The following is a 72,089-nucleotide window of genomic DNA, read 5'->3' on the forward strand; positions in this document are numbered from 1 at the left end:
GTTAATTTTATTATTTAAATGAAGACTTTGTATATTGAGTTTAATTATTTATTTACTTTAATTCTGTAAGTTTTTATTAAATTTACTACTCGAATAATTTTATGTGATTTATATAATTTAATGAATTTATGAACAACTATTCTTATAAATATTTAATTAGTAATTTAATAGCGTATTAAATAAAATTCAATATGACGTAATTGATAAAAAAAAGATTTAAATAATAATTTATTTTTGATAAATGTGATAAATTAAATTTATATTTAATTATTTTTTATTTTATAGTATTAATATTGATCTTGTGGCCTCTTCAATGTAAAAAAGATAGCTCTGCTGCCATATATGCTTTTTTTTTTTTTTTTTTACAACTCAATATTTTACTCATAAAAATTTAAATTTATAATCATTGAGCTATAATTTGCCCCCATGATCGGAAGTTATACAAATTATAGAAATTTGAGACATACCATAATGGGAACTCCAAAAGAAAGAGAGCGGGGCGTGATGAGTTGATGACGCCAGCAGTAACTTATAAGAGGTAGAACTAGCTCTAACAAAGAAAAAAAATATATATCTATAATTTCATATGTTGCTTTTTAGTATCTTAATTTAAAAAATTAATTATTTAGTTTTTAAATTTTATATTATATTATATTTTAATTCTTTAATTTTTACGAAATAAATTATTTTTTTTAATTTTAATATATAAAATAATTTAATTCTTATAATTTTAATATTTATAATAATTTTATTAAATTGATAAAAAAATTAAATTATTCTATATATTAAAACTATAAAAATTAAAATATGATATAATGTAAAATTTAATAATTAAATAATTAATTTTTAAAAATCTAAGGAATAAAAAGTATAATATAGTATAAAATTTACATATTAAATAATTAATTTTTTTTCAAAATTTTAAGAATAAAATATAATATAAAGTAAAATTTAGGGACCAATTGTAAAATTTCCTTAAAAAAAAAAATTAGAACTGGTATGGTGGTGCAAATTAAGCTCAAATCAGCTAATCATTTTATAAACATGAGTCCGGATGATCACAATATTGCTAATTGGCAATCTTAGAGAACGATTGCGCAGCAAAGGAAATTATGGAAAGGGTGAACCAGCGATAATAGTTGTTTATCAGTAATGATGACAGTAACTGTTTCTTATTATTGAATTTTCAACCTTTAATTTTATAATGGGAAACGATCAATTTAAAATTTATTAGCCCACTATTGTTGAAAAGTTAAATTATAATCAACCTTTGAGTTTATAATTTTGGTTCTTCACAAAGTTTACCTAATCCCTTTTGGATTTTTAAATAAATAAGTCAATCATTAGGGGCGGAGCCCCAAAACCTTTACAAAATTTTCTAAATTAAGTATAATCGTTTTTTTAATTCTTTTCAAATTGGCATCATCAGTCTTTTCATTAAACCTTAATAAATTTTAATTTATTTGTTATAATTCAAATGAAGGTGTAAAAATTCAATAAATATTAATTGTAAACAATTATACTTACAAAATGAATTCAATTGGTGGTTTTTGATTAAGAGATAAATATAATTCAATTTAATAATTTTCTACTCTATAATTCCAAGATTTTTTAATTCAATTTAATAAATCATTAACAATAGACAATATAAATATATAATAATTTTTTTTTTTTTTGGAAGAAAAATGATTTCTACTTAATTAAAGAATGATGAAAAGGAAATAAAAAAATAAATTTAAAAAAAATACTTAATTTTACGTTCACATATATAAAAGGCAGGCAAAAGCCAAGAAAAGCAAAACGCGTTGCATTGTATAGCACGGTCTAGAACATGCTATACGAAAAAGATCATGTTAAAAGATGATATCGGTGTAGCTATCTAAGGTTTTTTAAAAATGAAATTTAAATTAAAAAAATTAATCCAATCGATTTAATTTAAAATTTTAATATAATTAATTTTTAATTTTAAAAAATTTAATTTTTTAATTTAATTCTATTAAATGGGTAACTTATTTTTAATTAATTGTTATTAAAATAAAATTTGAGTTAAAAATAATTAAAATTAAATTTAAAATGAGTTTAAAATAAGTCTTAGAAAAAAAGCATTGAATAAAACTTAAATTGATAAATCAGATAATTTTAATTCAATATAATTTAATTTTTCTTAAATTTAATATGATATATTATAAATTTTAATTTTTAAAATTTTCAAATCAAACCAAATCACCCATGCTCACCGAGCTAAAGGCAAGGCCACAACCCTTAACAAATCTGCTAATTTTTATTCTACAGAATGAAACGACTCTTTTAAAAAAATTATCTTAAAATTTTTTATTATCTAAAAGTATTTTTTTTTCATAAATGAATATAATTAAAAATTACATTAATTTATTTAATTAATATTATAAAATATTAATTATAGTTTAATCTCTTCCACTTTCTCTTTTTGCCCCCTCTCCATCACCTTTTTTCTCCTATTTTCTTTTTTTTTTTTATTCTCCATCTTTATAAAAAATCATAAATTTGGAATTAAATTAAAAAATATTATTCCTTTATTTTCTATTTGTTTATCACAAGAAGTTTAAATTTACTTTTTGGTATATCTTCTGGTAACATTGAAATTTTAAATTTTTTCACTATTTTTTTAAAAACCTAATGAGTTATATATATATATATATATATACACACTAAAACTAAATCTTAAAAAAATTTATGAGAGTGTGCCACATAAACTAATGAGTATATTTAAAAAATTGTCATGTAATACCTTTTTTTATCATCTTTGTTTCTAAATTTATCTATAAAAATTAGGTTATCATATTAAATATTAATTTTATCTAAATCTAAATATTTTAAATCCTATTTCAAGTATTAAAATTTAAAATTATTTTTAATATATATTTTTAAGAAATTTAGTATTTTCTTAAGTTTACATTTTCAACATTATAAAACTATCCCTACAATTATTTTTTTTTAATTAAATTTTTAATTACATTAAAAGAAGCATGAATTACTTTTTAAAAAATTATATATATATATTCAATAAAAAATTATTTAGAAAATTTAAATATATATTTTAAAAAATATTTCTTATATTTAAAATATAAGAATTTTAATAATGATATTTTCAAAATTGCTAAAGTGACTCACGTATTTTTTTTTCTATTTTATTTATCCTTTTATTAGTATATGTCAAATAATTTAAAGAGTAATAAAAAAATCTATTAATCAACTTATTTATTTGTTAAATTTGAAATAAAATTATAATTAATTAAAATTTATTATTGTTGAGATTTTATAATATAAACAATGTATTAAAATTTTTAATCGTTTGAACAAAATTTTATTGTCTTCTTATCATTACAAAATTTTATCACCATTTAATGTCATGAGTTTTACAATAAAAGTAGTCGTTTTGCTCGCTTATTGCATAAATTATTTATTATTTTATTGTAATAATATAAAGTAATATATATTTTTATATTTTATATTTTTATAATTATAATAAAATTATGTTAATAATAAAATTTTCAATTAATTATAATTTTATTTCATATGATAATAAATAAATTGATAAATAGATTTTTTTTAAAAAAACTAATTGACATATACTAATAAAATAATAAACAAAGTAAAAAAAATACATATGCAATGTGACGATTTTTAAAATATCACTATTAAAATTCTCATGCTTTAAATATAAAAAATATTTTTAAAATTTTATTTTAAATTTTATAAATAAAGGTTTATATATATTAATGTAATTTTTATAAAATAATTCATATTTTTTATTTTAATCAAAAAATTAATAAAAAATGATTAATTTTAGACATATAATATGATAAGTGAAGTTTTATAATATCTGAAATTGCAAGCTTAAGAATTTAAAATTTTTAAAAATTGTAATAAATAGAATTTTAAATAATTCTTATTTTTATATTTAAGATAAAATTTTTGTTATTGAAATTTAAAAATATTTAAATAAGAGATAATATTTAATATGATAAATTAATTTTTATATAAAAATATAAAAATAAAAAATAAAAAAATGTGCCATAGGTCAATTTTTAAGGTTCTCTCATTAGGTAAGGTGATAACTTTTAGCAAATTTATCAAACTATTAAGATTAAACATTTTAAATAAAATTAAAAATAAATAAACAAACTTTATTTTATCATTAGGTTGAAAAAAAAGTTTTAGTCTTCATTCTTTTTATTAAGTTTACACTATTTTACTTTTATTCGATTTTTCAACATTTATCTCAATATATATACATTTATCACCAGATTATATTCATCTATGCACTATATCTTGTTATTACACTATAATAAATATAGCTTTTAACAATACCTTTTTAACATCATTTTATAAATGATGTTAAAGTAACAAATAATATCAAGTGATGTATTTTGATATTAAAATAACATATAACGTAATAAATAATGTATACAACATCATGTATAATAGTATCGTAAATTAGTATAAAAGTGTTATTAAAAATTTTAGGTTACAGAGTTTATAGACATCACCATATACTTACTAATAATTCTTATTAACAACATGTTTCAATTAAAACATAAATTTGTTGTAGTATTAATTGTAATGCATTATTATATTATATTATATTTAAGATTTTATATTAATTGTTCTAGTGAGGGGACGTGTTTGGTCATGCGATTATTTTAACTTGATTAAATGCATTTAAACAAGCAGATTGTCAGCTTTATGCCCTAAATTTATCCCACTTGATAAAGCATAGCAATAGCATTTATAGAATTCTCCATAAGGAATAATGAATTATAATAAATACAAAATTTGTAGCTTCTATACAAGTTGGACTAGTGGCATAGCAATAGCGTTTATAGAATTCTCCACAAGGAATAATGAATTATAATAAATACAAAATTTGTAGCTTCTATACAAGTTGGACTAGTAGGACTGAGATTATTTTAGAATATGACTAAAAGAAGGAAAAAGAGGAAAACGCATCCATATTTTATTCGGTGTAACCGTTATATATATAATAGTTTAATTGTAATCATTAATTACGATGAAACTCACGTGTGACTTAACACAATAAATAATTATAATAAAACTGTTATTCATACATCGATTTTATTGTATTATTTTTTTCAAGTGGCGATCTAATTATGGAATGATTAGTATTCTTCCAAATCTTTTTATTGATTCCTTAATTAAAAAAAAAATTAAAGAATTAGTAACAAGATTTGGTTTCTCATACCCTTTTAAGATCCGGTTGTTTTCCTTAATTTTTTCAATCAATATTTTGTCTTTTAATTCCTTTCTTCTTGTATTTCTATAATTTTATTTAATTTTTATAAAAATTATGCACTTTACATATAAATTTTTTAATGTGCAAAATCTATCTATATAAAAACTATATTGTTATGTCAACAAAATGTAACAAGAAAAGTTAATAATTTTTTAATTATATTTTTTAACTATTGAACGAGAGGATTTTATGATGAAATTCGAATAATGATGTACACTCTTTTAAGTAATGCATTAGATGTTATTTACTTGTTTGGGTATCTATTTGTTATTTGATTGGCCAATATAATTTTTTTTTTTCTAATATAATGAGAAAATTTTGCCTAAATTAATTGGTGAAACTCATATATTCCATCAACTTTCAGTGTTAGGTGCTTCAGTTCAGGACTTGGCAACCCAGATACGACCTTGTCTTACCATACTATATATGACGCAATTATATGGGAATGTTATCACTAAGGAGAAAAGTCGAGTGCCTGCCTCTAGCCATCGCCAAAACAGAAGCACATCATGTATCACTCACTGCAATAATACAAACCAAGAAAATTAATGATGAAGGTTACAAAATTTCATTGTCCATACCTGTTACACTTACACATCACTTTATAGATCTTTTCCTATTTGTAATATTGTTTTATTTTCTTTTAGTTGAAACTCTAATTAGAATTTAAATTTATAATCATCCAGTCTTATACTATTTCAATATTATTAGTCAAAACTCATTTATTTTTTATACAGTTGAGTGAAATTTGTTGGTTTTTTTTAATAAGCAAAAATATTATTATTATTATTATTATTATTATTATTATTATTATTATTATTATAGGAGACGGAGGAAAAATAAAATGGAATTGCGTTACAGAATTGGCTTCTGTCAATTATCACGATCTCATCTTTTGCCATACACATGAAACGTACCAGCTGTGGGGCTTAAAGACTTTATGATCACACAGGCCTATATATATGGTCCCTGGGAGGCCAGTTAGACACCAAGAAACGAAAATGGAGAAGATGGAGGAGAAGGGTTTCCATGCCAAAAGGCAGAAAGGTGGAATGGCTACAATGCCCTTCGTATTTGGTAAGATCTTGCGGTTTCTCGAAAAAGAGCAAAGTTCTTGCTTTTGTTTTATGTAAGGTGATAATGATACTTATTTTTGCTTATGCTTTTGTTTCGCTGTAGCAAATGAGGCCTGTGAGAAGCTGGCTGTGGTGGGTTTTAATGCCAATATGATTAGCTACTTAACAGGCCAACTTCATATGCCATTAACTAAAGCAGCGAATACCCTCACCAACTTTGGAGGCACTGCAAGCTTGACACCTCTGCTCGGTGCCTTCTTCGCTGATGCCTACGCCGGCCGGTTCTGGACTATAACAATTGCTTCCATAATATACCAAATAGTAAACACCTTTCTCTCTCTCTCTCTCTCTCTCTCTCTCTCTCTCTCTCTACCAAGAATATTCTTACGACATCATAAAGTTTTGCTTTCCCCTTCCAATAAAGGCATTAAGAAGATTCCCTTGAGATTATGTAGGATGACAAGAGAGTTAATGACAAGTTCAATCTCAAAGATTTATGAACTTTTGAGTACTTTATTATTTTTCCTTTCAAGAAATTGACCATTTCTTTTCGTATGATTTTGTAATTATACATCAGGGCATGACAAGCTTAACCCTATCAGCCACACTTCCAAACCTAAGACCACCCCAGTGCAAAGAAGATGAAGTTTGCCAAGAAGCAGACGCAGGACAACTAGCAATCCTATATGCTTCTCTCCTTCTGACAGCTTTAGGGTCAGGGGGGATCCGACCCTGTGTTGTTGCATTCGGGGCTGACCAGTTTGATGAAACGGATCCTAAGCAATCAACAAAGACATGGAGATACTTCAATTGGTACTATTTTGTGATGGGAGTGTCTGTTCTGCTGGCTGTGACAGTGCTTGTGTATGTACAGGACAACGTTGGATGGGGATTGGGCCTTGGAATCCCAACCATTGCTATGTTTCTCTCAATTATTGCATTTATTATCGGATACCCACTTTACCGGAACATGCGTCCAGCTGGAAGTCCATTTACCCGCTTGTTACAAGTGTCGGTGGCTGCATTTAGGAAGAGGAAGTTGTCCATGGTTTCGGATCCTAAGCTACTGTACCAGAATGAAGAACTGGATGCTCCCATTTCCATTGGTGGAAGGCTTCTCCACACTAAACACATGAAGTAAATTACAACTCTCTCTCGCTCTCTTTCTCTTTCTCTTTCGCTTCTGCATAAAGCTGTGTTTTTTCATTGTTTGGTTACATGTGCATAGAGGATAGAGCTGTCCTTATCTTGCACCCATGTGGTGTCATAAGACAGCGTGGTAGTGTAGTAGTGCTAATCTCCTGCATAAAATGGTTACCTTTGGTAGGGGAATTCAATCAACATAAAAAGTTTTGGAACGCAACTTTATAAGAACTTACTAGTTTTGTTATTTTCACTTGAGGGAGTAAGTTACGAGGATAGAGGTCAATAATTTGACGACCACCACACCACCACATCATCATCATCATCAGTTGTGGCCTTGTGGAATTGGTTAGTTAAATAATGTCACTGTGCATAATATTAATGTTTGATTTAGTGGTGTCTTTTCGGCTAAACTACAAAAGCCCACTACTGCATGCACTACAGTCTTTTCAGACTAATCCCAGCTTACCCATGACCCATCACCAATAGAAATATCTGTCTAAAAGTATCGTGCCATTCATATTACCACGTAGTCACGAATCATTTGCCGAGCCAAGTTGTGCCCAAGCAAGGTATTTTGCCTCTTCTGTTTATATTATATGTTTTTCGCTGTCCATTTGAGAGTTTTAGGCCTAATATTTTGATTATTAAGAATTCAAGATATGTGTAGTTTATGTAGTAATCGAGTTAATTACGTAGTACGTACATCACAATCCTAAAGGAAGTGCCAGCGGCCTCAGGAACTTTAAAAGCTTGATTCTTAACATACTCTTTCCTATAAAAATATACGATGCACTAAAAAAGAAATATTTGAAAAACTAAAACCAGCCTGGCTCAGTCTTGGATTGAAACCATTAAAATTAAGTTGACTAAAATAGAATTTAAATTTTACTGAAACCATTTAATTTGATTTTAGGTTTAATTTTTTTTTTGGTTAAAAAATAAAAAAAAATTAACGAAACCGGTTTTAGTTCTGATTCTCCTAAATTTTAAATTGGAATAATCCATTTTCATCAAATTCAGCCTGTTGGCTAAGTTTACCTTACCAAATGCTTGAAAGGGTAGATAAAAATTTGAAAGAGAGAACGTAAATGATGAAAACATTTGAAAGGAGGTAGATAAAGGGATGATCTTCCCTCGGGCCCAATAATATTTTCTTCCCCATTTTAGAGGAAAAGTGAAGTTTAATAAAAAAAATTGATGAGATTAAATATTTAACTCTAATATAGTTTCTCGTGAGTATCTAGAAATAGAATTGCTTGTCTTAAAAATATAGAGTGAAAGGGAAGGAAAGTAAGCGAAGAAATCGAGATTCAAGAAAGTAGAGGAGAGAAAAGAATGAAGAAGATAACAAGGAAGCTATATATATGTCTCTATTAATTTCTTTGACTTTTATCAGTAATTCTATTTTATTTTTGCATGGGATTATGAATGATGCTTGGAAGTAGTTTCTTGGCCCCGTGCTGTTAGGTGTTAGACAGGCATTTAACCCTTTTTTTCCCTGAAGAACATCTATTTCATCTATAATATGGGTATTATTATTTAGAGTGCTGCTCATGTCTTGGTTGGGAATCTTTTATGCTGTTGTTTTTGTTTTCTGTGGTTTAGTTCTTGCTTTCTTTTTCTGACTTAATCATCTTGGTTTTTTTGTTTTGTTTTTTTTTTTCATATGTATTGAACTTTGGTTTGATATTTTGATTTTTAGATTTTTTTTCATTTAATATAATTCGTCAGTTGGGTGTACTTAGTTTGACCTACTAGCCTGAGTTAGAAGATGTTCCTATACTGAGTTTTCACTGGATATTATTAATAAAATTTTGATTATAAAAAAAAAAGGTATTATTATTGAAACTTAAAAACGTTTAGTAAATTAATTCATGAAAAAACAAATAAATAAATGCAGATGAGATTACATTAAAAATTGGGCCAGATTTTTGTATAAATGAAAAAAAAAAAAAAAAAGTGGGTCAGATTTAAATCTTCCCTCCCCTCATATACACATAATGGAAAAAAACTACAGATTATGATTAATGCACGTGAAGCCGAGTTTAATTAATTTTGCTAATATGCTATAAAAATGCAGGTTTCTTGGCAAGGCAGCCATTGTGACGGAAGAAGACAACCTGAAAGCAGGCCAAACACCCAATCTATGGAGGCTAAGCACAGTGCACAGAGTAGAAGAATTGAAATCTATAATCAGAATGGGACCTATATGGGCAGCAGGAATTCTCCTAATCACAGCTTACGCCCAGCAAAGCACATTTTCCCTCCAACAAGCCAAGTCCATGGACAGGCATCTCACAAAATCCTTTCAGATCCCTGCCGCTTCCATGTCTGTCTTTACCATAACCTCCATGCTCACCACCATAGCCGTTTATGATCGTTTATTTGTTCCTTTTTTCCGTAGATTCACAGGGCTTGATCGCGGCATAACCTTTTTGCACAGGATGGGAATTGGATTTGTTATATCCATATTAGCCACTCTAGTTGCAGGCTTCGTGGAAATCAAGCGAAGACATGCAGCTGCAGCTAATGGCCTACTAAATTCTCATCACACTATTCCCATCTCAGTGTTCTGGCTTGTGCCACAATATTCTCTTCATGGGATAGCAGAAGCTTTCATGTCTATCGGGCATTTAGAATTCTTATATGATCAAGCACCTGAAAGCATGAGAAGCACAGCTACTGCGCTATTTTGGACAGCGATTTCATTCGGGAATTATGTGAGCACGCTTCTGGTTACCTTAGTGCACAAGTTTAGTGCAGGCCCTGATGGATCAAACTGGCTTCCGGATAACAATTTGAACAAGGGGAAACTGGAGTACTTTTACTGGTTGATCACATTGATGCAAGTCGTTAATCTCGTTTACTACTTGATTTGCGCCAAGATGTATACTTTTAAGCCCATTCAGATGCACAGTAAAGAAGCCAGTGACTCTAAAGATGATGGGGTAGTGGAGCTTACGAACAAGATTTAACACAGTCTACTGGGTTTATTTCAAAAGTTTGTAGCTATTATCAGTGCTTGCGCGTTCAAGGTGACATAGCTAGCTTGTATACAATTAGGCAGAATCTGATACTATGAATAAATTTATATATAGTATGTGAAAAATGATGTAGAATCAAACCCCTTACCATGCGATCATTTTTCAGTAACAGTAACAGATGAAGAATTCCAATCTGCTTGAATGATCTCTTGATGTGCAATTATTATGGGATGCTATCGTTAATCTGTGATATAAGAATTTGTTATCCTCCTCCTGCATATTGAAATTTGAAGTGCAAATGGATCATGGGCCTAGACCAGAATGATCCCTTGAGCTAACTCCAACCCAGAATTCGCAGATGACACTCAGAGGAGCGCGAAAGTAGCTGGAAAACCTCCTTGGAAGCATTTCAGTTGATGCATGTGTGTACCTACAAAATTATTATAAGCCAGCTGCAGAACAAAATAATCAAGAACGTGTTGTTTTCGTTCGGTAGACCGCAATTCTAGCGAAACCTTCCCAATTCAGCCCAATCAATCTCACAATTCCCCGCTTACACACATGTTATGGAAAATGAAGCAGCCGAGAAACCCCACCATGACCAGACCCTTTATTGTTCCCATTCAATTTTCAAATTCTAATTACCTTTTACCTTTTCAACATTCCACATATCAGATTTCAATTCCATCATGAGGAGGCATTTCTTTAACTCCAACTCAACCCAAGCCCTGCAAGAACCACCGCTTTCATCGTCACAACAACTCGTTCTTCAAGATTCCGCCATGACAGCAGCGCCTGCTGAATCAAACCCCAGAGTACAAACGCCCGTCTGCTGTTGTAGAGGCCTTTGAAGACCTAACCAAGCGTCTAAATTCCATTATTGATCAAGGTAATGATGTTAATGGAGGAGAACTTCGATTGGATCCGTTCTGTGATTCGTGCTCTCTGGTTTCTATTCTCTTCAGCTGCCTCGGTCTCGCTTTCAAATTCGCCGAGTCTGAGTATGTCTCAAATGTTCATTCTTTCTCTTCTAAATAGCAATTCATATATATCCTTTGTGCAATTTCTAGAATCAATCTGCACAAAATGAGCAGAAAAGGCTTTCATCAGAGTGAAAATGCCATAACTTGATTCTATGATTTTAAGCATTTCAGGTGCGCAGTCCCGTGGAAGCATCATAGAGACAAAAAACTTTACAAAATATGCTTGATCTGGAAGTTGCAAATGGCACAGTGAGGACACCAGGCAGTCATTCGCGTAATTTACGCAGAGTAAGGCAGGGTATTGATCTGATCAGAGCTTTATTTGAGCAGTTTCTGGCAACTGGGTACGTTCTTCCCTCTTACTTCTAATACATCAGCCCACAAATCATACATTGCATACAAACGCCAATTCACCAAAATCTTGTATTTCTCACCTTAGTTGGGATGTAGTATTGGAAATTGATTCAACTTAGGATACTTAAAAATTATATTTATTGTAAAATTACGAAGCTTAAATGCATATTGAAAAACTTGTTCTAGAAAAAGAAGCTAATAAGAATGAGAAAGAAAAGCTTGAAAAATCTATCCAAGGAAGGGAGACGATCAACCATGGAAATTTCAATGGAAATTGAAAGATTTTTCAAGTTCCTTTATTCCCATTGAATTGCAAAGTCTCACAATTGCAATTGTGATTGATTTTATATGTTCTGATGTTTTTGGAGAGAATGGAGTTGTTCGTTTCAACTTTTTGTTGTTGCCCAAGAAGATAAAACTGTGTGTCCTCCTAACTCATTCTTCAACACTACAAAATTCGTGACAAGTTTTCTCCAACAATGGAAAGATGATGTATTATTGGAATTTAATTCAACTTAGGATATTTAGAAATTATGTTCATTGTAAAATTAAAAAGTTTATATTTTTAGGTTTAGAATTTGTTATTTAGGCTCTGATTATTTTATAGAAAATATTTTCTTAAAAAATATTTTTTATATTTTCTGGTATTTTGGAAATACTTAGAAAAATTAGTCAACGAAAAATATTTTTCTGATCAAAAGAAAATCAAATTATTTTTAAGGAAAATGACTTTATTTTTTATTTTCAAAACTTTAGAAATCTTATTAAAATGTGAACACACTTTTATGTATATATATATATATATATGAAATAAATAAATATCATTAATTTAATATTACAATCAAATAATGAAAAATATTTTTATAAAAAATATTTTTTTTGAAAAATATTTTTCAATATTTTTCATGAAAAATATTTTTTATATACAAGTTATTTTTCATAAAACAAATGGAACCTTAATATTTCTATTAGATTTATAATTTTCTAGTTAGGATTGAATTTTTATTCCAAGTTTGTTTTGTTCAGAATTTCTAATTAGTATTTAATTAGGGTTCTAAATCCAAAAACTAGTAGAATTACAAAGTCCACTATAAATGCTTGTGCCTTCTAGGCATTTTGGTCAACAATTTTGATATTGAAATTGATAATAATAATAATAATAATAATAATAATAATAATAATAATAATAATAATAATAATAATAATGTTTCTCCCCTTTCGAATTCATTTTTTACCCTTTGTTCCCCATGACCCTATTGATTCTACCTCAAGTTGATTAGAGGTATTGTGGGTATTTAGTATTGCAAAAGCATTTCAAACTCTAATTTAGTCCTGTGGTTGTGCAAACTAATCCTTTGAAAATTGTTCCTTTCAGTGACTACTCTTTAAAGGACGCAGCTACAACAGCTTATTCACAAGTTGGTGCACCATAACACACATGGGCAGTCAGGAAAGCCGTTTATGCTGCAATGTACGCTCTCCCTTAAAGAGACCAACTTTTGCTGAATCTCTGTGAAACTAGTGAGTTTGAGTCGATCTGTGCATAAAAGGTGTGTTTGGGTTGTGCATGGTAACTGAAATGAAATTGGCAGATATCTTTTCAGTGACTTGTCTAGTTTGAACCGTGCAATTCTAATTTGTGATAGAGGTTTGCCGCCCACATTGTATCTAATTCCCCTGCATATTGCAAACAGCCTAGAAACAACCACAATATATCAAAGGAAGCAAGAATGAGTATGGTTGAATGTTCGTGCGTTTGAGTTCTTTTGAATAACCGTTAGATTAGACAACAATAACAAAAACAGAGGATCAAACGTGCCGAGGCTGTTAACTATTAAAATTTGAATTTATTTTTTTCTATACCTTTTAACTCCTTATTTTTAACGCTCTTTCAGATCAGTCTGCAGAAAAGAGAATGAGAAGGTACATCCATGCCTCACTTCCAATACATTGATAAGCTTTACATTTCCAGGAATATCAGCTTGGTTGGTGACTTGTAACTGTCTAGACAAATAAGTCAATGCATTGATTTGTTATTATTATAGAAAGTCAATCACTATATTATTTCTCTGTATATTCTGTATTCTGTATTCCTATTTAGAATTTCTTCCTAATTAGTAGAACACAATTATATGAATCAATTGTATATATATACCCATGTACAGATTAATTGAAATTAAGGAGAATCATCTCTTTTTACATGGTATTAGAGCAGGTCATCAATCTAGGGTGACTATTTGTTCTCACTACCCAGCTCAGGAGAGACCTTGGCCACTGACCGGCCATTTAGACCCCGATCAACATCGTCGGCGTCGCCTCAACCCCCTCATTCTACCACTGTGTGCTGTTGCCTGATCCAGTACACCATTAAAGGACTTCTGAGGTTTGGCTCTCAGATCCTATTTCGGTATTTGCTTGATTTGTGATTTTGGATTATTTTGCTACTATAAGCACTTTGGATTAGCGTTTCGGTTAGTTTTCTTTGTCTCAACAAATGGCAGACAATAAGAATGTTATTTCTGATGTGATTCCGGTGATGACTAAGATCACGGAACACAAACTTAATGATTCGAATTACCTGGAGTGGAGTAAGACTGTTAGGGTCTATTTGCGTAACATTGATAAGGATGATCACCTTACTAATGATCCACCCACTGATGTTACACGACAAACTTGGCTAAGGGAGGATGCTCAATTGTTTTTGCAGCTTCGGAACTCGATTCACAGTAAGGTAATTAGTTAATTAATCACTATGAATTTGTTAAGGAATTGATGGATTACTTAGATTTTTTGTATTCTGGTAAAGGGAATATCTCCCGTATTTATGATATTTGTAAGGCATTCTACAGTGCTGAGAAAGAGGATAAGTCTCTCACGGCTTATTTTATGGATTTTAAACGGGTATATGAGGAACTTAATGTATTGTTGCCTTTTAATCCTGATGTGAAAGTTCAACAGCCCAACGGAGCAACTCGTCATATGAGTTTTCTTGCAGCCTTCCTTGAGTATGAGATCGCTAAATCTCGATTCTCTCGATCGAGATTTCCTCTTTGCATGAAACGTTCACACGGGTCCTTCGTACAGAGAGTACCCAATCTTCACAGCCTGCCAGTAGTGCTCTTATTAGCCGTAATCCAAATGGACAACAGGGTAATAGAAGAGGAAGTAGAGGAAGAATTACAGGCAACAGAAGTAATCAACGTAATAGAGAGGCTAGTTCTAATCAGGAATCAAGAGGAGTCATTTGTTATTATTGCCATGAGCCTGGCCATACAAAATATAATTGTCCGCAACTTCAGAGGAAAAATCAGCGATCACAGATGACAAATATGGCAGTAGAAAATTTTATAGTATCTTCCTCTGAGAAAACTATTTTGGTATCTGCAGAGAATTTTGCACAATTTTCCTAGTATCAAGCATCTCTAAAGTCTATCAGTTCCCCTGTCACTGCGATTGCTGAGTCAGGTAAATCCACTACATGCCTTGTGTCTTCCTCATCCAAATGGGTTATTGATTCTGGTGTGACAGAGCACATGACAGGTAATTCTAGTCTTCTATTTGCTTTTCAGTCTAATCTCACTTCCTTTACTGTTACTTTAGCTGATGGTTCTACTTCTTGTGTCATGAGTTCTGAAACTGCGAACCCGACTTCGTCAATTTCTTTGTTTTCTGTTTTATGTCTACCAAAATTCTCTTTTAATCTACTTTCTATTAGTAAACTTACTCATACCTTAAATTGTTCTGTTTCCTTTTTTCCTAACTAGTGTTTGTTTCAGGATCTTACGACGAAGCAAATTATTGGTAGACGACACGAGTCAGGTGGTCTCTATATTCTAGAAAATCATGTACTGCGATTGCTTATTTGTTCCAGTACCTTAACACCTCTTGAAGCTTATTGTAGATTGGGTCATCCTTCTTTGTCTACCATGAAGAAGTTGTGTCCTCAATTTCAGTCTTTATCAGTACTAGAATGTGAGTCGTGTCAGTTTGCAAAACATCATCGTTTGCCTTCTGTGTCTAGAGTCAATAAACGAGCTTCATCCCCTTTTGAGTTAGTTCATTCTGATGTTTGGGGTCCTTGTTCTGTTACTTCTAAAATTGAATTTCGTTATTTTGTTATTTTTGTTGATGATTACTCTCGTGTTACCTGGTTATATTTAATGAAGAATCGTTCTGAGTTATTTTCTATCTTTTGTGCCTTTTGTAATGAAATCAAAACTCAATTTAATATTTCTGTGCACATATTAAGAAGTGACAATGCCAAAGAATACTTTTCAGCACAATTTCAGTCTTATATAACACAAAATGGCATTCTTCATCAGTCTTCCTGTGTGGATATCCCATCCCAAAATCGCGTGGCCAAAAGAAAAAATTGATATCTTCTTGAGGTAATTCATGCTCTTCTTTTTCAGATGAAAGTTCTTAAACACTTTTGGGCGGATACAGTTTCTACGGCATATTTTTTTATCAATCGTATGCCGTCTTTTGTCCTTAATGGGGATATTCCTTATACTGCTTTGTTTCCTATAAAATCTTTGTTCCCTATTGAACCCCATATTTTTTGTTGTACCTGTCTTGTGCGTGATGTTCGTCCATAGGTTACTAAATTGGATCCAAAATCTCTCAAATGTGTCTTCCTTGGGTACTCCCGGCTCCAAAAAGGGTACCGTTGTTTCTCTCCTACTCTTAATCTTTATCTTGTTTCTGCAGATGTCACATTTTTTTAGTCCACTCCATTTTTTCCTCAATCATCTGTGTATAAGAGTCAGGGGGAGGAGGATGATCTCTTAATATATACTGTCCAACCAATGTCTAGTCCTCTCCCACAACCTGTTCCTTCTGTCTCTAGACCTACTCGACCTCCCGTTGTTCATGTTTATTCCAGGAGATTGGAGATTCCTGACTCAGATCCTCTACCAGCTACTTCGTTGGGAGATTATGTACCTCATACTGATCATGATTCTGATCTAGACTTACCCATTGCTCTTCGTAAAGGTAAACATTCATGTACTTACCCTATTTCTTCTTTTGTTTCTTATAATCAATTGTCTTCTTGTTCTCGATGTTTTGTTACTTCTTTAGAATCTGTTCCTATCCCTAATACTGTTGGTGAGGCACTGTCTCATCCTGGCTGGTGTGATCCTATGAAAGAGGAAATGGAGGCTTTAGATGCTAATAGTACAAGGGAACTGTTGCCTTTGCCCACTGGTAAGAAAGCTATTGGTTGCAAATGGGTATTTACAGTAAAGGTAAATCCGGATGGTTCTGTGGCTAGGTTAAAAGCACGTCTTGTAGCAAAAGGATATGCTCAGACATATGGGGTTGATTACTCTGACACTTTTTCTCCTGTAGCTAAACTTACTTCTATTCGCTTGTTTATCTCTTTAGCAGCTAAATATGATTGGCCCCTGCATCACTTGGATATCAAGAATGCTTTCCTTCATGGTGATCTTCAGGAGGAGGTGTATATGGAGCAACCACCTGGGTTTGTTGCTCAGGGGGAGTTGGGTAAAGTTTGTAGGCTTCGGAAGTCTCTTTATGGCTTGAAACAAAGTCCTAGGGCATGGTTTGGGAGATTCAGTGAAGCAGTATAGGAATTTGGTATGCAAAAGAGTAAGTGTGATCACTCAGTATTTTATAGGCAATCTGAGGCTGGTCTAATTCTCCTGGTAGTCTATGTGGATGACATTGTCATCACTGGGAGTGACTCTGCAGGTATTTCATCTCTTAAAACATTCCTCCAAACCCAGTTTCAGACCAAAGACTTGAGATTATTAAAATATTTCTTGGGTATCGAAGTTATGAGAAGTAAGAAGGGTATTTTCTTGTCTCAAAGAAAATATGTCCTCGATTTATTGACAGAGACAGGAAAATTAGGTGCTAAGCTTTGTAGTGCACCAATGACTTTAACTTTACAACTATTAGCAGGGGATAGTGAGTTGTTTGAAGATCCAGAGAGATACAGGAGATTGGTAAGAAAATTGAACTACCTTATAGTCACTCGTCCCGACATTGCTTATGCCGTTAGTGTGGTAAGTCAGTTTATGTCTTCCCCAACTGTTGCTCATTGAGAAGCCTTGGAACAAATCTTGTGTTATCTGAAGGGCGCTCTAGGAAGAGGTTTGCTATATGGTAATCATGGGCATTTGAATGTTGAATGTTTTTTAGATGCCGACTGGGCTGGATCTAAGGTTGACAGGAGGTCAACTACTGGATATTGCTTTTTTGTTGGAGGAAATTTGGTGTCTTGGAGAAGCAAGAAGCAGAGTGTAGTTTCTTGATCTAGTGCTGAATCCAAATACAGAGCCATGGCACAATTAGTATGTGAGGTAATGTGGATACTTCAATTACTAAATGAGACAGGTTTTAAGACCTCCCTGCCTGCGAAATTGTGGTGTAATAATCAAGCTACTCTCCATATTGCTTCTAATCCGGTGTTTCATGAGCGGACCTATTGAGATTGATTGTCACTTTATTCGTGAAAAGATTCAACAACAGATCATCTCAACATGACACATCAAAACTAGAGAGCAGTTAAGAGATATTTTCACAAAAGCTCTGAATGGAGCTAGGATTGACAACATTTGTAATATGTTGGGCATGATTAACATCTATGCTCCAACTTGAGAGGGAATATTATGAAAAGTTAATCACTATATTATTTCTCTGTATATTCTGTATTCCTATTTAGGATTTCTTATTTAGAATTTCTTCGTAATTAGTAGAACACAATTATAAGAATTAATTATATATATATATTCCTATAAAAATTAATTAAAATTAAAGAGAATCATCTCTTTCTATGGTTATAAATGAATCGCAGCTGCATTTCCTATGGCAGCACCTTGTAATGGCCGGCAGTTCTATTTTATTAGATTCTTTTTGCCTTTTGTCACACATTTCTCGATAGACAACCAACCAATGAATACATTGATCGGATTTCACTCAATTCTCACGTATCACTAATCAATAACAATCCTTTATTCAAATATGATTTAAAAAAATGGTAGTTTTAAAGGTTCTCTCCAAAGAAAAAAGTACTTTATTTTAAGGTTAATTAAAAGTGTTAATAAATTATGTTTTAATGTCTAATCTTATAATACTTTTCGAAATTAACTCATGCCACTACCAAACAAATTCATTTTCCAACCAAAAAAAAAAATAGCATTAACCGGCTTCTTTAAAAAGATAAAAATTTTCCTTTAACTCATTATTCTCCTCTTTTAAAAAAAACTACTCCACTGCATCTGTTATGTCACTGAAATCTTTGCAAAATTAAAAAATAAAAATTAAAAATTAAAAATACAACACGAGCATAATATCACAAAAGACTGCAAAACCAGGCTCCTCAGCTAAGCGCTTTGTTTAGCAGACACCAGCATCTTGATTCTTGACAACCACCAAATAATGACTACTCAAAATCAGCAGTACTGTTGCGTAAAAACGTCATCTACAATGTCAGGCTTTCTGGGTTCTCAACAATCTTTGCAAAGGTTTGAAGGAAGGCAGCCAAGTCAGCACCATAGACAATTCGGTGGTCGGCTGTTACATTCACCTGGGAAAAAAATAAAATACAATTCAATTAAGTTTTTCTGCGGAAATATTTACCAAAGAGCAAAAATTCCCAAATCCAAATACATGCTCACAGCTGATGGTCATTTTTGCATTTGCCAAATAAAAATATTAGAAAATATTTCATCATAAAAAATTAGCACACAGAATTATTTAGTGGCACTGGCAATCTATTCAGCAATAAGATATATTTCTCCATATCTGAAGAAAGGATCTGAGGCCATAAAATCATCACAAGGCGTGGCTTTTGCTTTTCGCGGTTGAGATTTGTATACAAGATCCATTCCCTTTATGTTCTTCCCCCTGAAGATCAACAACATAGAAATATGAATTGCTATTTTTACATATGCAATAAGCTCAACTCAACCCAACTCAACTAAGCCTTTATCTCAAAAATATTGGGGTCGACTATATGAATTTTCTTTCTTTCACTCTAAACAATTTTGGGTTAAATCCTTTTAGGTCATGTTGTACTACTCTCCTCCAAGTCACTTTAGGTCGACCCTTTCTTTTATTTCTATCCTCTAATCCAATGTGCTCTACTTGTCTAACTAGAACCTCCATATGTCTATACTTCATATAACCAAACCACCTCAATCTCCCTTTTCTCAACTTATCCTCAATTGGCACCACTTCTATTTTTTCTCTAATACTCTCATTACGAACTTTATCTAGTATGACCACTCATTCACCTTAACATTCTCATCTCCACAACTCTCATTTTAGACACATACGACTCCTTCATTGCCCATCACTCACTAACATATAACATGACCGGTCGTATAGCTGTACAGTAAAACTTTCCTTTCAACTTATTAGGAATCTTGCGATCACATAAAACTCTCGTGAAACGTCTTCACTTCACCCATAGGGCTTTAATCCTATGACTAACATCCTCCTCACATCCCCGATCTATTTGAAGGATTGAGCCAAGATATTTAAAGTGATTACTTTAGGGCAATACCACTTCATCCAAACTAACTCATTCCCTATCACCAGTTTGGACTTCAATGAACTTGCAATATATATATTCTGTCTTCGTTCTACTTAACTTTAAACTCTTTGACTCTAAAGTACTTCTTCAAAACTCCAGCTTTTTATTGACTCCTTCTTGTGTCTCGTCTATCAGAACTATATCATCCGCAAACATCATGCACCAAGAGATACTCTCTTATATATGTTTCATCGATTCATCTAGAACTAATGTAAAAAGTCAAGGACTCACAACTAAACTTTGATGTAATCCAACTGAGATAGGAAAATCCCGTGTCCCCTCCTACTGTGCACACAATAGTAGTTGCTCCTTCATACATATCTTTCAACACTTGTATGTACCTAATAGTTATCCTCTTTTGTTTTAACATTCTCCATAAGATATCTTTTAGAATACTATCATAAACCTTCTCAAAATCGATAAAAACCATATGTAGATCTTTCTTTACATCTCTATATTTCTCCATCAAGCTTCTAATGAGAAAGATCTTTTCCATAGTTGAACGACTGGGCATGAAGCCAAATTAATAGGGAGAGATAGAAGTGTCATGACGTAGTCGATCTTCCACAGCTCTCTCCTACAACTTCATAGTATGGCTCATGAATTTAATTCCCTTATAGTTTGAGCAACTTTGTATGTCTCTTATTTTTAAAAATATGTACTAAAATACTTCTCCATTCATCAGGCATTTTCTTTGAGTTTAAATTTTATTAAACAATTTAGTTAACCAAATCACAGGCTTTACTCACTTTCATTCTTTTAAATGTTTCATTTACTTTTAAAGATTTAATCCTTCTAGTGTAATTTATATTCTTTTCTATTACTTTGTAGTCTACATTCACACTGTTACCACTTTGACTATTATTAAAGAGATCATCAAAATAATTTCTCCATCTTTCTTTAATGTCCTCATCTTTCATCAACACTTTTCCTTCTTTATACTTAATGCACCTAACTTTATTGAGATCTTGACATTTCTTCTCTCCTTCTTGCTAATCTATAAATATTTTTCTCCCCTTCTTTAATTCCAAGTTTTTCATATAACTTTTCAGAGGCATACGCTCTTACTTGACTAACAGTCTTTTTTGCCACTTTCTTTGCTATCTTGTACTGTTCATAAGCCTCATTATTATCACACTTAGGTAATTTCTTATACCATTCACTCTTTCTCTTTACTGCCCTTTGTACTTCCTCATTCCACCACCACCTCTCTTTTGAGGTTGGTCCATGTCCTCTAGACTCCTCAAGTACTTTTCTAGCTACTTCTCTAATCTTTGATGCCATTTGTATTCACATACCATTGGCCTCCACATCCAGTTTCCATACTTCGGACTTGAGAAACTCATTTTTAAACTTCACTTGCTTTACTCCTTTGAACTCCCACCACTTTGTTCGAGCTACAATATTTCTTCAAGCCTTACTTGAATTGTTTCTAAGCTTGACATCCAAGACCACTAGCTGATGTTGACTTGTTAAAACCTCTCCCGGAATAACCTTACAATAATTGCATAGAGCTCTATTTGTTTTTTGGTTAAGAGGAAGCCAAATTAATAGGGAGAGATAGAAATATCATGACGTAGTCGATCTTCCACAGCTCTCTCCCACAACTTCATAGTATGGCTCATGAATTTAATTCCCTTATAGTTTGAGCAACTTTGTATGTGCCTCTTATTTTTAAAAATATGTACTAAAATACTTCTCCATTCATCAGGCATTTTCTTTGAGTTTAAATTTTATTAAACAATTTAGTTAACCAAATCACAGGCTTTACTCACTTTCATTCTTTTAAATGTTTCATTTACTTTTAAAGATTTAATCCTTCTAGTGTAATTTATATTCTTTTCTATTACTCTGTAGTCTACATTCACACTGTTACCACTTTGACTATTATTAAAGAGATCATCAAAATAATTTCTCCATCTTTCTTTAATGTCCTCATCTTTCATCAACACTTTTCCTTCTTTATCCTTAATGCACCTAACTTTATTGAGATCTTTGACATTTCTTCTCTCCTCCTTGCTAATCTATAAATATTTTTCTCCCCTTCTTTAATTCCAAGTTTTTCATATAACTTTTCAAAAGCCTACGCTCTTGCTTGACTAACAGTCTTTTTTGCCACTTTCTTCGCTATCTTGTACTGTTCATAAGCCTCATTATTATCACACTGAGGTAATTTCTTATACCATTCACTCTTTCTCTTTACTGCCCTTTGTACTTCCTCATTCCACCACCACCTCTCTTTTGAGGTTGGTCCATGTCCTCTAGACTCCTCAAGTACTTTTCTAGCTACTTCCTTTGATGCCATCTGTATTCACATACCATTGGCCTCCACATCCAGCTTCCATACTTCGGACTTGAGAAACTCATTTTTAAACTTCGCTTGCTTTACTCCTTTGAACTCCCACCACTTTGTTCGAGCTACAATATTTCTTCAAGCCTTACTTGAATTGTTCCTAAGCTTGACATCCAAGACCACTAGCTGATGTTGACTTGTTAAAACCTCTCCCGGAATAACCTTACAATAATTGCATAGAGCTCTATTTGTTTTTTGGTTAAGAGGAAGTCAATTTGGCTTTTATGTTATCCACTTTTAAAATTCACTAAATGCGACTTCCTTTTTATAAAGTAGGTATTTGCTAGTATTAGGTCATACGCCATGGCAAAATCCAGGATGCTTTTCCCCTCCTCATTTCAGCTACCAAAACCAAAACCTCCATGAACACTCTCATAACCTTACGTATCTTCCTACATATCCATTCAAATCTCCACCGATGAGAACATTCTTTTTCATTCGGTATGCATTGCATTAGATCATCCATATCTTTCCAAAACCTTTGTTTACTCTCACTATCTAATCCTATTTGTGAGACATAAACATTAACTACATTTATTGTTTCTCCTTCTAGTACTAGCTTTACTAGTATAATTCTATCCTCTACTTTTTTCACAGCTATTACAGCATCTTTCAATGTCTTGTCTATGATCATGTCCACTCCGTTCTTATTTCTCTCCTTTTCGGTAAACCATATTTTGTATCCTGAATCACTCACTTTCTTACTTTTCTCTCCTACCTATTTAGTCTCCTAAATGCAAGTAATATTCAACATTCTCCTTTCCAAGGTATCCATAAGCTTTATTAATTTTTCTGTAAGTAATTCAACATTCTAAGTACCAACCCTGATTCTCCTCCTAACCTGTTCCTTCCTAATTGATCTTCTTCTATGATATCTTCTATTGTTCTCTATGTCTATCTTATGTTCTGTTCCACTATCTGTTCTATAACTTCTTTACCCACACCCGTCCATGATATGGGAACCTTTGCTCATTTAACACCACACTCGAGCACTGGCATGGCGCGTCACTTTCGGTAAACGTCCTACACCCTTGCATATTTCTCACTACACCTGAGCTTTGATATAGCGCGTCGTAAGTAGAAGACGCCCCAACGTTTATATGGTAAAAATTCATATCATGAGGTGTGACGAAGTTTTTACACTGGTTGTCACCTACAGCAACCCTCTTCCTTTATTTGGACTTGAAACCGACTAATCACAAACTATTTAGGCAGAGTTACATATGCAACAAGCTAAGCTTAAAAATTAGAAGAAATCAGCATGACTTGGACACAACACACGCAAGATTTTATAGAAATTTTAAGCACTTGCATTGTCTCAAATGTGCATATTTCTATAATATTATGATACTGAATGAACTATAAATATTCATTTGTGTAGGTGATTTTCATTTTAAGGTCATATTCAATTGAATCAAGTCTTTATCCACGCTACTAGCAAGTAGCAAATGCAGACATGAGGTTGAAAATTAATTATTTAACTAACATCCGTGTGCAATAAAAAAGGAATTTTCAAGTATAGGACCCCTTCAAATTCAACTTCTTTGCTTAATGCTGCATCTTCAGCTCAACATATCTCTTCTATAATAGCTCAATGTGATCAAAATTTGGAAAATTGAGTCTGTTATTGGCATGAGAATAACATTACAAATGATAACAATAAGTAACTACTACGAAGCACGGAATTTAAGTTATTAGAAAGTTTGTCTTATCCTGATCTACAAAATTGATATATATCATTTATTAAAAAAGAGGAGATCAAAAATCAAACTCACCAGCATTTTACTTTTCACACTGAAGAATCCATCTGCATCAGCCACCACAGTTGGTTTTGATGCTCCAACAGCCATTATAGCCCCCTGAACAACATTCCAAAGTTCAAGCAAAAATTACTAAGATAGCAATAAGTAGTTTTCACTAACTAATAGAAAAACAGCAGCAAGTGTATTTCATTAATCAATAAAAAAACAGCGATTAATAGATTCCATTAACAAACAGATTTGGGAAGCTCATTCCATTGAAATCAACTATCAAATTTGCCCATTTACTTGTCCATTGTTCCCATTCCTAGTTGTTGGCATGAAGACGGGATGGCATTCAAAAGAGGTTCCTTGTGGGAAGTTCAGAGGATGAATTTCTATTATTCCATAGAGATGAAAATTTAAACAGTTCTTAATAGAAATGTCATGGGAAAATAATAATAATTAATTAAGATTCAAGGTGGATAAAGATAACTTTTGCAGGACCTTCATAGGCTATATTGAAGTTAATAGACTTCCACATGGAGTACATGTGTGGTATCTTACAAGAAAGGTCTGGTTTCGCTCCACTATTGAGGTAAGAGATTAAGCTTCTATTTGCTTATTTGCATGATTCTTGGTCAGGAGATTCACACAAAAAGAAAAATTTGTTTATTTTCGCAATAGTTTCAAAAAGAGGAGCTATTAAAAAATTGTTTTTAGTATGGGTGGAGATCTAGCAATGCGATGCACTACTTGCAAATCTCACAATTAGAAGATGCAGGTATAAAAGAATTCAAATGAAAGCCCTTAATCAGTCCTATGCGAACAGAGAGGGGTAGAGGGTAGAGGAAACATATAGTAATTTATCATTATAAAAACACTTTTCCTCGAAAGCTGTTTGAAAAGTAAAGTTCCTTTACTTTACAATTTACATATGTCCCTGAATAGACATTTTATTTTCCAGAAGGAAGTGGAATTGCTTAATAATGACTTCTTCACCGTGAGTAGGAAAGAACTCTTTGGTTTTTCTTATATGTTACCATTGGCACAATTTGGACTGACAGAACTTAAACATTTTAATCCATTTTGGAGTGCTGCTTATATAAAGCTAAATCAAAAGTAGGTGATGGGGAGAAAATCACATCAAATATTAGGGTTTTATAAAATATTTTATTGATATTATAGGTAATTTTATAAATATTATAGTGGTTTGTGTTAATTAATTGTTTTTAGTAATTTAATAAGTTTTAATGAATTTTAACTTATTTTATTTTGTTTTATTAACTTTCATTGCAGATTTTTTTTTACACGGATATCACCCATGTGCCCATGTCTCACCAACATGTGTAATTGAAAGTGCAAGAGTTAAGCCAAGTTTCATCTTTGGAATGGGCAAGAGAATGGACCAAGGCGTGGTTTAAAACATCTATGGGAGTGTCACGGGCAGAGACATACATTCAAGGGTATTTTCAGTCCAGGAGGACAGAGAATAAGCATCAGCTGCAAGCTACGAAGGAGTGGGTGTGTGATGAAGGGAAAGACACACCTGTGGGTGTGTCCCATACGAAGTGACACCAGATTTCTTTAAGCTGACCAGGCAAATTGTGGGGAATATTTTATCAGGGCTTCAAAGTCTTTTCAAATACACATACAAGCTTCCCTTTCTTCATTTGAGGGATCTTTGGCCGACTTTTTCCATACTTAGCCAGAGGAGAAAAATTCAAAGGAGCTTTGGATGTCCAAGAACCAGATCTGGATTTTTCTTTTTCCAAGTTCCTTCTAATCTCATCTTTAATTGTATCTTAAGATTTTATTATTTTTAGAATAATGAATATAAGATTACAATTATTGAAATTGGGTTTGATTTCTCCATTATGTTGAACTAAATTTTTATGTAGAGCTTGAGATTGAATTTATTTTGATTTATTTGGTTCGATTTTCGTTATCAATGCAATAGTTTATCATTGAGCTTAATGCTTTTGGGTATCAACATTTGTGGTATTTAATTGATTTCAAGTCATAATTAGTACTAGGAAGGAAAATTGTGAATTTGAGAATAACAATAAACTTCGTACGAATAATAGTTGGAGCGGGAGCAAAAGACTTGACCTATATATGAAATTTTATTGAATGATCATAGAACCTAAAGAGTTAATTGATATTTACAATAGCTATCGGGAAATAGGTAGAAAATTTTAATTAATATGTTTAGTATGACTCGGGAGAGAATATCAAATAATTTAAGGTTATTCTTCCTTGCATATGATAATTAAAAGTAGATCGTCAATCAAATAGATTAAATTGGGTTAGCTCAGGTGAAGTCAAGATTTCCCTCTTACTTATTATTATTGGCTTTTGGTTGTGAATTATTTGCCTTAGATCAATTTTGTAATTTATTTTATTTTTTATTAGTTAATTAGTTATCCTATTATTTAAGTAGTCTAAATAATAGTAGGATTAGCATGTGCTTTTGGTACTTAATTCCAATGCTCATGGGATCGACAACTCTCTCAGGATATCACTCCATTAGCTTACATTACTTGGAAAATAATTTTGCAACATTATGATTTTATACTTCTCAAGAAAAGTTGTAATTCATGATTTCTTTTTCCACTTATTTTATGTTTGTCCTTTTCTTCAATGAAGGTAGTTAATATTCTGTACTCCTAGTTTACTTAGGTGGCACCAGGGTGCAGTTGCTTTAAAATCTTCTATTAATGAAATCTTTATTTGATTGATAGGGAAGAAAATGAAATGACAGGGAGAAAAAAAAAAGAAAAAAAAAACAGTCCATAACAAGAGGCAAAAAGCCTATACATCATAACTCACCTGACCAGGAGGAAGAATAGCATCAAACCTGTCCACTCCAAACATTCCCAAATTGGATAGAGTGAATGTTCCTGCCCACAAGTATGGTTTAGCTTGCTTGCTCCCAAAGTTTTACACGCTAAATTCAAGCTAATAGGAGATAATAAAAAGCTATCAATTTCAGATAAGAACCTGAATTGTACTCATGAGGCTGAAGTTGCTTTGCTCTGGCTTTCTCCACCAACTCTTTCCACTTTTGTGACAAAAGGTACAAATCCAACTACACCACCGACAAAATGATTTACTAACTTAAACTCCAAATTTCTATGTGCCAGAAACCTATCCAAAAATAAATAAATAAACAGAAGATATATATAAACCAAGTTACAATACCTTATCTGCGTCTTGAAGAACAGGGGTTATCAACCCACCATTGATTGCCACTGCCACTGCAATGTTAATGTTACTGTTATAAGTAAAACTTTTTCCGTCTTTGCAGCTGGCGTTCACAACTGGGTGCTGAACAAGTGCCATTGCTGCAGCTTTTGCCAATAATGCAGTCATTGTCACACCTTTTGGTTTCACCTAATCACAATAAAGAACAACAACAATATCAATGTCGCTAAAAATTAAACAACATTTCCAACAAAATATCCTAAATGAACCGGATAGTTGGATGCTGAATCTCAAACACGCTGCCACCCCCCCTCCCCTCATCCCCTATCATAGTATATGTAACTACTGAAATATTAGTTCTAGCAGTTATTGTTAGCACCCATTTGACATTGCTGTTAGAATATCGAGAAAAGAAATTTCTTAGATATATTGGTTAGAGTATTAAAAATTAATTAAAAACAAATTTGATGTGTTACTAAAATCACAAAATAACTGTTTTTCAACTGGCATTTTTTTTACTCTAAAACTCAATGACAAAACGGGGCCTTAGTCCGACTAGTTTGCAATCTCATGCGCATTTTGTCTCTGATTTTCAGTTTGTTATATTCTCAGTGCTTGCAGCAGTTAATCATGTCCAAAAATCACTCCAATTAACATTGAAATTACGATGAGAAAATTCAATCAACGAATCCAGATTATGTACCTTCTCATATAGTGCATCAAGTGCATTAGTTGTCACTGGATATCCAACCCGAAAAGTGGGTACCGAAAGGCTGTCCACCATATTTTTCGAAACCGCCGCTTGCATTGTTGTAAACGATATAACCGTAGATCCAGGAAGTGGAGAAGCTGATGAAGTGGCAGCAGCTTTAGCTGGAGAAGGAGAAGCAGCCGCTGCTGGAGCAGGCTTAGGAGCCACAGGCTTGGAAGGAGTAATAACCACCGCTGCCTCTACGTCTGCCGGGGTTATCCTCCCAAACGGCCCTGTTCCAACCACCTTGTTGATATCCACCTTATGCTGCTTCGCCAACTTCTTTGCATAGGGTGTCGCCACTATCTTCCTGGGCCCCTCCGCAGCAGGCGCCGCAGGAGCAGGTGTTGGTTGCGAAATTGCAGGAGCAGGAGTAGAAGTAGCACGAGGAGGAGTGGGAGCAATAGCAGGAGAAGCAGTACTACCAGTTTGAGACGCGGCTTTTGCTTTGGCTTCGGCAATTTCCTCTTCAGTCTCAGCTAAAAGTCCAATAGGAGCGCCGACAGGAGCAGTTTCACCTTCGGGGACAACAATTGCAGCGAGAATGCCGTCGTAGAAGGTCTCAACATCCATGTCGGCCTTATCGGACTCGACAACCACGACGCTTTCACCTTTGGAGAGGACGTCACCTTCGGATTTAATCCAGGAGACGATCTTGCCCTCAGTCATGGTGGAGCTGAGAGCGGGCATGAAGATTTCGCGGATCTTCGATTGAACTTTCAAGGCATTTCGTCTGTGATGGCGGAGGGATTTGGAAGGAAATTTCGAAGGAATGGGGGAGAGAGAAGATGCGAAGCAGATGGTTCTGTTGGAGATGGGGATTTTGGAAAGAAAGGGAGAGGACGAAGCCATGGGAGGGATGGAGAGAGGCAGAGAATGAGGGATTGGAGGAGAAAGAGTGAGGAAGATGGCGGGTGTCAGTAGGTGCGAAGGAGTGGGACGAGGGAAATGAACGAAAATAGAAAGAGAAGAGGGAAAGAAAGCGGGCGGAGAAGACGAGGAGAGGTTGGTTGGAACTTGGACGGTTGGATCTTTACCCCACTTTGACTGTGATTACATCGCCCACCGCCAGCACAATTTTTTCGTCATTATAAATTACAATTTCATCAAAATGAATTCGATTAATCTGTATTTTTTATAAATTAGGGGACACGAGTTACAAGTTACCCTTTTTATTATTGTAATTTACACATTGTTTGATTCAAGAGAATATATTTTTTAGAAAATACACTTTAAGGAAATTATTTGTTAAAAATATAATATAAATATATTTAATATATAAATTAATATAACAGAAATAGTTTATTTTTTTATTAACAAAAAGTTTAAATTTTATTTATAAAAATTTAGGAATATCTTAACATGAGTACATTGTCGACACTCTGTTCGGCAAGCCTCACCCTATCCCAATCCTATAATGTTACATTTTAAATGGAAGAACCTGGAAGGAAAATACACGGAGAACCAAACAAAACCTGAACAAATATAAAGAGTCCATAGAATAATTCTACTGCACGTTACAACATTATAAAATTATTGCTCTTATATATATGAGGCAATAATATTATAATAATTCAAAATTGTTACTAACTAATTGATAAATAATGTAAAAATTTTAATAAAATTATTATTAAAATTATTATAATAATAATGATTTACATCTATTTAATGTATCAATTTTTACTCATTATAAAAACGTACTCAATTTATTATTTTATGCTATATCAATAGAAATAAATATAGTAATTCTTAAATCGTTGTTATCAACTTATAGTTAAGAATTAAGTATGTATAACTTTGCTTTCTAACTACTAACTTACATCAGCTATGTAGTAGTGTAACTAAGCAAATACCCAATATTTGATTAAGTAATAATCTCATTAGGGTATAATATTATACGAAAAAAAAAATATTTATATTTAATTCATTATATATCAAAACATATAAATATATAAAATTTATATTTTTAATAAATAAATTTTATTATATATATTACATCTTGAATCTATAATAAATTAAATTTTAAAAAAAAAATTCTTTATACAAATCAATAGAATCATCAATTTTTGAGCATATATCTTTTGCCAAGTAGCATGCTAATTGATTAGCTTCTCTCTTGTTCATAACAAAGTAGACATCGGGTACCTTAAATATTTTAATAAAAATAAAAATAAATATTAAAGAACATTTTATTTTTTAAAAAGTGAGAATAATAAAAGGTGATAAATACAATTAACTTTTTTTTTATTGTCTATGAAAAATAAATTAATTTTTAAAATATGTTAAAAATTACATATTAATTTTCTAATTTCAATAAATAATAATTTAATGTTCAAGAAACTGATTATTATCTCTCTCCTCCTTTTTTTTTTTTTCTCTTTCATATCTTTTTTTTTTTCAATAACCATTGGTCTATTTTTTATTGGTGGCTATCCCTAAATTATCTTTTCTTTTTCTTTTAATTTTTTTTGTTTTTTTTTCTAATAAACTCTGATATCCATGTTCCTTTGGAATAAATCTAAGATTTTCTCTTCAGTATTGGGGTCTTGTTTCTTTTCATTATTAGAGTTTTATTTTTCTTCCTTAATAGAGTTTTGTTTATTTTTTTTAAATATGTGAATGGATTATTTGACGATTATAAATTGGAGACTCAGGAATGAGTAATGATAATTCGATAGTGTGTCGTGTTCCTTCATTGATGTTAGGTAGTTTAATATATTCTGTGGATAATAAAATCCTAAAAAGACAATTATTGTAGAAGATTTATTTGTTTGTCTAAAATAAAAAATGATTAGCTATTGCTCGAAAAGTTATTATACTCTATTTATAATATCTTTGAACAAAATTTTTTAATTATCTATGTTTGTATTTTTTTCTCTTAAGAATTTTATTCTGTAATTATTGTATTATTCTTATTAAGGAACTACAAAATTTTATCTAGAAAAAATTTTAATTTTCATAATTTTTTGGATTTCTTTGTTTAAACTCACCATTACTTATATATTGAATTATTACAATATTTTTACCCAATTTTCAATTAAAAATAATTTAGTACTTTATGTTTTATGTTTATTAACAAAAATAATTATCATATTTAAATTTATCTTTAACCATATAATATTAATGAATGGCATCTCATATAGTAGTAAATCTTATCAAATAACAATAATTAAAATTGAAAAAAAAAATTAAGATATTTAATTAAAAAAATAAAAAATAATGTATAACATATTTAAAATAATATAAAAATTTTAAAAGAATAATAGCCATGCTACCAATTAATTTAAACTAAATAATTCTCCTAATCTACTTCATATCATAATATAATATGAATAATATATAATAAATTTTACCTATTTCATTCAAATTTATTTTAATTAATTTATCCATTATTTTTAAATATATAAAAGTGAGAATTCTTAATTTTCGCTTGCCTCCATAAATAATAAAATAAAAAATTTGCAAAAAGAAAAAGGAAAAAGGAGTGCTGCTTTATTGTACATCCATATTTTTTAACTGGGTTTTTAAAAAATAAAAACTAATTTTAATAAACTATAAAAATCTAATTCATATTATTTAGTTCCTATAATTTTAATTGTTTGTATAATTTAATCTTTTTGATAAAGGTTAAAATAAATTGATTAATATTTTCATTGATAAAAATCTAATAAAATGATTAAATATTTTAATTTTATAAAATATAGAGATATTTTAATTAAATTTAAAAAAATAAAATAAAATTATTAATTTAAAAAAATACAAAGACTTAATAATAGCTCACCTTTTTAATTGGGTGAATGAAGGAGTATGAGAGAGCACGAATCAATTAATCTATTATTAATGACGTATGTTAACAATCAGTTTTCTTTTTATTTGGTCCAACAACTAATTAAATTTTGAATTAATAAAATTAATTGAATTATATTTTTAAATTTGTATTTATATTTTTTTAAAAAATATGTGATAATAGTTATTATTTAACAAATATTCATATATTTATTAATATAATTAAATATAAATATAAATATACATTTTATTTTTACTGATTTTTAAAACTAATCACATAATTTAACAAAAAGTTAAAATTTTTAATTTATAAAGATTATAATTAAAATTTTAAAATATTATAAAAATATATATTAACCATATTACATCTAATAAAAAATATTATATATTTTTATAAGACCAATTAAATATTAATTTATAAAATAAATTTTATAGTGAACTATTTAAATTAATTAGTTCAAAATAGAGAAAAATAAAATTACTTGGAGTTTGGTATTTTTTAACTTGAATTCGACATGGTAGAAAAATTAAAACTACTAATATATAGGCAAATCAAAGTGTCTTGTGAATCTCAAAAAATATAATTGATAGGCCTGATATGATATTCATCAATGGTAATTTTTATTGGCTCTATTCTTATAGCTGTTTTTCACCGATTAATAGATGATTTGATTTTTTTTTTAGACCATATTATCTTTTTAAAATTTATTAATTATAAATTTTTTGTCTTTAAAATATTTTTTTATATTAATGGATCTTTTAAAATTATAATAAATAATAAATAAATATAAAAATTATAAATATAATTATTTTTAAGCATATATACATTATAATTATTATATTGATCATAGTCATTGACAGGGTAACTAGTAAATCAATTAGATAATAAATTAAGTGACTATGATCAATTAGATCAATTAATCAAATAACTATAATCAATTACATCATAATTAATTAGATCAACTAATGAGGTAATTATGATAAATTATATATTAATAAATTACTATCAGATAATTTATTTATTAATCAAGTAGATCATAATCAATCAGATAACAAATCAAGTAACTATGACCAATTAGATAATCATCAATGATATTTTATCAATTAAGTATATCATAGTCAATTAGATACTAAATCAAGTAATTATGATCAATTAGATTATAATCAAGTACTATCAAGTATTTTATCAATTAATCAAGTAGATAATGATCAATTAGGTTATAAATCAAGTAAATATAGTCAATTAAATCATAATCAAGTACAGTAGAGTATTTTTGTAACACCTCAAAATTTTAAATAATTATTTTGTATTGATGCTGAGGAATTCATTAATATAATTATTTAGGTGAGCAGAGACAGTCATTTCCTCCACTTAGCCACCCTAGTAGTCTTCGGTGTACTGTGAGTAGATATTGATTTTATTTATAATTTCAATATTATTATACATACAAGGCATGCTTATGCATTCACTTATAATTTGTGACACCCCTTACCCGTCTACTGTGTAGCCAAGTAAGATATGTCACACAGTGTACCGAAACACCATATTTTATTTCAACTATTTTTATCATTCCTTAATTTATTTCTTTTGGTTATGAAGTGCAATTTGTTAAATTTATATCATTAGAGTCATTTAATAAAATTATAAATTTATTTGAGGTTCCGAAAATTTTATAGAAAATCCGGTAGAATACCGGCTAAAAATGGAGAAAACAGTTCTTCGGAACCTATGAAAAACACTTCTAATAAGTTTTCAATCATTCCTAAACTCCATTTTATCAACAAAGTCTCAAGATTTCCCAACAATACTTCCATTTCTCATTCATTCATTTCACATGATATTCATATACAAGTCATAAATAAATACTCAATTTTTCATTTATAAACACAAATTTTCACTATTTATATTAATACTAAAATATATTACATAAGTCTCAATTATACATGAGAAAATAAAAGTTAATAACAAAATACTAAAATAAAACCTAGTGTCCTACCAATGTACTAAAGTCTGCGAGGTGACACGGATACTATGCAGAACTGTGGACGGCTTCACCCAGTCTGTGGTCTACTGGGCTCTCTATCAGTCTCTTCAGAACCTACACGTGGCAAAAAGCAATGCGCTAAGCAATAATGCTTAGTGGTGCCAATAATAAATTAAAAAGAACTCAAAGAAAATAAATATACAGTGAATGTATTGATGTCTTATGCAGATAATTTTTTTTTTTGTAATTATTTGTAATCTTATTTATTTGATACTTGTTATATTTATTATTTCATTAAATTTATCAATTTTCATCTTTTTGGTTGCCCAAGTAATCTATAATGGATTACTGGACTGGATAAACGAGTAAACTAGCACTGGGTACTAAGTACCTCGGGCCGTCACACCATCGATCACATATGTATCTCCCGGTGTGCAACAGAACAGATGATAAGTTATAATAAACATTAGGCACAGAGCCAAGTATCATCATAATATCAGAATGGCTAAAAGCTATAAAATCACAGAATGACATAATGCTATAATGCTATGTGCAGTACTGCTAACTGAATCCTATTGACATGCCAACCTATCCAAACTAATCTTACTAGGTGTACTAGGGCATGTTACACTTTTAAATTGCACAATTCTTGAAATTGAAGTTTCATTGTTACTATTCATTTCATTAATCAATTAAAATGTTGACTTTTTCATAGACAATAGGTATATTAATTCTAATATCCTCAACATACCACATTTCGCATTCTAAAGTTGTTGGTATTGGTTGCTAATACCATTTCAAAGCTTAGTGTTAGTTATTCACAAATTTCAGATTTCAACCATTAAGTTTACTATTTCATTAGTCATTTGTACAGTAGGAATTTGACAAAATTGTCTTCATGAAAGTTGTTCCTTATTGTGTCTAGTTACATTTCCTTTTTTGAATCACTCTATTTAGAGTTTTGTAACTCAAGTTATGGCCTAAATACCGTAACTGACCGGATTGCAAATTTTCCAGATTTTATGGATAGTACCAAATCTACAGTGTTTTGTACACTGACTGCAGGTCAATTTTTGAACATGTTATAATCAAAATTTAGGTTTGGTTTCTTCATGAAAGTTGTAGGTCTATGTCTCAGCTATCTGCTGGTAAAATTTTAGGTGAATTGGACCTTTCTACGCTGAGTTATGACCAAATGAATAAATACTATTCATTTGGTCATTTTACATAGGCAGAATGCAAGTCACCCGGATTAGGGTAATTTCTAGGTCAATTTGGCTTAGTTTTATGGGCAGGGTTTCTTCACTAAAGTTGTGTCATTATGTATCTAGTTTCATGTTCAATTAGCTTTGCACCAATTGAACCTATACAACTCCATTTATGGCTGCCTAAACCTGTTGGACTCACACCCAGTCCTGCAGGTCACCAAGGGCAGCATAACTAATTTCAATTCCAACATCCTTACTCACTTCAATTCCTCCTCACACACATTTAAATAGTCACTAATTGACCATTACGAAGTTAATATACCATTACATGAGCAAACCCTAATGTTGTTCAAGTGTCCATATTTTTTTCAAGTTCTTTTCATGCATTCCACTTGCATTTTACTTACACAAACGTATTCAATCACTCATCTCATACCAAGGGCAGCTCATAATCACTTTGCTATCAAGCAAAATCATCAAACCCTAACCAACCCTAACTGCCAAAATTATAAGAGTGCATACACACACATTTTTATGTTGTTTTTTTTTACATTTTCTACTTATTTCATGCCATTAAACATGAATTAAATCAAAAGTAGTAAGAGTTTGGACACTAACCTCTTTTGCTAACTTTTCCAAGTCTCTAAAACTTCCTTATTCCTTCTTCTTTTTGCTGGCTAGAGGTTGTTCAAGAAGCAAGATTACTTTTTAGTGAAGCAAGATAGTGGGTTCAAGGTGATTTGGTGGGTTGTCTCAAGCTTACATGAAGCTTCCATGGAGGTTGGGTTGGGAAGTGGGTTTCGGCTGGTTTGGTTGGGGAAGAAGGCACATGGCTTTTGTTTTTTTTTTTTTTTTTTTTGTCTCAGTTATCCTCTTTTATTATTTAATTAAGTGGTGATTTAATGTGATTGGTGGAAATTTTTTTAAAAGACATCATAATGATGTCATAATTGGCATTTTCCTTCATTTTCTCTTATTTGCTTCTCTACTCATTTTTAATTTTATTTTTAGCAATATTTATTTATATTTTATGTCATAATAATTATTTACTTAACTGGACAAGTCAGCCAAAAATCATATATGAAGACAAAATGATCAAAATACTCTCCGTTTAGCTTAATAGACCAAAATTGTCTATACCAATTGAAAAATTTTTCTAAGCATTTTATTGGCATTCTATTGCCATAGAAACCTCAATGACTCTTCTCTGGAGTCTCAAAAATTATATTATGAATTTTCTCCTGGGTCTAGGGCTTCTAGTTGCGAGAACTATAACTTCCCACTGGGTTACCCATCGTTAGGGCACCGGCTCATTTAACTTTGTTGCATTTTATTTTTAAAATTTTTCTAAATTTTTCTTATTAATATTTGAGTTAATTATGGTTTCTCACTTTAGTTTAAATATTTTTCCAGATGTTCTAGCTGTCCGGATCGACACCGGTCACCGAAACAGTAGAATGTACAGAATTGCTACAGTGAGGGGGTTACATAATTATATGTATATAGCTATTATAGGCAGCCTTTTTTGTAATACCCCGTTTGCATAGCCTGGTAGATTTCACTGTTCCGGTAACCGGTGTCGGTCCGAACAATTAAGGGGATTAGAACCACACTTAAGAAAACTAGATAAGTCATAAACACAAATAATTAGTAATGTTTAATTAGTTAAGTATAAACAAGAAAAACAAAACATAAGAAGTTAAACGAGCCGAGAGTCACAGCAATGGGTGACCTCCTCGGGAACGACTGCGAAGTCGTTTTAAACTCAAATTTCGAACCGTAAAAAGTGACGCTGCGGTCCTTAGGACCCTTATGAACACAGTGGAAAAGAGAAAATCACGAAAAAGAACTGTTAAGTCAGTCAAATAATTAGGTCAGAGAACCGAAAGAAATATGGAATTATTTGTAAACCAGGATGAACCGGCGAGGGGCAATTTGTTCAATTGACTGAGAGTCGACTCTGACCTAATCACAAATAAAATTGGAGAAAAGAAAATTTCGAAATCGAGAATTAAATTAAAGAACTAATAGAAAAATAGAAAAAAAAGGAAAAAATCAAAAAGTAAAAAGATGATGACATCATGCATGACCTTATGCATGATGCCATAACTAGACTAATTAATTTAATAAATTAATTGGAAAATTTGTGGTCTTCCATAACTAAAATAAATAAAGAAAAAAAAAGAAAAAAAAAAACAAAAAAATCACTTCTTCTTCTTCCCTTTTGCCGCCTCCCTTCCCTCTCCCAAATCTCTCTCACTTAAACCACCATTAAAGCTCATTTTGAGCTTGAAGAACCCTAAATCCCAACCTAGAAAATTTATTTACCAACCTTAAACCTTGTTGATTTCACTTGAAAGGAAGTTTGAGCAAGATTAGGAAAGGAAAAAATAGAAGAAAATTGAGGAAGAGGAATTTCAAGTGAGGTAAGCAATCTAAATTGCAAATTTTAGTTTATTGGTTATCTTTATGGTTTGAGTAATCTAGAAATTTAATTAAAATCAAAAGAAAACAATTGTAGAGGACCAAAGGGAATTTCAGCCAACCATGGATGTGGGAGAGTTTGATGTATTTTGAATGAATTAAATGTGTTAGTAAGTTGCATGAGAATGGTAGTAAGTTGGAAATGCATAAATGGGAATAAATGCAACATTTTAGTGTAATTAGGGTTTGGAGACCTAGGGTTTTGAGGCAAATTTTTGGAGAAATGCTTAAATGATGACTTTGGTCTATTGTGAGATGAAAAATGGTCAATAATGACCAAAAGAGATGTGTGGAAATTGTGAGAATGAAAGTTAAATTCGTAGGGCAAATGGTCATGCTGCTGGTAGCATGACCAAGCCAACTTTGAAGGACCAAAACGGAAATTTTACAAGTCCAATTGATATGCCACCAATTGGGAATGAAAATAGACATAAAATAGCACAATTTTCATTAAGGAACCATGACAAAAAACTGACCAAAACTTAGTGAACCAATTGACCAAAGTGAAATGAGAGCAGTCACATCAAGATAAACTGACCAAATGAACAGTAATTGTTCATTTGGTCATAACTCGAGCTAGGAAGGTCAAAATGACCTGAAATTTTACTAGTAATTAGATAAGATATAGATCGAAAACTTTCATGGAGAATACCAACCCAAATTATGCCATTAACCTAATCAAATTATTGAGCAAAGTTGAGTTACTGAACTTGCAAAACTGCAGGATTGCCATTTGAACAGTAAGGTTTCAATGGCTATAACTCTCTTTAGAAAACTCCGATTTAGGTGAATCTTGAACCGATGGAAACCTAAGACATAGTAGAACATTTCGTATGAAGGAAATTAGACCAAATTATGGACTTAACTTGATCAAATTATTGAATAAAGTTATATCAAAAATCTGTCAGAACCTAAATTGCAGCATGAACAGTGCAGGTGAACAGTACTTGTATTTTAGCTATAACTTGAGCTAAAAAACTCCAATCGGGGTGATCCAAAAATGAGAATACACTTAAGACAATAAGGAACATTTTCTATGAATGAAGTTTTGCCAAATTCCAACAGTAAAAGGGCCAATGAAACAGTGCAACTTAGGACTCCAAAACTGAAAATTGGCAATTTTGCCTAAAAGACATAAGTTTTGAGAAAATGACCAAAACTAACAAATTTAATGACCAAAATGTGGTATGTGGGTGAAGTTGGAGTTCCCATACCTATTAAGCCTTAGAAAGTCAACTATTTGACTTGAATAGTGTAGTGAATTGTAACCCGAAACACAAAAATTTCGAGAATGTCGAATTTAACACGTTAGAACTAGGTGAATGTGAAGCTAAATTTATTTTAGATTTGTGTTAAGTTTTAATACTGAAACATTGTAAAATTGTGTGTTTCAGTTGAAAAGAATATCGGCAAGGAACCCGAGGAACCGAGTCGAGGCTAAGGGACGACTTGCTTGAGGTTTGTGCACAACACTACTATGCCTTAAAAGTTATTGATAAAGTAAATGAAATATGCATTTTTACTCTTGCTTTGAATTGTTGAAAGTTTATTGTGATCTTATTCAGGATGTTTGATTTAAATTGTGAAAGTTATTGTATATATTTGAAATGGCAATGTTTAGCAAATTGTTAAGATAAGTTTTGAAACCACAATGTCATGACCATATATTTGAACACCTCACTAGCACGACTAGTGGGGGTAATTAGTTTCGAATTTTGATTCCTTCTCTGGAGAAGTGTTGAGGTGTGCCAGTAGAAGAGGATGTGAATTGATATCCATATATTTGAGCTAGCTAGCCTTGTGATGTGATTTCTCTTTAGCCTTTGGCTATTGAGATTCTATTTGTTTCGAATGGCATGATTTAACTATGGGTTTTATGAAATGTGTTTTGATACTTCGAAATGAACGTAGTTTGCATTAAAATCTCATAATTCATGTTTTGTGTTTAATGCTCATGTTTAGTCAAATTTTTGAATAAATATGATTTTATTTTTGCATAAAGATTATTTTAGTATATTGTGCACCACTGAGTCCTAGTACTCAGCGATAGCTTTTATTGCTGTCGCAGATACAGAGACGAGAGGAGCAGCAGACTGAGCTGCTAAAGATTGAGGATCATTCAGCCTAAAGTCTTCGGGTATAATTTATACCCTAATTGTAAATATTTCTTTTGATGTATATATTACACATAAATGTATGGACATGTAAAAATGGGTCTTGAGCAGTTGTATAAAATTTGTATAAAGTTGTAATATATATTGTAGTTTGAAATTCTCTTAATGTGAATTTTGTAATGATCATTGGATACTGGATTTGAAATTGAAAGTTGATAAATGTGTTGAGAAATTGTTTGAGATTGAGTTTGAAATTGAAGCAGTTGTTGAGAAAAATTTTTAGAAGTGTTTTTTACAGGTATTTGAAGAACTGGTTTCTCAAAATACAGACAGAACTCTGTCAAAATTTTTATAAAATTTGTGAAAAAATAAAATGGGCTAAAATTTCCAACTAGCTTTCAACTTAATTACATGTTTAAAATACTTATTAGAAATGCTCACCACTTATCAAAAATAAGAAAATTGTTTTAAAATCCCTGGTAGGGTACTTAATGAGTTATCGGTAGGTGAAGTTCGGTAGTTCATTAGGTATTCTACGGGATCATGTTATGCCTTACAGAGGGGTAAGGTGTGACATTTTTGTTGCATTATTATTTAATGAAATTGATGTGGGTGTCACCTTAGGGTAATTTAGAGTTGTGTGCATATATCAGTGTGTATGAGATGTGGTACTGGATATGGATAGGACAGACAGATCGGTTTGAGCTAATCTCGCTTGGGGCTCAATCCTTTTTGTGATAAGTAGGGATGAGTACGGCTTTGAGTTGATCTCGCTGACCCCCGTATTTAGATTATTAAGAGAAAGTCCAGCTCGAGTTAATATAGCTAGCAGAGATTGGAATTAAGATAGTTGTATAGGGGATCAGCTCCCATATATATATATATATATATACTTGATTGATGTGATACATGAGTGTATGAGTGCTTCAAATTATTTTTTGTGCTAATATTGTCTAAAATTGATTGACTTTTGATGATGTATGTTACATTTCATCCTTAGGGATGTATTAGCCCTAGATAGTTATAAAAATTATATTTAAAATCAATATCTTACTCTTTGAGTCAATTAAATCATAATCAAGTATAATATAATATTTTATTAATTAATCAAGTAAATCATAATAATGTAACTTTGATCTACTAATCAGGTAACTATGATCAACTCTATATTAATCAAATACTATCATATAATTTATTTATTAATCAGGTAGGTCATAATCAATTATATAATAAATGAAGTAACTATGATCAATTAGATAATAATCAAGAGTACTTTATCAATTAATCAAATAGATCGTAATCAATTAGATAATAAATTAAATAATTATGATCATTTATATTATAATCAAGCACTATCAAGTATTTTATCAATTAATCAAGTAGATCATGATCAAATAGATTATAAATCAAGTTACTATAATAAATTAAATTATAAGCAAACATAATAGAATATTTTATTAATTAATCAAGCAAATCATAATCAATTAGATCATAAATCAAGTAATATATAATATAAAATAATCATATGAAAGAATACACCCAATCATGGATTATTTTCTATGATATGCTATAGAATATGCAATAGAATATATTCTTACATACTTTCCCTTATAAATAGAGGTAGGTTGGGAGAAAGAGAGGTTCCTTCTCCTTCCTCCTTTATCATATCGATGAATAATATTTATCTATTGGAGTGTTGGAGGGTATTCACCGGCACCTCTCCGACTGATAGATTGATAGTTATGGACATAATATTTAAACTTATGAGTGGTCAATGACGTATGTGACTTACTTTACTCATGATTTCACTATTTTTAAATTTTTTTATTACTTGAAATAAGAAATAACATTTTAAAAACATAGGTTATTAATTTTTCAATTTAGTGTTTTTAATTCAATGGAGGGGAAGACCAAGAGATCAGCAAACATTAGCTCTGTTGCCTCACCAACCTTGGTAATTAATTTTTCAATTTACTTAGGTCAATAAAAAATAATCTTGCATATAATTAGAATATTGATTAATTAGTTTTTCATTTATTAGATAAATAAAAAAATTATTAATTAATGATAAATACAACATTAAATGGAATGCAACATTTAAATGTATGTATCTTATATATCTCATTTATAATTTATTTTTTTTTATAATTTATTTTTTATTATTTAAAGGAAATTTAAAAATTATGGACTACTAATTTTTCAATGTAATTGAAAAAAAAAATCATTTTAAAAAAATTTTATTTTAAATTTTTTTAAGACTAAACGTGAGCATCTTTTAAAAATATATCTATATTTAAGCTATTCCAAATTAAAAAAAAAAAATTAAAATTTTAGATAATCCTGTCAGTTTCCCTTAAGTCTATCGCTGTTGGTGAACCTCTGACCATTTTCCTTCATGATTAAACAAGATGGTGACCAAAGCCATAGTTTCAAGTTTCATCACATATCAAATAAAAATTGATATTTTGATAATATTATATTTGTATCTATAGAAATAATCTTTTATTAGTCTCTAATATACTTTTCATCTTATACTCTATTTACTATAAAATATTAAAAAAAAAAACGAAGTAAGAATAATATATTTTATTTCATAACTATAAAATATCTTATACTACTCTATTTACTATAAAATATTCAGAAAAAACGAAGTAAGAATAATTTATTTCATTTCATAAAAATTAAGAGGATTTAAAATTAAATATAATCAATTGTATATATTACTATTTTCTATAATAATTCGTTGAGTGTTCATAACTTATATAACAATGTTTGAAAAATTATTTAAGAAAGAAAATAAATCTGAATACATAAAAACTCATTTAAATATATTAAATTATTAGTATCATTATTAGCATGTTTTGTTATGATATTTTAAAATATTTTAAATTAAAACTAATATATATGTATTAAGAAAATCGTGCAAGTAGTTTTAGTTGGAGTTTTCTTTTATCAGGGTGTAGGTGAATTAGACTTACTAGAGAACTCGAAGATTAAAAAAGAAAACTAAAAAAAAAAATAATAATAATACTGCCTGTTATAGGTAATTAAAAGTTGTTCTAAAATATTTTCAAATAAATTTTCAAGTTCAATTTTAGACTTTAAAATAATAAATTTATTTTTAATTAATTATCTATATAATACATAAATGTGTAAAAGAGTGAATATTAGTTTTGACCAAATAGTCTATCATTATTTGTATATTTGTAATTATATTTTTAATATTTAATTTAAGTTTAGAGGTTATATAGATTTAAAATTTTTAGGACTTAAAATTTAATTATCTATATAATTTTAAAATTTATATAAATTTAAAATTCTTAGTCTTACTTATATTTAAAGTATATTTAATTAAATATTTATTATAATATAATTTTAAATAAAAATTTCTAAAATTATTTTCATAATTTATATTATTTAAAAAATAAAAAATATTTTATTTATATAAATAACTTTTTTAATGAATCATAATAAATTTGTATCTTTATTCTATAATTATTTATATAAAATTATTTTAATGCAATTATATTTAAATTTATGTAAAAAAAAGAACAAAAAATAATTTTTATCAGTAAAATATATGAATTATTTTATTAATTGTTTTAAATTTTTATTTAATTTAATTTCTTAAAAGTTTATAAAAAAATATTTCATATAAAATAAATTTTTATTTTTCTTAATTATAGATATATTTCTAAAATTTTTAATTATTTAATTAATATATAAAATAGTTTTAATTAAAATTAAATTTATAAATCTTATGTAAATAATTCTAATTGATAAGTATATATATATATATATATATATATATATATATATATATATATATATATATATATATATATATATATAACAATAAAAAAATTTATATTTATTGATTTATAAAAAATATTTAATTAGTATGTAATATACATTAAAATTAAATAAATCTAAATGTTTTAAGTAATATATAATACGTACAAAGGATAAAAAAAATAAATTATATATATAAGAAAAAGCATTTAAATAAATAAACATATATCATTTAAAAAATTAAATAAGTTTGAATTTAATTATAAAATTAATAAAATTAATAGGATGATTATAATTTATAATATATTTTTTTTATTTTAAAATGATATATTATTAAAAGTTTAAAAATTTTCATGCCTATATACATAAAACATAAAATTTTTTAATTTACTTTAATATTATAATATTATAATAACTTAATAATTAGTGCATATGTATTAAAAGAATTAAAAATTATATTTTAAATATAAAATAATAAATTTATTTTTAATTAATTATCTATATAATATATAAATGTGTAAAAGAGTGAATATTAGTTTTGACCAAATAGTCCATCATTATTTATAGTATTTGTAATTATATTTAGTTTAAGTTTAGAAATTATATAAATTTAAAATTTTTAGGACTTAAAATTTAATTATCTATATAATTTGAGAATTTACATAAATTTAAAGTTCTTCGTCTTATTTATATTTAAATTATATTTAATTAAATATTTATTATAATATAAATTTAAATAAAAATTTATAAACATATTTTCATAATTTATATTATTTAAAAAATAAAAAAATATTTTATTTATATAAATAACTTTTTTAATGAATTCTAATAAATTTTTATCTTTATCCTATAATTATTTATATAAATTATGTTAATACAATTATATTTAAATTTAAGTACAAAAAAGAAAAAAAAATAATTTTTATCAGTCAAATATATGAATTCTTTTATTAATTGTTTTAAATTTTTATTTAATTTAAATTCTTATAAGTTTATAAAAAAATATTTCATATAAAATAAATTTATATTTTTCTTTATTATAGATATATTTTTAAAATTTTTAATTATTTAATTAATATATAAAATAGTTTTAATTAAAATTAAATTTATAAATCTTATGTAAATAATTCTAATTGATAAGCATATATGCATGTATATATAACAATAAAAAAATTCATATTTATTGATTAATAAAAAATATTTAATTAGTATGTAATATACATTAAAATTATATAAATCTAAATGTTTTAAATAATATATAATTATGTACAAAGGATAAAAAAATAAATTATATATATATATATATATATATATATATATATATATATATATATATATATATATATGAGAAAAAATATTTAAATAAATAAACATATATCATTTAAAAAATTAAATAAATTTGAATTTAATTATAAAATTAATAAAATTAATACGATGATTCTAACTTATAATATTAATTTTTTTATTTTAAAATGATATATTATTAAAAGTTTAAAAATTTTCATGTCTATATACATAAAAAATAAAATTTTTTAATTTTTTTTATTATTATAATATTATCATAATTAATAAATAGTACATATATATAAAAAGAATTAAAAATTATATTTTAAATATACAAGTGTTATTTAAACTTAATAAGTTTATATTTAAATATAAAAATTAATTGATAATTTGATTTAAAAAGTCACAATTTTCCTATAAATAGAAGTATTATATTATTTAATAAAATTTTTATTTATTTTTATCCAATAAATTTTTTTATTGAAATTTGATATTTAGTCCAATAAAAATAATTATATAAACTTTAATTTAAAAATAAGTTATAATTTAGTTTGATAAAATATTTTACTGTAAATTAAATAATTATCTATATATTTTTTATTGCAATCATTTCAATTAAAAATAAAATATAATAACGTCAATATTTTTTTATTTTATTAGAATAATTTTTTTATTAAAATAATATTTTAATTGTTAATTTATTATTTATAAATAATTTATTAGTATTAATATATTTTTCAATTTTATTTTTAAAATTTTTCTTTATATCATAATAAATATTATGTAAAATATTATATATATAAAAAATTAATAATATTGATACTTATTGATATGAATGTAAATAATTAATTTTATTAAAAAAATAAAAAAAATTAAGTTAAAAATAAAAAAATTAATTTTATTTAAAATTATATCAAATTAAATTTGTGTTATAAAAAATTTAAAATTTTCACTTTAATTATATATCTTTTATAAAAATTATAAAATAAATAATTAAATTTATATATTTTTAAAACATTTACAATTATAAAATTATAATATAATAATAAAATTTTTATTATAAATTTTATTTTTATATTTTTTTATTTTTATTGATATATTTTTATTTTATTAATTTAATTTAAAAAATAATAAATAAATACATAATATAAATATAATATTTTACAGTAATATTATATTAAATAAAAAATTGCGGGCACCACTTCTCTCTTTTCAGCTTATCCCTCCCATGCTTTTCAACTTGCGCCTAGTCTTTTGATAATGTAATTCCATAAATTTTATAACGGCATTTTGGGAAATAAAATTCCCTCCATCGCAAATTTCGCGGTTCCCGCTCACTCCTTCGTGGCATCCTGGTGAATGCAATCACAACCGTCCATCTCTGTCCATATTGCCGATAACGAAACCCTAGTTCACTCAATTTTTATAGCTTTCAAATCCCTCGTTTCAATTAAACTGACGAACGGCTCATCAAATAGAAAGAGAAAACGGATAGAGAGAGAGACACCAGAGTCCATTCCTCTCAACCATCACCGCGTAGCCTCGTCGCGTACGGTTTAATTTCTCAATTTGCGTTTGGAATTTTCGATTAGGGTTCGGACTTTGGGTTTTGCGATTGAATTGATGGAGAGATTGGGGTCGCCGCCGGATACGGAGTCGTTCGGGTACGTTAGCTGGGAGGAGGTGAGCGTCTCGAAGGGTAAAGGGAGGAGAGAGGTTCGCTATTACTTGAAAAGGATAGACGGAGGATTGGATCTGGCCGTCATAGGAAAGAGACGAGCTCTAGGCATTCTTCTTATCACTACGCTGTTAAGAATAGATCAATTTTATTGTCTATGAGACCTTTGAAGCTCAAGTCCAGACGAGAGGTGATTGATTGGCTCAACTCCATCGTTTCAGGTACAATTGGAAAAAAATTTAATGAAACTCTTCTTATTTCATTCAAAAGTATTGACGGATTTTGATTTTTCTTTTGAAAATCATGAAGCTTTGTGGTTCTGGGTTTTTGGTTCTGTGCAGAGTTTTTTTTTTGACAGTTCCAACTTTCAAGCTTCTTACGGTTTGGATGCGCATAAAATTACTTGTATATTGTTTCATTTTCCTTCTTGCGACTCGTCTATTCTAAAGTTTTCATTACCAGGAGTTAATGAAACTGCCCTATAATATGTTATGTTATTTAGTCCATTACAGATTCAAAAAAAGTTCGGATCTTTTGCCCATGTTAATTAGGTGGACTGGAAAATTATGGGGATATATTAAAGTTTGGACGGGCAGACTACGATTTGTTTTACAGTTGGCATACTCATAAACTTTTCGTTTTGAAATCTGCTTTTTTCCAGAACTTATAGTTGCCTATGGCAGAATGAGTTTGAGATTCCAGAGTACTTCGTACAATTTGTGGTTAGTCATGTTTAGTGTTTCACAAGTGGATCAGTGATTCACGGGGCTTTTAATCAATTCCTGAATGTTTTTGGATCAATCCTCTCCTCCCACCCCCCCAAACAACAGCACACACACAAAAAAAAAAAAAGAAAAAAAATAATGATAATAAATAAAATGATTTTTTTCTCCTTATATATAATAAATTTACTCTTCCTCCTTCTCCAACTTGCATATAGTTATATTCCTTGGATCAACTAGTACCGTTATCCTGCCTACCTTTTACCTTCATGTCTATCAACTATGCCCAAACCATAATAATCTAGTTTTTCTGGTGTCATGATGCTGCAAACTGACTATGATCTGGGCTGCAGGAATTCTGATTCAATTTAAAAGAGCCGGTTGATAGCATAGGATCCTTGTGGCCTCGAAATCTAGGTTAAGATCTTTCATGGCCAAATTTATTGTGATTTACATAACTGTTTTCACATTTGTGGTAACCTTTTGACTGTCAGCAATCGGATTGAATCTTAAACCATCGATTCAAAGATACATACGGTTCTTGTTTTGTGCCTATTTTTGTATTTCTCATCTGTTGTTCTTTCTTTGATGGGATATCTTTTGTGTGTTGCTTAAACGTTTTGCTCTTTTGACTGTATTTATTTCTATATACAAATCAATATCATTTTTATCTGTGTTTTCTTGTCTATATGTTCTTCCTTTGTAGGTGTCTACATTCAGTGTTAACTGTTTTCTTGATTTTCCAGATTCACTGCCTCTTGAATCACCCCACCTGCCAGGTTCTGTGGACAGTAGTGATGTTTCTGAGTTGCACATTGAAAACTTTAGGGTATGGATGGCATTATTAACCTGTTGCTTTCTCCTATTTTTTGTCCCTTTTGTATGTTTAATTTGCTCATGATCCACAATCCATTATTTTGATTGTTACGTGTTTTATCTGCAGGACAGACAACTGCAGAAGCTGGACCATTATACAAAAGAATTTTTATGGTTAGGATCTTCATGGACATGCCAGAAAAGACGAAAACATTATCAGTCTTTTCAACGGAATGGCATCAAAATTTCTGTGAGTGCTTCTGGGGATTGCTATTTGTTTTGTAGCCCATGTATCTTTTATGTACTGTTACTTACTCCATGCATTTTTGCCTGCTTCTTGTTAACATCCTTCTAGGTATATTACTTTGTGTTTGTCTTAGCTGAGGAGGATAAAAGGCTTGTTGCATACTTGGAAGACATGTATGAGGACTCGAAAGGGAACAAGATGGTTATGGTACGATGGTTTCACAAAATTGATGAGGTTGGTATTGCTTTGCCTCACAATTTTAATGACAGAGAGCTTTTCTTTTCTCTTTGTCGTCAAGATCTCAGTATTGAATGCGTAGATGGAATGGCCACCATCCTCAGTCCCCAGCATTTTGAGAAGTTCCTAAATGAGGCGTCACACACTATGTTGGATCCATTTGTTTGCGACAAGCAGTTTGATAATGAGATATTAAGCCCTTCCACATTACTCAAGTCAAAGGATACTGGAAACAGGAAATACTTAGGTATATGTATTTGGTTTCTCCTGCAAGGGATCAGGCAAATTCTCTGCAGATTGTTGATGGCTTGAAAGTGGAAGCAAATGCCTATGATGATTCTGGGATTAGACCTCGGGAGAGGCATCGTCAATCAAAAGATGATATTTGTACTGGTACGAGAGAATCAACAGATACAGTGAATGTGGATGTGCGTAACCTACATGACTGCAAAAGTGGAACAGAGATGTCCAGTCTAATGGGTGGGGAATCTGCTGCTCTTTTGTCTGGAGCAGAGGCTAAGCAAAGTCCTATTCAGTGTCTAAAACTTGGTTCTGAAGTTGAAGTGCTTTCTCAGGATAGTGGGATTAGAGGTTGTTGGTTTAGAGCATTGATAATTAAGATGCACAAAGATAAGGTAAAGGTGAGATATCAAAATGTTAAAGATGCCTAAAATGAAACTAACAATTTAGAGGTGAGAACTGTTTCATCTCCTTGTTTTTTGTGTTTTGTTCTGTTCATTATCGAAAAAGAGGTGGGTTGTAAATAGGTGAATTTTATAAGTTATATTAATTTACCTTCTTGCTTATTTTTTCAGGAATGGATTCTAGCAAACAGAGTTGCAGTTCCTGACCAATTAGGAATTCGGATTTGTGGGAGGACTATACCCTCCTCCAAAGTTCAAAAAGGGTCGAGTATTGTGGGGTTTAGATTTGGGACTGCTGTTGATGTTTGGCGGCATGATTTTTGGCATGAAGGCATTGTTATTCATAAGAAATCTGAAGATAGATTTTATGTCTATTTCCCAGGTATGAAAAATTGTCATATTATGAAAATATGCTGCTAAAGCAGACTCAGTCTCGCATTTCCTTAGATTCAATTTTTAACATTTATACATGTCTTTTGCTGGCAGGAGAAAAGCAAGAATCGGTCTGTGGCCGTGCTGACCTGAGACACTCCCAAGAATGGTTGGGAAATGGGTGGATGCGCCTAAAGGAAAGGCCAGATGTTGCCTGCGCCATATTATCTATCCCAGAAACAAAGCAAGTTGTCAATTCTGATGAGAGCAAATTGCTTCAAACTGCCATTTCTGATGCTACACAATCAGGAAAAACTAAATCATGATGTAGTGATTGTTCGTCAGATTCTGGAAGTGATAGGGGAAGAGAATCAGTTGTGGTTCCAGATCTTTCAAAAGATTATTTTCTAGCCCAGTTAAGGTGGAACACATCAAAGAAGAGAAGACGTGGTAGTGGGAACTCTGGCACGACGATGCATAAGAAACAAGATGGTGGTGAGTACTCCTCGCAAGTTGTTGGTTCAAAAGCCTGCGAAAAATTTATTCTTTCAGCGACTTGCAAAGTTGATCATGAGAATTGCAAGTATATAAGGGATGCTCTATTTAGTTCTGCTGTTGTGCAGCCTCTAACAAGCTTGGTTATGTCTAGGTGATAGGTTCCTTTTTGGTGGGATGGGGAATCGCCACAATCCATCTCTGAAATAGATAGATGTTACCCTAGGTTTTCTGGTTCATGTTTTTTGGAGGTATATATGAAGTATTTCATAGGTATACAAGTCATATATCGTGCATGTACCCGATGCACTTTTAGCCTTTTCACAGATGCCATGACATGAAGGTGTCCCTATTAACGTGCAACTCCTCTCTTATTGCCTATATATTCAACAATAGCCTGTAGGAGGTTTAGGTGCTCCACAAATTTCAGGCAGCAATTTTGGATGATCTCGCATCTTGACCCGCATAATTTGTACCCTAGGGAATGTTGCTGGAGGATTTCAGCTTCGTGTATTTTGTATATAATGTCTTTGGTAATAAAATTTATCTCTTTACCTTTGTTTTTCATGTTCAATCTGTTGGTTTAATGAGTAACTTGTTTCACCTATTCAGATAAAAAAAAAAAAAAAAAGAAAACTTGTGTCACCTGTATCACTTTCGTTTGAAGTGGCTAAAGCCTGTTCAATTGCTTACTGCCAAAATATGTACCGTAGTACGGTGTGTGAGCGTTGTTTGATTGGATTCCTTTTTAACAATGCGGAACGAATCTGCCCGCACCAATTTCGTGTGGGTTCCCACTCTAGAAAGGAGGATCCTGAGTAGATTGTGGTCCGTCATTAGACATCATGATTTTTTTCTTAAATGTTGGTGTGTGTTTGTGTGAAGCATAATTCCTGTTTTTAGCAAATACAAATCTTTATTATGCCCATCCGGATACATGTAACTGGCAAACACAACACTAGTGTATCTTGTTTTTGTTATTTTGTTGTCATATTAGGGTTGTTCATAGTCTTAATTACTGTATATACTGTTAAGGGCTCTGTGCCAATTGGTTTCCCATCAATTGCAAAACAAATACAATGAATTTGCGGGGTGAATCAGCAGAAGCAACAAGTGACTTGTTCGGTTTTGTTGATCCAGTTGGGTAGTTCAAATTGCTGAACAATCAAAATCAATTAGCTAGAAATTTTCTTTTGTTTATTTGTTAATGTTCAACGGTTATGGTGAAACTCGCAAGCCTGGGTGTCTCAGCTATTTTACAAAGCCGAGCTGGAGACCCATAATTAAAAAAGTATATAACAAGGCATCATGCATGCGTGTTTGTCTAAAATCTCAACTCGGCTCAATTTAGCTCGTTGGACAGCTGCCATAGCCACGCTCCTTGTGACATGACTGATTAATTGAATTTAAAGATGCACTTACACGAGTAGTTGGTCTTACAAGTAAGCTGCACAGAATAATTATTGCGGAGAAAATTCAGAAACAGTGGTAGGTGTGGGCCTTGCTCTGAGAAAGAGGCATCTGCGTCACAAAGGCCTTTTCCAATTCAACATGCTTCCAATTGTTATCCTAAAATGTTTCATCTTCATTCCTTGTTCTTGTTCTCTAACAATTGAAGCATATATAAAAAGATAGACTTGCTCCATCAGTGCAGCAGCAGCCGTTCTTCGATCGTTTTCTGTGTCTTTGTCTCTCTGTCTTTCTCTGTGCAAGATGAGATTTAACTTGTTACCTTCTTTATATGAATATTTTATTTTTCTGTAAAAGTCTACCATAAAGGAGAGATGGCTCTTGCTAATCGGCCTAAGAAGGAGACGCCCAGTTTTGTATGCAAGAAGCCGAAGAATATGCTACTTCCTGGAACTAGCCTTGCCTCTGTTGAATCCTTATCTGTCCCTCTTGTTTGTACTCTCTCTCTCTCTCTCTCTCCTATATATGTTGCTTTGCAGGTTGTTTAGGCTTAATCAAATTTTTATGGATTATGGCCTTATGGCCGGTCTTTGTTGAAAGCAGGTCCAGGAAGTTGTTCTCTCAGCAGATATTCGATGTGCTGAATGTCAAATGAGAATAGCTGAAATAATGTCAAGAATGGCTGGTAAGATATCTAATGTCCTCTACTCTGATGCTAAGCTTCCACAAAAATGTAATAAGTTCTTATTATTCTTTGCCAGTGTAACAATTATCTTGGAAGGATTTTCCTAAAGTTAAATTGGTGGCTCTGCTACTCTCTAGACATGGATACATAGTTTTGAAGGAAAATGGAAAAGTGTTCTTTTCATTTGCGCCTGGTGGCTTGCCTTCTATGGCAACCTTTTCCTAATTTCTTTTATTTGGACTGAGTGCTTTCAATGGTGGATTCCACAGATGGCTATGCCTCTAATGCATAAAGCTGATATTATGTTCACAGAAGTTGGTCCAGAAATGTTAAGAGATTAGAGAAAAAGAAAAGGGGAAAATATGAAGTTTTGAATTGACAAGTCAGTGCATCTTGCATTCTAGGGTTGAAACTCTCACTAGAGCTGTTCTGCAAATTTTCATATTGTAATTAACGACTTTAGTTTGACTTGCCTGCACTGTTCTTTACAGTTTTTAGATGTTTATGATCGTTGGAATTATTCAAGTAGGGTATCTTGCACATTCATATTTCTGTGTTCTTTTGCTACAGTTGGACCACATTAAAGTTATTTGCAACTTGAATTTGTGGTGTAGAATATTCAGAAAGAATACTCAAAGGAGAAGTAGAAATATATTCTCAAATTTTATTAATATAATTTTCAAATGTCAATACTAATTATAATAAGTTCTATAGGAAAATACCTAAATTACATAGGTATTTCCACTTATCCTTCCTGCATCAATTTGGCTGTTTTGACTTGGCTTGAAAAATCTTGGTTTTCAGTTTGGAATAGAATATAATGTTAAAAATAAACTTTCATGCTGGTCTTGCAGAGACTGAATCTGTGTCAGTTAATGTGTTGGAGAAGAAGGTAACTCTTATTTGTAGATATCCTGGTGTTAAAGTACCCACAAGGCAAGTTGCTGCTGTGTACAGGAATCCTTTCAACAAAATTGCCATGTTCAAGCGCATTTTTCGCGCCACCAGCAGTTGATTGCTTGTATAAACGTTCCAACATGCCAGATAGTGTTATCAGTCCGGATATAGGTATAGTGTTATCAGTCCTGATATAGGTATTGTGGGGTCTCTGTAGATGTACGTGGGTGCAATGAATGCAGTGTTAACTGTCGAGGGTGTGGCTTGTTTTTCTGCTTAAAATTTTAACTGCAAGAAAATGTGTATATTACTCTGGTTGAAAGGAAAATTCTTATTTAAATTCAATTTCTTATAGATTAAAGACACAATATATATAATGAATTCACATATAAAAATATTATGTCCTAAGTTTATAATGAATCGGGTTATCTAAGTAAGTTTTTTTTTTTTTATGTTGAATTAATTGTCTACATAATTGTAACAGGACATTGACGAAATAAAAAAGCACTGGGAGAGCAGTTGAGAAGTTGTAGCATAAACATTCTCTGTTTTTACTATCGTAGTTAAAAGGCATCAACCTCGCCTAGTTTTATGCTGGGTTTGGACGGGGAAAGGAAAGAGTAATTAATAGAATGATAAAAAAAAAAGGAAAAATTTAAAGAGAGGGATAATAAAAAAAATCAAAATAAGATAATATGTATATATATATATATTTATTTATTTATTTATTTATTTCTTACTTATTTTTACTCTCCGCTAATTCACCTTGTTATCTTTTATGTCTCTTTCGTTCTCATTTATAATTGTTAATCTTTTTTATTTTTTCTAAGCAGGTAAATCAGGATAAGATGGCTTAAATTTTGTGCAACATTACCTTTGCAAGCAAGTTATGGATGCTTGATGATGACATATAATGAAGTAAAACAAAGCATGGGACAAGAGGGGAGGATGCTTTCGGGTTTTTTTATCAAAGGAGTGAAATAAAAAAAAAAATTAAAAAAGAGTGCGTTTAAATTTAATTATAAGTGAAATGTGTAAATATAGGATGCTAATTATAATAATGTTTTGAGGGTCTGGACGCTATTATAAATAGTGTCTAAATTTTAAAAATTAAATGGAAAGCTGAACGCTTAGTTACAGTAGCGTTTAGCTTTCATTTTAATTTTTTAATTATTTTATTTTATATTTTAAACATAATATAAATATTATTTTAATAAATAATATTATATATTATAATATTTTTATTATAAAAAATCATTTTTTAATTTAAAATCAAATTAAATAAAAATTGAAATATAAAAATTTATTAAAATAAAATAATTAAAAAATTTAAAAAAAGTGGACGTTACATATAGTTTTAATTTTAAAATTTAAATTATTTTATTTTTTATTTTAAATAAAATATAAATATTATTTTAATAAAAAATTATAATAATTAATATTATATATTATAATATTTTTATTAAAAAAATTATTTTTAACTTAAAATCAAATTAAATAAAAATAAATAAAAATTAAAATATAAAAATTTATTAAAATAAAATAATTTAAAAAATAAAAAAATTATACCTTACTATAAGCAGCGATAAATTTTTATAATAAAAATATTACAATATTTTTATTAAAATTATATTTATATTTTATTTAAAATATAATATAAAATAAAATAATTAAAAAATTAAATTTAAAATTAGATGCTACTTATAGTAGCTTCTACTTTTTTTTTAATTTTTTAATTATTTTATTTTAATAAAATTTTATATTTTAATTTTAAATTAGAAAATTAATTTTTATAATAAAAATATTATAATATATAATATTATTTATTATTATATTTTTATTAAAATAATATTTATATTTTATTTAAAATATAAAATAAAATAATTAAAAATTTAAAATTAAGTAGCGTCCATTTTTTTAAATTTTTAATTATTTTATTTTAATAAATTTTTATATTTTAATTTTTATTTAATTTGATTTTAAATTAAAAAATATTTTTTTATAATAAAAATATTATAATATATAATATTATTTATTAAAATAATATTTATATTCTGTTTAAAATATAAAATAAAATAATTAAAAATTAAAATGAAAGCCGGACGCTACTCTTTTAATTTTTAAAATCTGGACGCTATTTATACCCTCAAAACGTTATTATAATTAACATTTCGCCTCTATTTCTTCTACCTCAATAAAATTCACACACTTTTAGTAATTAAATTCAAACTTATATTTTTTGATATTTTTTTTTATTTCACCCCTTTGGTAAAAAACCCAATTCTTTCCCTGTGACTGTGTGGTTGATGAACTAACCTAAAAAATGAAGTTAGGGATAGTGAGCCAAACATGACCAACAAAACACCCTTTTTAAGTCTAAGTATAATCAGATTCTAAAATGAAAGCTAAGAATTTCCAGCTCACAATCCAAAATTAGAGATATCAGTTGGTGTCTGATCCTTCAAATTCTCAAAACTTCAAATTCCTGTTTCATCCTGTAGAGATAGAGACGCAGATATTGCTAAGCAGGAATGCAGAATAGTTATCTGCGGGAGATTTACATCCACAGATGTGGAATGAAGTTGAGAAAGAAGATGAACATCAGGGTGGAAATATTGGAAATCCAGGAAATGGGTAGTAGTGAGTAGTGACGGAAATCAAAATTAAAGGCCAATGGTCTCTGGCTTACCCCTCTCACAGGTGCTTGTGATTTGTGGCAGGACAGAGATTAAATAAAAATTATTATAATGTGCAGATCTATTTTGGTCAAATGTAGCAGAAGAATGTACAAAAATCAACCCTTCATTACAAGGAATTTGGTCTTGTCAAAATTTTCAGATTGCCAATCTGCTAGAAGAATTAAAAAAATACAAGGTTTCTGAGAGAAATTATGGATGTTTCTTCTCTTATACTAGAGTAACTAAAATTTGGAGAGTTTAAGGTGAATTATTTTTAACTCATGAAGTACTATATAATTAATCAGTTTCTAATTCTCCTTTAATTGCATTTATTTGATTTTACTTTTTATAGTTCTATATTTATCAATGTTTTCTTATTGCTAATTATCTCTCTTGTTTGGCCATATGTATCTCACAGTAACTTTTAATGAAGTTAGTATTATGCCGTTGAGAGCGTCTCCTCTTATATGAACTTTTTATTATAAAAAAAATTTACTCAATGTATGTGAAGATTTTTAAGTTTCTTAATTTTTCAAGAGAAAATTAGGAACTCATTATTAATATATTTTAATTTTTATTTATTTTGAACATTTATAAAATTTGTAATAAAATTCTACCTAATGAAATTCAAAATAAATTTGGGCTATCCATTGGGTAAGTAAATTTGGCTGTGGCTCATAGCCATATGGTGCGTGTGAAGAATCGATTAAAATCCATTAATAGCTCGCACCGGTTTATTTCTGTTTTTAGAGGGCCCGTCTATTTTCTCTGCTGATAAAGTGGCAGTTCCCTGCCTCTTTGGGCGGGGGACAAGACAACTCTTCTTTCTTCGCTCCGACGTGAGCTTATTTCTCCTTATCTCCTAGCGGAGCTTGTATATAGCTTTTGGTATTATGTTGTTGCCGTTCTTGCAAGTAAAGAGTTTATTTGAGAGGGATTACAAGTTAAAGCCTGTAAGTTTGCTGTTGTTGGTCCAGATATGTTTTTGAATATTGTAGGTCATCAGCGTGAATGTTTGTTGTTGATGAATGAGAGCAAGAGTATGGGAGCAGGATGGTGATACTTTGTTGGGGCATGAGCCGATATTTAAACAGCCAACAAAAAGGTGCAACTGAGATGCCAAAGAGCTTTGCTACCACCACCCTTTGCTGAGACTGACTTGACGATCCATTACTCCTTTGTTTCCAACTGTTGCCTAGAATGGTGTTGGGTTTTGGGGGTCCTCGCTTAGTCTCAAACGGATTGCATGTCACCGTTAGGAAGAGTCTTCCTGGTTTTGAGCTTTTTGGGTTGTTGAATGCCATCTTCAGCGGTGTGTCTCGGAGAAATCGAGTGTAGCTGCTTCCTTTGCTTGGAAGGACATGGTATCGGAGCAATCACTTAATAGGGCTTGAACGTTACGGCCTTGGGCCAAAAAAAGTTTAAAAAATATATATATTTTTTGTGTTCATATATATATATATATCAGTTTTTATTTAAAATATGTTTGTTTAATTTTTAATATTTAATTAAAATTTAGAAAACATTTTAAATTGTGTTTTACTATTTTTCCATAGAAAAATATTATGTTTTCCAACTATTTTCTAAATATAAAACTATACTTTTTTATAATCAAAATTATACTATAAGTTTTAATAATTAAAATTAAATAATTATTAACTTTTTAAATTAAAAATTATTATATATATATATATATTTTTCTCTTTGTGTCATATTTGACAGTAAAATTTTCTTTGTATACTAAATGATAATGTTGTTCAGTTGGTTTAAATGCTCCATCGACGTTTCAACACATATTCTTTTCACCATTGTGTGTTTCTAAGATAATAGCACCTCAATGCGTGTCACTGATATCAATTTGTAGGGATTTATTGCCAATGCTACAAATTTTGAGAGGTGACGGATTCTGAGTTATTGAATTTATTTGAAATGATTTCAATTAAAATTTATTTAGAAAAGGAATTTTATTATTTAATATAACATGATTTAAGATATATAATTCAATTTAATTTTATATAGTTTATGTTTAATATGGTTTTATGATTAAAATTTATTTATCATCACTTTTAAATTATTTTAATAATAAATTATAAAATTATAATATTCTCTTATGTCAAAAATTTTTTTATAATTAATAAATATATATATATATATATATAAGGTTTATTTAACACCATAAATAATATTTGTTGCCTAAGTGTGATATGTTATAAAAAGTATAAAAGCCAAGGAAGAAAGAGAGAAAAGTAGGATAGAGAAAAGAGAGAGAGGAAGAAAAAATTAGAAGAGATAAAGAGGGGAAAAAAAGAGATGAGAGAGCTTTGAGATATAACTTTTTTATTAAAATCTAAATTTAATTAGTATTATCAAAATTTAAATATTACAAAATTTAGTTAAAATTTATAATATATTACTTTAAATCGATCTAAATTTAATTATGATAATTAAATTTAATTATGATAATCAAACAATAAATAAATTTATTTATCTTGTTATATTTTAATTAAAATTTTATATTAAAATAAATTAAAAAATATTTATTTATTAATAATTTATATTTTAAAAGTTTAATAATTATATAAAATATTTTAATTTTAATTATTTAAAATATAATACATAAAAATTTATAATCATTTTTTAAAAAATATATATTATATTTAATTAATTATTTATATAAATATAATTAATTAATGAGTAATTATAATACATCATAAACTTCTTAAGTTTAATTAAATGTTATTCAAATTCATTCAATAAAATTTGATCAAATTAAATATCTAAAAAATATTTGATTCACTGTAATTCTTAAGAGTGTGTTTATAAACAATATATTTACATTTTAACGAAAAATATTAAATTAATTTTTAAATTCACTTCAAATTCTCTAAAATTTAACGAGAATGTACGTAATATATAAAAAATTTTATAGTAAATTACAGGATGAACTTTATTTATGAAAAAATGGTGTGTTCATTGCGCGTGCATTTTTGTCAACTAACCCATATGTAAGTATATTTTATGAAAAAAGAAAAACTTAAAAAAAAAAAAAAATCTTAAATTTAAAAAAGTGAAATCGAACACACCCAACAATTTGCCTAATTTGATAATCCCAACCAAATAGCTGCTATTTCTTCCAACTGCTGGACGGAAGGAAAAAGCTCTGAAACAAAACCCTAACCCTCGATTCGCCGTAACAACCAATGGCCAGCGACACCTATCCCTCCAGCCGCAAGCAGCGCCGATTGCCCCCAGACGATGAAGCGGAGAAGTCCTCGAAGCGACACAAACACCGACACCATCACCATCACCGCTCCCACCGAAGCAAGAAGCACGGTGAGGAAAGTAAACATACTGGCGATGAAACTACTTCTTCTCCTCCGATGAATCCTGTTGCTGCTAATGATAATAGGCTTGATGATGACGTGGAGGAAGGCGAGATTTTGGAGGAAGAGGGTTCTGGTGGTGTTACTGTAAGGGCCATCGAATTATGCGAGGAAAAAATTGATTCCCAAAATCTGGTATGTTGTATTAGTCCTTATGTATTTCAATTGTTTGCCTCAATTGTTTTTAGATTGTTTTCGGCTTTCTGTTTGGTCCCTGAGAAAATTGGGGAAAGAAATTTGGAATGATGAATTTTATAGATACGATTTGAACGATTGCAAAAAGCTCGCTTTGGCTCAGAAAGCCGTTCTTTTGGCTGGCAGCCAAGAATTATAAAAATTTTTCAGTTTTTAAATGAGAACTTTTCTTACTTCTATCTTAAGAACTTAGTTTTCTCAGTGGCCAAACGGATGCTCATGGTAGTGTTGTAATTTTTATGGATTGTATGATGATTTTTTTGTTTGGTGAGAGCTTGTTAGAGTATGTTCCATACACATATGTAAGAACCTGCTTGCACTACACACGAACATGAGTGAATTGCAAAAAGAATGAAGTTCCTCCTAGGCGTTTCAATGGAGAACTGGTGGCTTATTGTTGATTTGTAAGAGCTAGTTACAAGTTTTTTCTATTTCATTTCTGCATGTTAATTAATTTTCATTTATTAATTTACTTATTAAGTTGTGTATATCATGCCTTTGCAAATTCATGTCCCTTAATTTTCTTCCATTGTATTACAGGGAGTACATGCTGACAATAGTGGCAATGCTTTAACTAATTCTTACAATGCTAACAAGTTTGACAGTAAGGTTAATTTGCCCAAAGATCCTAGAGCTGAGGTTCAAGATGAATTAGTTTATAGAGATAAGCTTGCGGTTCATACCAATGGAGATATGGGTCATGAATATCACACAGCAGGCAAGAAACGGCATGCAGAGTCTGGTTCTTCTAAAGGAAGTCACAAGCAAAAGAATTACCGTGATGCTGATACACCTGAGGGTGCTGAAAGCAAATTAGGTGATTGGGGGAATTCATCATCTTCTGAAAGTGGGAGGGATAAAAACAAGACTATGACAGGCTCAGCATCTCATGATAGGTACTATGATGAGGAAATTCCTAGGAGAAGATCATTGTCACATGATTTTGCTAGGGAGAGATCTCGTTTCCACAGCATAGTACAAGAGGAGGTTCTTTTGAAGAGAGGGCAACACAATGGAAGGGCTGAAATTTTTTCTGATGATGAAAGAATGTCTAGACGTGATAGGGACCTGAAGCATGTTAGTAAAGATTTAGAAAGGGAGCACAGTACCAGTTACAGCAGAAGTCTAGGAGGTGGGGACAGGCATAGAAGCAGGGATGCATGTGGCAGAGAGGTGACCAGGGAGAAGGACAACTGGGAATGGAGAAGGGATCAGGTACGAGAGAGAAGCACGGACAGGGATCAGAGAAGAGAGAAAGATGGAGAGAGGAGGAGAGACAGGGATCTGAGAAGAGAGATGGAACAGGACAGGAGTAGGGACAAGTATGTGAGTAGAGATAAGGAAAGGGAGAGGAGCAGGGACAGTGATATAAGAAGAGAGAAGGAAAGGGAGAGGAGCTGGGACAGGGATGTGAGAAGAGAGGAGGAAAGGGAGAGGAGCAGGGACTGGGATATGAGAAGAGAGATTGAAAGGGAGAGGAGCAAGGACAGAGAGATGGACAGGGATCGGAGAAGAGAGAGGCAACGAGAGAGGAGCTTGGAAAGGGAGGTGGAGAGGGATAGGAGGAGGGATATGGAGGAGGATCTGGGCAAGAAAAGGCAGAAAGAAAGAGATAAAAGCAAAGATAAAGATGTTACTAGGTCTAGTGAGAGACACAGAGATCAGGAAAGAGAGAGGAAGAAGGATAGCGATACGTATAGGGAGAGGGACAGAGTTAGGGGCCAAGATTGGGAGAGTGAAAGGGAGAGGGAAAGGCGTAGCAATAGAAATAGGGACAAAGCCAGTGACATTAAGAGTGATTCGACAAAGGGCTATAATTCTCATGGTGATTCTTTAGAAGGTGACCGATACAAACTCAGAAGGTATTCTTCATTGGTGGATGTTTGTTTATTTTACTTCATTTTTTATTTTGGAATAATTCTTTTTTGTGGTGTGCCTTTTGCTATGACTTCATTGTTTATTTATTTATTTTTAATTGCTTTAGAGATGAAGAAGAACAGGATGATTTTGAAGAAAGGATTAATTTAAAACTAGCTGAACAGGAGGAAGATCTTGATAGTGTAAAGGAGGAGAGTAGAAAACGCAGGCAAGCTATTCTTGAAAAATATAGGAATCAGCAATCACAGCAGAAAAATGAGGCTCAATCAGAGGATGCTGAAAAAGGTGTGTTTAAAGCTTTATTGCATGTTATTGTGGGATCTGTTCTATTTTATCTTTTTTGTTAATGCTTTATATTGGAAATCAGGATCCATTATGCATGGTTGCGATTTGTGATGTAGGTCTGGCCTTCTGCCAAGGAGGCTTCTTAGTTGAAGCTTCACTTTGTAATTTGGCTTTTTATGAGAAATGCTTGATTAAGAAGTGTGATTTTTCAGAATTTATGTTCCATGGCATGCAAAAGTTGTAACAGATCCTGTAATTTTGCAACTTAAAAGCTGAATATTTGTTTTCACATTTTTTATTTGGACCTAGCGTATACTTTAAAATGTTAGAATTAGTACTGACAAAAAGAAAAAGTCATTGGTAGTCTCTGTTACTTGAGTATTGTTGTAATTCTGCTATATGAGATGGAAATCATGCAATAAAAAGCATGGCATATTACTGACTTATTATTGAGATGAGCAGCACTAGGCAAAAACCAGGATTACTATGCTAACTGCTTTTAATGTTTTCCTCTATTTTGTTTTCACTTGTGTGCTTTCTGCTTATGTTTTCTTACCTTCTGTGTGGAGCAGATGTTGAACCTGCACAACTTCGTGTCCAATCTTTGCCAGCTTCTAATTTTGTTCCAGAAACTCTTGATACTAGGATTGATGGTGATATCTATGTTGCCGAGCCATCATTTTCTGTAGGCAAGTCGCCTCCACAAAATGGAACACGGGCATCTGAGAGGACTTCTGGTGCTGTGGGTCTTGGAGAGGGTACTCCTAAGGTGTCTTGTTATCTCAAAACCACTTCTAAAGATTATGGATGAGTAATATGGGCTGAGCAGAACATATACTTTTTATTATGAAAACCATACTGAAATTAGGCTCAGATGTATTTTGAATGTGATTCTTATTTTATCAATTTGGGCAGAGCGAGAGGTCAGATGAAAAATATTGTGATGACATATTTGGCGAGACACCAACTGGAGTTCATAAATTGGTAAGATTAATATAATAACTAAATGCATCTTATTAATCTGCCAACCATCTCTTACACTTGTTCAGTTACTTTTGTATCTGTTTCAGCTTGGGATATAACAGTAAATTCAATAGCTGCCCCTCCCCCTTTTTAAAGATTCATAGGTAAATATGCTAAAGTGTTGTGCGTACATTCTTATACAGGGCAAAGGAGATGGTTTACCAATTATGCGGAATGGTCTTCATGACAACTGGGATGACTCTGATGGGTATTATGGTATGTATGTGAATATACGGAGGCTTCTTTTTTAATTTACCTTTCTTTGTTCCATTTTGTTCCTCATAAAGTGGCTAAAATACTTTAATTCTATTTGGTATTAGGGCCTAAAGCCAAAAAATATGCAATTCCTACATCTAGAAATTTGTAGAATGTCGTATTTCTTTTAATCTATTTGTACCTGAATATGCTTTTTAGATTTTTTTTATTCTGTTCCTATCCATTTATTTAGTTATTTGTTTATTTGTTTTGTTTTGAATTACTGCCTGGCAGTGGTGGTTTTCTGAAGTAAACTAGAAAGAGAAGTTGCTTATGTTTCTGAATTTGGTTCTTTGATGCTAATTGCATTTAGTTTTTGTATGGATATCGTAGGAGAAGAGATGCTGTCTATTAGGTCACTAATTCTTCAAAAGAAAAGAAGTGCTGAAGTTAAGACTGAGAATTTTTTAACCTGAAGTTCTGTATTGGGAAATTAGGCTTCCTTTCGCATCATAGTTTAATTGATAGTACCAGTTACTATGGATTTTCCCCCCTGTAATTTGTCCAAAAGAAAATCATTTATAGATCTTCGAAGCAGTTTGTGCAGTAGGTTGTTCTTTGAATTAATCTATTGCTGATGTTTTCAAGTGTTTATTTTACTTATTACTGATTTGATTGTTGTTTTTCTACACAGGCTACCGATTTGGTGAAATACTTGATGGTCGGTATGAAATTGTGGCTGCTCATGGAAAAGGTGTCTTTTCCACAGTAATTCGTGCGAAGGATTTAAAGGCTGGTGTTGGTGAACCTGAAGAAGTGGCTATAAAAATCATTCGTAATAATGAAACAATGTGAGAAATCTTGCTTTAATAATAATAATTATTATTATTTTCCATGTTTTCCCTTTTCTACAGTTGACCAACCTTGTTCTATACTTTTATGATGTAGGCAAAGAGCTGGTCAGTCAGAGGTTAAGATATTAAATAAACTAGCAGATCTAGATCAAGAGAACAAGCGCCATTGTGTTCGATTCCTTTCGAGTTTCAAGTACAGAAATCATCTTTGTTTAGTTTTTGAATCTCTTCATATGAACCTTCGTGAGGTTTTAAAAAAGTTTGGTCGCAATATCGGCCTTAAACTAACTGCTGTGAGGGCGTATGCAAAGCAGCTTTTTATTGCACTGAAGCATCTTAAGAACTGTGGTGTTCTTCATTGTGATATAAAGCCTGATAACATGCTGGTATGTCTATAGTTTTCCACGTTTGCGATTCTCCTTCAGTTAATTTATGAATTCTCAACTCACTGTCCCCCCCTTTTTTTTTTTTCAGGTAAATGAGGCAAAAAATGTGTTGAAGCTTTGTGATTTTGGTAATGCCATGTTTTCTGGTAAAAATGAAATTACACCATACCTTGTGAGCCGCTTTTATCGTGCTCCGGAAGTCAGTAAGTTTTAGCCTTGTGCTGTTATATGGGATATACTTTCTTGTAGTTGGATGAATTGCAATTATATCTTACTTTTGGAGTACTTCTGTTTCAGTTCTTGGCTTGCCTTATGATCATCCAATGGATATGTGGTCTGTTGGATGCTGCTTGTATGAGCTTTATACTGGTAAAGTTCTTTTTCCTGGTCCTACAAATAATGACATGTTGCGACTTCACATGGAACTGAAAGGCTCTTTTCCAAAGAAGATGCTTAAGAAGGTGGGATCTCTCTCTCTCTCTCTCTCTCTCTCTCTCTCTCCCCTGTAATAATTGTCCATAGCAGTTACTGAAATCTCCAAACTGTCTTCCATGGTGTTTGAGTTAATTTCTTGGCTCTAGGCTCCCTGATATCTGGATCATTGGATGTGTGGTTTGGGTGATTTGTTGCCCTCCAGTCTTTTATAATGTATTTTTCCCTCCCTCTTCTTGCCTTCTCACTCATTGCAAGACTGTTAAGATTGGTGTGACTGGTCTGTGTCTACATTCTTGAATATCACATTCTTTCTTGCACTGATGTTGTTTTATTTTTACTTCTTTTTGCAGGGTGCATTTGTTGACCAGCATTTTGATCAGGATTTGCATTTTCATGCTACAGAGGAGGATCCTGTTACTAAAAGGGTAGGCTTTGTGCATGGATCTTTCATCATCCATTGATCTACTTTTCTCAACATTTGAATCCTTTATCATGGTTTTCTTTCGTGTTGATTGAGATTGAGTTCTGTTTTCACAGACTGTAAAGAGGATGATTCTAAATATAAAGCCAAAAGATATTGGATCAATTGTTACGAGTTCTCCTGGAGACGATCTGAAGATGTTGGCCAATTTTAGAGATCTTCTGGATAAAATTTTTGTATTGGATCCTGAGAAGAGGATGACAGTTCATCAAGCACAACTTCATCCATTCATCACTGGCAAGTGAACCATGTTGCTGATTTTCTGACACCAGAATTGCTGTTGCGCTAGATATTAATATATTATGACTTCATATTCAGTTATCTAATCATTGGGCATTGTGTCTTTATCTTCTATTTGCTGGCCTATGAGCTTTGGACAGTTGTAGCCGTCTTTGAAGTCAGAAGTGGTGATGTTTGGTCAGGAGTACTCTTAACTGGCGGTTCTTTCAGGGGAATGTACTGTTTCTATTGTAAGACAACTTGCCAAAGGCGTTTTCCTCCTCTTGTAACCATTCTTAGTCATGGGCATTTTCAAAATTTATCATGGTGGTTATTATTTCCCCTGCCATAATTTTATTTGTATCTTGTACATGGTTCCTGCAATTGAATTATGGGAAATCAATAAGGAAGAAATATTTGGGATTTCTATGGTCAAGTACAATCATATTTGTTTTTGTGACCATTTGCTGAAGCTGGCAAGGTGGATCTTGTTTTTCTGTTATTTTTATTTTTGTGGTTCTGCAGTTCTTGCATTTTTTTTTTTAATTAGATATAACTATTTTGGACTTGCAATGCCATCTCTCCTTTTTATATTTTGCAATCTATTTTATTTTGGAGTTTCCATCTGTACTGAGGGATCTAATTCAATTTTTCATTCAGGATATCACCCCTTGCTTTGAGGCAACCCTCCAGTGCTTAAATGCTTAAAAGGCACCCAGGAGAAGGTACCTTGGTTTCTTTACTGGGAGCTTGTTGAAACACCCAAAAGTATCATGTTATTTTGCAAAATATTTGCTCTTAAATGGAATTTTACGAGTTAATGCTTTCTATGTGCTTGAGAATAGTTTCTCATGCTGCTTTTTAAGTGTTTGGGTATGTTTCCTTCAGAATGGTTCCTTGGATTTTGTGTACATTGTGGTATGTTTTTTATGTGTTGTGCATTGTGGTTGTGCTTTGCAAAGGAAATGTCCTAGCGCAAGTACTCTTATTGAATTGGTTCCATTACCACAATTGACACCTGTTCACTCTACTCAAATGTGTATGTGTATGATGTACATTCATGTCTTTTGTGTGGTTGATATCAGTTTTTCTATGCTGTAGTTGATAGTCTGATCTGCGCCTATAGGCTAATGATTTTCTATATGTCTGATATATGGACTACTATTTTGGAGGCAAATGCTACTGAGATATGCTGCTTCAACTTTAAAGTGAAAGTATGTGTAAGTAATTCAATTTCTAACTTGATTGCTGTTGCTCTCTCTTAATGGCTTACGCTGAAGTGGACAGCATTCTGTTGGAAATACTAATGTATTGATGTCTCCCTTTTCTTAGGGCATTGTAGTCATCCCTTTGCAAGGCTTGTAAGTATCTGCAATCTTCTTATGGATTGCAAGTTTACATAAGCTTCTTCTTCTTTTTATTTTTTTATTTTATTTTTTTTATTTTTGATATGATATATGGTTTTGATGTTATTTTTTGTCAACCTCTTTTTTTGCCATGGTATCATGTGTAAATACTGCATGAGATTCATGTATCATATCTTTTATGTGTCATATTATTTTATATCAGTTGTGTCTATGATACAAAAACGAGGTATATCACTGGACATTCTATGCCATGAAGCATAAGGTTGGTGGATGAGATGTTATTCTTTACCCTGGAAAAACGTATTTGAAGAACTGAAAAAAATCATGAGAATCTCTTGGAAGCCTAAAGAGTGCTTTATGTTATTTAGTGTTTGTTGCTGAAACTTGTTTTGTTGGCTGGAAGGTGCTGTATCTGAAGGCTTGTGCTCAATGTTACAACCCTAGGGCTGACAGTCTCGTAAAAGCAGCTTTAGCTGAAAGCCAAACTTATATGAACCTCATGCTTGACAGAGTCTAGCACTCCAACCGAACTGTTCTGAGTTTGAAGCCCTAAAATGCAATCTTCTAGGGCTTGAACTCTAGGTCTCTGTAGAATTTCCATTTTTAAATTATGTATGCTTTAGGAGGTGGAGTGGATCCCTAATTTGCCCATGCTTAGCTTATATGAGTCTCATATAATCTCTTTAGTGCACATACTAAAATCATAACGACAATGTCGAGCAAAGGCTAATAAGGCATATCATATGATTGTAACACTAATTAATATAATTACCCAAATCAATGTAATCAAAAGACTAAGATGGTTGTAAAATGCATCATAATTTGTAGTTTCCTGTCATTAGGGTTAAAAAGTTTTTCCCCCCTTCTCTAGCCTTGAAGTATTGTCTAATTAATCAATTTTGCCACAACTCGTTGATTTAGCTTGCTTAGGTATATTTTGTAGTATGTCTTTGTAAACTGAACAATTTTGTTATGTAATCACCCACTTGATTATGGTCACTAGTTGAGCCTAGCTCGCATAGGTTTCTGGTAGTTTTGCTTTGTAAATTAATGAGTAAAAACAAATGTTTAATAATAATAATAATAATAGTAGTAATAATATGATGGAATACGATAAAATGATATAATATAATTTAATCTCTTTTTTTACCCTTGGGGTGGCGTTTGGTACAAGGCTAACAACAAATAATTATTGCTTAACTTTTAACTCCTCATTAATGTTGTTTGGATACTTAAAGAGATTAGTTAACTTTTCATTTCATTAATGCTTATACTTCAGGGGTTAAATGTTAGCCTTGGTACGAGGTTAGCGGAGAGTAATTATTAACCTAATTAACTCCCTGAAAAGGTTATAAATATTAATGAGGTAAAAAGTTAACATAGTCCCTTTAAGTATCTAAACAACATTAATGAGCGGTTAAAAATTAGAAGGGTAATAATTGCTCCTTTTTAATATCGTACCAAACGCCCCCTAAAGATTAGAACTTACAAAGGTAACATTTAACTCCTGATTTTTTAACTTTCTATCAAACACATTCTTATTGATAAGAAATGGGGATTAAATAGTTGCACTCTGTTTGCTTAGGCTTTTCCTATTAAATATTGCCAGTTTAGCTATATGCAACAATTATTTGTTCAAAAATTGAAATGTTACATAAAGTCTTAAATGAGGACATCAAGTTTCCAAAGATAGCTGCATGTACGTCTCTCCAAGATGCTGAGATTGTGTGTGATCCTATTTTTATTATTATGGTGGTGATGATCAGTAGTTTATTGCATCATATGATCTCCTTTTATTAGAAGCAATGAGCCTTAGCTCATGGTGCTAGAGTATGTATCTAGGGTTGTGAAGTTCTGAGTGTGAACTTAAAGTCAAAAAATTGAAACACTTCTTTTATGAGAAGCAGAACATGGAAGGATATAAAAAGGATGCTATCTTTAGGTTGTGGTTTTGCTGAGGAATTCAATTCTCTTAAAAACTCAAGGATATAATTTGTTGTACTTGAAGATGTTTGTTAACCCTTCTATCCAAAAGTATTGAAATTGATGATGATTTACCCAGTATCTAACCAACTAACTTCAGGATGCATTCAAAATTCTCATGCATCTTTTCTTAAGCATGCATTCAAAATTCTCATGTATTTTTTCTCTCATATTTAAGTCAGTGCTGCAGATGTGTATTCCTAAATTGAGATGGGTAGGGATTTGATTTCTTCCAGAATTTTTTTTTTCTAAAAAAAAAAAAGGAATAAACTTTTCAGTGTATCAAATTTCCTGGACTCAGAATATTGATAACCTATTGTTGTACAAATATTGCAGTTGCTTCATGATACTAGTGCATCAATATACTTGGCAGTTACAAGTGAGTGATTTTCATGAATAGCATTTACATTATTTATACCTGCTTTTCTGATTAATAATCTTTTTTTTTTCTCCCTCGATTAGTGCTCTATGTATATTTTATTTATTTATTATTTGATTGACTTGATGGTTGCTATTCGAGGCTTTATAAAGGCAACATTTTGTGAAAACAGGCGACTAAGTAATGACGATGTAAATTTTTATACTGGAGTTTGTATTGATTGTTATGTTTGGCATCTTAATATCTGCAACTTCAAATGACAGTGAATTGAATTTACTGTTTTCGTTCCAAGTGGAGTTGCATTATCTAGATAAGCTACTCAATTTTTTATTGAGGTCCAAATAAGTTTAATTTAATTTTTGTGCTTAATAAATTCAGAACTTTGCATTTTTTAAGTTCAAATTAATCTTAACATAATAAAATATTTTTTAATCATAAAATATTATTTTCTGTAATTTTCAAAATATTAAAAGTTATTTACTATTTTTTATCAAAATAAATATTAAAAAAATAAAAATAAATTTGAAGAACACTAGGGACACTAAGAAGACAACCTATTTAACCTAAAAATTCAAACCCAAACAATACGATCCCAAGTATCATCAATATTCCAGAAGGGAACTAAACTAATCAAGAAATTTAACACCAATTCTCAAAAATTTTCAATTAAAGACTAAAGCAAATGGACTCAAAAGCAGCAAGAGATGTTGGCTCTGCTCGCAGCTGGGTTGTGGACTCTTGTTGCTGTTAATAGGAGATGTTGGTTCTGCTCCTGTTGCTGCTGGCGTTGTTGGCGATGGTGGTGGGTTTTGATAATTGCAACAATTAACACACGTACCATTAGCAGAAAGAAACACATGCAGAGAATCAACACACGTAGCAGTTAACCCAAAGAGCAAATTACCCCAAAACCTGATGAACCTGAGGTCCACTCACTTGCAAACGGACTGAATTTCTTCTGCAAGTAACAAAGAGTTGTTGGGTAGTGTCGAGATCAAGGCGTCAACGAGATAGATGGCATTGGCGGGATTGAATAGTGGACCGATGTGACTTGAACATCGAAGAGATTGAAGGAGCGTCGAAGAAGAAGAAAAAGAGCGTTGGCTGAAATTGTAGGTTTTGAAGATGATCTTTCTGGGCGTGAGGGGAAGGAGGAGGGGTGGTTTTGGACGTGGTCTTGGACATGATTCTGTGCGTGAGGGATCTGGGCTGTTGATCTGGGTTTCGTTATTTGGTAGGTTGAGTTTGTTATTAATTTTTTTTTAATCGAAAACAATAAATATTTTTAATATTAAAAATATAAAAATTAATGTTTTATTAATAAAAATTTTAAAAAATCATTATTTTAAATGTTTTAAAAAAATTTGATTTTATTTCATCTTCAATGAAAATTTCAGGGCTTATTTAAAAATTTTCATATATATATATACATGACACTTGGGTTTATCTTTAAATGTCACTTGGCATAGTTAAAGAATAACAATTTTGTTTAAATTTTCACTTTAATTTAAATTTTTTAATTATAAATTTAATTATTAATATTAGATAATAATTTTATCTCAAAATATATAATTATTTAAATCATATAAAAGTGAAAGACTCAAAATGGTTCAAAAAATATAAAATATTTAGAATTTGTTTTATTAGAGTATAGAGTTTACAAAACTTAAAATATTTGAAATTTAAATAATATAAAAAATTTAAATTTTTATTTTAACCTGCCTCTAATCTTCTTTTAATTATTAGTTATATAAAATAATTAATATTTAACAAATAAAAAATTATTAAAAAAAATTAGACAAATCATTTATATAATTATTCAAAAATATTTATTTTTATTTATTTATTTATAAAATATTTAAATTTAAAATATCAAATAAAACCAGCTTTATTTTATATATATATATATATATATATATATATATATATATATATATATATATATATATATATATATATATATATATAATTATTGAATTTATCATTTATTTGTTCGGCAATCACCAGTTAGCAAAACTTTATTATTAATTTAGTTCCCATTAATTATCTTCTCAATATACAGTTTCTTCCATTTATGTTTTGATGTTGCACTTTGTGAACTGCTTGCTGCTTAATGCTGTGTAATTTTACTGCATCTGTAAATGACTTCTTGATTTAAACGGTGACGTACAAGTGATTATTTCTTCTCTTTTTCTTTTCTTTTTTCATAATCAAATGTTGCAAGTTGTTTTTCTTTATAAGAAACCATTACATTATAGTGAAATATGTATTCTAAATTATAGTGAGACATATTTAATTTTATTTTTATTTCAATAGTGTCTTTTACATTGTCTTGAATTCATTCAAACAAAGTTGATGTATTGATTCATAATAATGATTCTAACTATAAGTGCTATAATTAAGAAATAATAATTTTATTTAAAAATGTAAAATATTTGAATTTTATTTTAACTATCTTTTTCAACTCTAAAGTGTGTATATATATATACATATATAAAGCTAAAAATACAAAATCAAATTTTGATAATTCTGTTCACCATTAAATAACATTTGTCATACAACTCAACTCAACTAAGCCTTTATCCCAAAAATTTGAGGTCGGCTATATGGATTCGCTTTTTTCACTCTGAACGATTTTGGGTTAAATCTTCAGAAATGTGTAATACTTCTAAGTCATATTGTACTACTCTCCTCCAAGTCAATTTAGGTCTACCCCTTTTTTTCTTTCTATCCTCTAACCTAATGTGCTCTACTTGTCTAACTGGAGCCTCCGTATGTCTACGCTTCACATGACCAAACTACCTTAATCTCCCTTCTCTCAACTTATCTTCAATTGGCACCACTCCTACCTTTTCTCTAATACTTTCATTACGGACTTTATCTAGTATAGTATGGCCACTCATCTACCTTAACATTCTCATCTCTACAACTCTTAACTTAGATGCATACGACTTTTTCAGTGCCCAAAACTTACTACCATATAACATAGCCGGTCGTATGGCTGTACAGTAAAATTTTCCTTTTAATTTATTGGGAATCT

At 30.6% G+C, this 72,089-nt stretch overlaps 4 protein-coding genes and 1 pseudogene across 24 annotated transcripts; 4 read left to right on the top strand and 1 right to left on the bottom strand.

Moving 5' to 3' along the window:
- The first annotated feature begins 6,231 nt into the window (after positions 1–6,231).
- LOC110641551 (protein NRT1/ PTR FAMILY 3.1) lies at positions 6,232–10,704 on the top strand. The gene is made up of 4 exons (XM_021793334.2): positions 6,232–6,370; positions 6,473–6,690; positions 6,947–7,506; positions 9,596–10,704. The coding sequence occupies exons 1-4, from the start codon at positions 6,256–6,258 to the stop codon at positions 10,488–10,490; spliced, it is 1,788 nt and encodes a 595-aa protein (XP_021649026.2). The 5' UTR covers positions 6,232–6,255; the 3' UTR covers positions 10,491–10,704.
- An 8,273-nt stretch (positions 10,705–18,977) lies between these two features.
- Positions 18,978–29,481, bottom strand: LOC131171931 (dihydrolipoyllysine-residue acetyltransferase component 4 of pyruvate dehydrogenase complex, chloroplastic-like). Its single transcript, XM_058132277.1, has 6 exons — positions 28,405–29,481; positions 27,699–27,890; positions 27,498–27,585; positions 27,327–27,397; positions 24,531–24,614; positions 18,978–19,391 (listed from the first exon to the last, which is right to left on the bottom strand). Exons 1-6 carry the CDS (start codon positions 29,302–29,304, stop codon positions 19,287–19,289), a joined length of 1,440 nt encoding a protein of 479 aa, XP_057988260.1. The 5' UTR covers positions 29,305–29,481; the 3' UTR covers positions 18,978–19,286.
- A 16,987-nt stretch (positions 29,482–46,468) lies between these two features.
- On the top strand, positions 46,469–50,883 carry LOC110641560 (uncharacterized; annotated as a pseudogene).
- An 884-nt stretch (positions 50,884–51,767) lies between these two features.
- On the top strand, positions 51,768–53,648 carry LOC110641554 (uncharacterized). The gene is made up of 3 exons (XM_021793337.2): positions 51,768–52,217; positions 52,330–52,411; positions 53,266–53,648. Exons 1-3 carry the CDS (start codon positions 52,101–52,103, stop codon positions 53,424–53,426), a joined length of 360 nt encoding a protein of 119 aa, XP_021649029.2. The 5' UTR covers positions 51,768–52,100; the 3' UTR covers positions 53,427–53,648.
- A 5,404-nt stretch (positions 53,649–59,052) lies between these two features.
- Positions 59,053–69,340, top strand: LOC110667441 (uncharacterized). 21 transcript variants are annotated; one of them, XM_058132284.1, is made up of 18 exons: positions 59,053–59,504; positions 60,105–61,426; positions 61,549–61,727; positions 62,300–62,496; positions 62,643–62,711; positions 62,894–62,966; positions 63,640–63,796; positions 63,894–64,185; positions 64,274–64,388; positions 64,483–64,646; positions 64,971–65,045; positions 65,158–65,338; positions 65,482–65,571; positions 65,981–66,045; positions 66,493–66,540; positions 66,653–66,681; positions 69,007–69,049; positions 69,191–69,340. In XM_058132284.1, coding segments are annotated over exons 1-14 (3,234 nt in total). In that variant the 5' UTR covers positions 59,053–59,186; the 3' UTR covers positions 65,983–66,045; positions 66,493–66,540; positions 66,653–66,681; positions 69,007–69,049; positions 69,191–69,340. The 21 variants fall into 21 exon arrangements, with proteins under 21 accessions (XP_057988267.1, XP_057988266.1, XP_057988276.1 ...); XM_058132283.1 differs by having other exon boundaries at positions 69,202–69,340; XM_058132293.1 differs by having other exon boundaries at positions 66,663–66,681.
- The last annotated feature ends 2,749 nt before the right edge of the window (positions 69,341–72,089 follow it).

This window comes from Hevea brasiliensis, chromosome 13, assembly GCF_030052815.1.
Source record: "Hevea brasiliensis isolate MT/VB/25A 57/8 chromosome 13, ASM3005281v1, whole genome shotgun sequence".
In the NCBI taxonomy this organism is placed as follows: domain Eukaryota; kingdom Viridiplantae; phylum Streptophyta; class Magnoliopsida; order Malpighiales; family Euphorbiaceae; genus Hevea; species Hevea brasiliensis.

Coding starts and splice junctions, on each gene's coding strand:
- LOC110641551 (XM_021793334.2), top strand. CDS start 6,256: ATGGTCCCTGGGAGGCCAGTTAGACACCAAGAAACGAAAATGGAGAAG. Junction 6,691..6,946: donor CTTCCATAATATACCAAATA/GTAAACACCTTT, acceptor ATTATACATCAG/GGCATGACAAGCTTAACCCT. Junction 7,507..9,595: donor CTCCACACTAAACACATGAA/GTAAATTACAAC, acceptor ATAAAAATGCAG/GTTTCTTGGCAAGGCAGCCA.
- LOC131171931 (XM_058132277.1), bottom strand. CDS start 29,304: ATGGCTTCGTCCTCTCCCTTTCTTTCCAAAATCCCCATCTCCAACAGA. Junction 27,586..27,698: donor TTCTTCAAGACGCAGATAAG/GTATTGTAACTT, acceptor TCGGTGGTGTAG/TTGGATTTGTACCTTTTGTC. Junction 24,615..27,326: donor CTATTCTTCCTCCTGGTCAG/GTGAGTTATGAT, acceptor AATGTTGTTCAG/GGGGCTATAATGGCTGTTGG.
- LOC110641554 (XM_021793337.2), top strand. CDS start 52,101: ATGGCTCTTGCTAATCGGCCTAAGAAGGAGACGCCCAGTTTTGTATGC. Junction 52,218..52,329: donor AATCCTTATCTGTCCCTCTT/GTTTGTACTCTC, acceptor TGTTGAAAGCAG/GTCCAGGAAGTTGTTCTCTC. Junction 52,412..53,265: donor AATAATGTCAAGAATGGCTG/GTAAGATATCTA, acceptor CTGGTCTTGCAG/AGACTGAATCTGTGTCAGTT.
- LOC110667441 (XM_058132278.1), top strand. CDS start 59,187: ATGGCCAGCGACACCTATCCCTCCAGCCGCAAGCAGCGCCGATTGCCC. Junction 59,505..60,104: donor AAATTGATTCCCAAAATCTG/GTATGTTGTATT, acceptor ATTGTATTACAG/GGAGTACATGCTGACAATAG. Junction 64,647..64,970: donor CAAAGAAGATGCTTAAGAAG/GTGGGATCTCTC, acceptor TTCTTTTTGCAG/GGTGCATTTGTTGACCAGCA.